This window comes from Diprion similis, chromosome 2, assembly GCF_021155765.1.
Source record: "Diprion similis isolate iyDipSimi1 chromosome 2, iyDipSimi1.1, whole genome shotgun sequence".
In the NCBI taxonomy this organism is placed as follows: domain Eukaryota; kingdom Metazoa; phylum Arthropoda; class Insecta; order Hymenoptera; family Diprionidae; genus Diprion; species Diprion similis.
Window position 1 is genome coordinate 2,008,530 of NC_060106.1, and position 52,398 is coordinate 2,060,927.

General features: G+C 40.3%; 1 protein-coding gene across 1 annotated transcript; it reads right to left on the reverse strand.

Annotated features, from left to right (window-relative positions):
- Positions 1-21,932: 21,932 nt before the first annotated feature.
- On the reverse strand, positions 21,933-48,768 carry LOC124413038 (sodium/hydrogen exchanger 8). Its single transcript, XM_046893354.1, has 4 exons — positions 47,279-48,768; positions 32,575-32,744; positions 28,629-29,003; positions 21,933-22,352 (listed from the first exon to the last, which is right to left on the reverse strand). The coding sequence occupies exons 1-4, from the start codon at positions 48,645-48,647 to the stop codon at positions 21,996-21,998; spliced, it is 2,271 nt and encodes a 756-aa protein (XP_046749310.1). The 5' UTR covers positions 48,648-48,768; the 3' UTR covers positions 21,933-21,995.
- Between the last annotated feature and the right edge of the window lie 3,630 nt (positions 48,769-52,398).

Here is a 52,398-nt window from a genome sequence, read left to right on the forward strand (position 1 = left end):
AGATCATGTTGGACCATTAATTAAGACGACGGCCGGACACAGACACATTTTTGAAATGGTGGACGGATTTACGAAGTTCACAATCTTCCAAGCTGTAAAAACCACTAATACAGCTGAGGCAATCAAGGCACTTAACATTGTTTTTAATATTTTTGGAATACCCAAACGTATCATTTCAGATCGCGGCTCAGCATTCACGAGTCACGAATTTGAGGAGTTTTGCATCGACCGAGGGATTCAGCACGTGAGAATCGCCGTTCAAACACCAAGAGCTAATGGACAAATATAGCGCTATAACCGGACGATTGTTCCAGCAATATGTAAGTTAGCAAAAGCCCCTAATAAATGGCACGAGGTTCTAGGTGCAGTCCAGCTGGCGCTTAATAACTCGGTACAGCGTACTATTCGACGTAGTCCAGCCGAAGTAATGTTCGGGTACAAACTACGCCAGGGGGCCCTCGATATTGTAGCTGACGTTTTAGAGGAGGAGATCGAGTTAGAACGCTTCGACTCTCAACGTAGAGAAGCAAGACAGCAAACAATAGATAACATCGCCATTGGACAAGATCAACAAAAAAAAGAGTATGATCGTAATAGAAAACCATATGTTGGGTTTCGCGAAGGCGATTATGTTATGGTACGCCAACTGAATCCAGTGGAAGAAGGTAGTACAAAGATGGCCCGAAAATATCTTGGACCATATCTAGTGAAACGTAAACTCGATTTAGATCGCTATTTAATAACTGACATTCCAGGTTACCAAATTAAACAAAGACCGTACGAATCAATCCTGCCACCAGAACGACTGAAAAGATGGATTCTTGTCCAGCCTGAGTTACCGGATGACAAATGTGGGGATTCCAGTGAGGAAACCGAGGATGAGGCCGAGGGCGAGACGCCCCCAGAATCAGGAGAGGCCGAACTGTAGACATCTTCCCCCCTCTTTTTCCCCCACATTTAATTACTTAGATATAGGAAGACAGGTACGCCGCCTACCGCGAATAGTAGAGTAGCAAGAGGCAGAAGGCAGTGACAAATTGAGTAAAAAAGATGTGTAAAATCGTGACGAGCCAGAAGGGCAGAACTGTAAATTCCACTAAATAATAAAACTATACAAACAACATTATAAAATAGGACGTGATATCTGAGAGAACCCATTTATTCAACCCCGACCGCCCACCTATAACAGGATTCCTACAGCTCTTACTTTTAATTTAAGTTTGCACAATCCACAGTTGATCATCGAGTACAAATTCCCCCGGCTATCTAATTCGATGTTACAATCGATAGCGCCAAGCTTCGATCGAACAGTTTTCAATCTGTTTTCTTCTAGCAATACGCAGAGTCGTTTATATTTTTTTGTATCAGTTTTATTAAATATTTTCTTTTCTCATTCATATTGCTGATCGCCAACTCAGGGTTTTCACTTGGGTTTTCATCACTAATATTTTCTTGGTTCTGCGATTTTTGAAAAGCTTTGCCCCTTGATTTTGCGCTTGCTGTGTTGATGACTTTAGCTTGAACCTCGGCCTGAACGTTTTGCGATCTTTTATTCACATGCTCTCTAATTGCGAATAAAAGTTTTTTTTCCCCACCAAAAATAAGGAAACCCTTCACATTTTTTGCAAAGATGCCGAAATAATCTGATATTTCTGAATCGTTTATAATCGAACTCAGATCACTTTTCGCAAAACGCTCCATCTCTTTCATACATCACTTTCCGATAAACTTCCGGTAACTTGATCTCTCGATCATGCAATGGCGTATTATTCATGTTTCCATGGAGATTTGAGCTTTTCATTTGTGAGGGAGTGGGCCTCGGGCCTGCCGCTACGGGCCTGAGTCTCCACTCACAGCAGCGTCGCGGGGAGAGGGAGACGAGTAAGGCAGTCGAACCTCGGTGGTCGGGAGAGAAAGACGCGACGCTAACTGAACATGATACTGTTCTGTATTCAATAAATCCGTTTTTTTTGTTAAATTGCTTTGTAACGTGTTCACCGAATTATTCTCCACCCCTGACCAATCAGAATCCTACATCTGGGGGCTCAATCGGGATCGTGGGGTCAAAGTGGAATTTCGGTGAACAAAAGTCGAGAAGTAACGTGGTGATTAGGTCGTGAAATCAGAAGCTAGAAGTTGTCGCATCGTCGAGCCGTTAAGCTCAAAGCTGAAAAGAAGTAAAAAAAAAAAGGAAGAGAAGTTGTGCAAAAGTAGAAAGGTCGTATTACGTTGAATAATTATCGGTCGTTAAACCGCATAATTCCTAGAGTCATACTAGTCGTGAAACAGTGTAGTGACGCCGCAAAGATGGTTTTAGAAAAGTCGCCGACGAAGAAAGGAGATAAGGATGAAGAGGCAAGCCGAGAGAGAGCGAGCGAAGCATCAAAGATGGCTGTTGGCTTGGTTCGAGCAGAGTCCGACTATACCGGTACTTCTGCACTCGAGCTACTGGCAAACGACGCGAGAGGCGTCGTTTCAAAGAAAAGAGCGAGAAGGCTTTCGTGCTCTCTCGCCAGTTCACCTCCAGCTCTGTGAAGGAGCAGTTACACAGCCAAAGCTATTCAAAGTCTAATCTGTTAACTATTTTTTGCAAAGAACATTCTAATAAAGTTTATCATTGTAATTATCATCATAATTCCTGTGAAAGAAATATTATTGAACCCTTTCTACCAATCATCCAATTGTCCCTTCTCTTTGAACTCGTTGAGCTTTTCTTTTCTAATCAAAGAAAGAAATTTCAATAATGGCCGAAGGCGGCACAAAGGAGCAGGCGAGGAAAGACAACGCGCCAGATGAGCGCGGCAAAGATGGCATTAAAACAAAAAGCGGGCCCAACATTGGCGTAGACAAATCGTCCACGGGTGCAATAAAGAAAGTCTACGCTTCCTCGAGGCCGGTAGAGAAGGTAACTGTAGCTCAGCTCAAACGGCAACTACAGGAACTGAACTTACCGACAACCGGTAAGAAGGAAGAACTGGAGCGCAAACTAAGGGAATATCAAGATAGCACAACAGACGAAGAGTTCAGTGAGGATGAATCTGATGAACAGACGGTGGTAAGGAATAGCCGCGAAATAACTGACGCGAGTAGTGAAGACGAAAGTGAGGGTGAACGTGATCGCGATCGCGATGCGGAAATCGATCGAGAGCGTCGAAATGAGCGCGTGGTTGTGCCGCGAAAGAACGAGAGACAAGGGAACGTGCGCGCGGGGGACAGGCCTGTGTACAGTACCGCGAGTCTGATCACGATAAAGGACGTCGAAGGGAGTATCTCACATTTTTCGGGAGATGACAAAATGCAAATTGAAAGATGGGTCGAAGAATTCGAGGACACGAGTGCGTTGCTAGAGTGGAACGACTTACAAAAAATAATCTACGCGAAAAAGCTATTACGCGGTTCAGCGAAACAATACATCGCGTTGCAAAAGGGTATTAAGACGTGGAAAGTGATGAAACGAAAGCTGGTGCGCGAGTTTGAAACGAAACTCAACAGTGCTACCATACACTCATAGCTGGTGGCGCGCAAAAGACTAGCCAATGAGACGCCGCGGCAGTACGTGTACGCCATGAGCACGATAGCCAATCAGGGCTCCGTGGAGGAAGAAGCACTGATCCAATATATAATCGATGGAATAGCAGACGACGAAAACAGTAAGTCTATCCTCTACAGTTCAAGCACGATTCCCGAATTGAGAAAAAATCTAGAACGGTACGATCGTATGAAGGAAAAATCTGACAAAAAGCCACGAAAGGAACAGACGAAAAGCAAGCCAAAAGAAGTAGGGAAAGGCGAGAAGAAGACCAGGCAAAATAACGAAAAGGAGCCACGATGTTTCGGGTGCGGGTCGAACGAACACGTCGCGCGGGACTGCCCTGACAAGGATAAAGGCCCAAAGTGTTTTAAGTGCAATAAGTTTGGACACATCGCCGCGAAGTGCGACGAACCTGACAAGACGACAACAAAGAAGGACAACAAAACAAACACAGTGAATGTGATCGAGCAGTTGGCAACTGATGACGAGGTTATCGTTGAGATAAATAGTGTACCGGTACGATCGATGATAGACACTGGCACGGACCGAACGATGATGAGGCGCAGCGAGTACGAGCGGATAGGCAGTCCGAGGCTGCAATCGACAACAAGTACTGTTGCAATAATGTCATTATTATAATCCTAAGACACAAATAGTAATTCGCTTGACTTCTTTTCTTCTACATCCTGTCGCCATGTTTGAAATAATAAAACCCTCACTTCCGTTTTCTACATAATAAAGATGGACGTGTATTTATTTCGCTCCTGCTCACTACGTTCTTAAACGCGTCAAAACCAACAGGTTATGGGCCCAGTCCACGCAACAAACGCGCCGATTAGATAGTGAGTTAAGTGCATTAAAATCGAAATATAACCCACCTAAAATGTCCGACAACGAAAGTCCAGAAAATGACGCTGCAGTGAGCCACGCGGTCGGCACGATCGGCTCAAACCACACCATAATGATTGGCGCAGGGCCTCAGATCGAAAAACTGCAGGGTGTAGATAATTGGGAGGATTGGAAGATGATCATAGAGATGGTGCTTGGAGAGCTCGACCTCTACGACTGCATTATCCAGGAGTTACCCCCGGACAAAATAGCAAACCCATCGTCCCCGGAGATGAAGCGGGATTTCAGAGCCAAGACAAAAATTTGTCTTGCTCTGGAACGCCCGATGCTTGTTCATGCGCGTGGAGCAAAGACGGCGTACCACGTATGGAAAAACCTCTGCGACGCTTTTGAAGACAAAGGCCCATGGAGAAGACTGGCTCTCATGGAGCAGTTATACAGTGTGAAGCATAAAAACTTCAGTAGTTTATGTGACTATGTGACTAAAATGAAGGAAGTGCTAAATCAAATTGCCGCTACTGGTAAACCGTTAGACTCTGAAAACGCAGCATACCTCATGCTCAGAAACCTACGCCCCGAATATAAATGGCTCAGACAACTGATAGAGAGGACCATCACTTCGAAAAGTGACCTCAATCCAGACAGGGTCGCAGGTGAGCTGATGAGAGAAGGGATGAAAGAACTAAGTGAAGGGTCTGAAACAACAGCGCTGTTCGCCGGCGGTGGCAAAAAGAAGAATCACCATGCGAGCAATAGACAAGGCGGTGATAGTAACTTCCAGCCTACCACCAGGGCGCAGCACCAACCACCAGAAAACAAACAGCAGCAGACATCACAGCCATCGAAAGACAAAAGGATAAGATGTCAGCACTGCAAACGGCATCACAGAGGAAGATGCTGGACTCTTGATGGACATAAGAGTGACGCTCAACAAACGACAGCTTCAACCAACCAAGGACCCGGAGGATGGAGCATGCTATGTGCGAAAAGAGCTTCTCAGGAAGAAACATTGGAAGTCACCATGTTCACAGCCTGCCTCGACTCTGGATCATCCAAGCATGGGACAAGCAAGAGAGAAGTATTGGAAGACTACCGAACAGTGCCAAGTGAAACAATTTATTGTGCTGGAGCAGAAAAATTGACAACCGAGGGAGTAGGTACTCCTAGAATGCATGTGAATGAAAATGAAGGTGTGTATAGGGTAAACCTAAAATTAGATAAGTCTAGAGCCCTATCAGCAACAACGACCGATGACATGAGTGTGTTGTGGCATAAACGACTGGCTCATTTAAGCTGGTCGAACCTACAAATGCTTGCCAATAACTTGGTAAGTGGAATAGACACCAAAGATTTTTTGGACCATGAATGTAAAGTGTGTGTTCTGGCAAAGCAGACCAGGGCATCCTTCCCATCAGGCAAAGCTCACAGGTCTCAGGAAATTTTGGGGCTTATCCACACAGATTTGTGTGGGCCTATTGACTGTCCTAGCCTCGGAGACAACAAATATTTCATCACCTTCACGGACGACATGACCAGGTACACGTTTGTAGGTCTCCTGAAAGGTAAAACCTCAGAAGAAGTGTTAAAAAAATTCAAGTCGTACAAGGTTCTAGTCGAAAATAAAACTGGTATGAAAATAAAAGCTATGTAGGAATAAGCAAATGCGTTCCAGGAAGTACCGATAGTATATATATATGTATTCTCAGAGGTCCCACACTGTTGGTGGGGACGCCTCGAGAGCTCAGTGTTCGACAAGCGGTCGAACGGTGCGCTACGCTGAGAAGGGGGCTGTTTGTGTGACGATCAAAAATAAATAAAATTGTATTACCCAGTTAGCGCGTGCGTATATTACTTTTCAAATCCGGACCTTCAAAATCAGAAGTGGGATTCGGAAGAGACGGTCAGCTGTGTGCTTTCGACGAACTCAAAACATTCGCCGAGCTGTGTGCCGCGAAAAAAAAAAAAGTTGCATGCTGTCGCTCTAGCTGTGTGCTTCGACAAGCTTCAAGAACAATCGTGCTGTCGTTCTAGCTGTGTGCTTCGACGGGCCTCGAGAACATTCGTGTGTGCTGTCGCTCTAGCTGTGTGCTTCGACAAGCCTCGAGAACATTCATTGTGCTGGGTGCCGTGAAAAACAATAAGAATCGTCGTTACGCTGTGTGCTGCGACGTAATTTGTATGCTGTTAAAAACATTCGGGACTGTGCGACGCCGGTGGTTGTAAGCGACAACGAAAAAGTCGCTCGACCGCGTTTTTCTCGTTCGAGACGCCATATTGGTATTCATGCGCGCGGGCCGAACAACGCCACAACGCCGTGCGCTCCGCGGAGTGTAGAGATTGGACAAAGACTGCGTATACAATTTGTGACGGTAAATGAGAGTGCGTGGGTTCGAATCTAAGCAAATAATACGTTATGGATCCAAATAAACTAAAAATTGTACAATTAAAAGAGGTACTTCAAAGGCGACAGTTACCTACGGGAGGACGAAAAGCCGATTTAATATATCGTCTGCGTCAATTAGATCCTACGGACGCGTGGGTCAACGAAGCTCAGCAAGTTATAGACCCGGCAATGCTAGCGAATAACGACGATTCTCGGGCGAACGATCAAATCACCGAGGATTACGAAAACGAGCAAAGCCGTGTCGAGGATAATAATAATGGTTACGGCGGTAGTGTAGTAAACGGTGGCCGAGCCGGGGCGACCTTCGGTGACGACGGTGAGCAATCGCGAGTAAACGAAGTCGATAACACCAGAGACGAAAGTGTCATCAACAACAATAATCGAAGAGAGGTCGTCGCCGATGTTCATCACAGCGCAAATACGTTTGATCAGAGAGAAGCGTATTTTATGCAAAGAGAGAGAGAGCTAATGCAGCGAGAGATAGACGTGCTAAGGCGTGAGAATGCTCTACTAAGAGCCTCCCCCCAACCGAGTACATCGTCGACGGTGACATCTCGCCCGCAAATGAGTATCAAAAATGTAGGTGAGTTGTTGAGTGAGTTTAACGGATCGGGTGCTGATTTCGAACGGTGGAAAACGCAAGCAAGCCTGCTTCGAACAACGTACGAGCTCGAAGATAATTCAGCGAAGATCATGGTGGGTTCCAAGCTTCGCGGAAGGGCTTTCAATTGGTATCACTCGCGAGTAGAGCATTTTACGATGTCGTTCGATGAGTTACTCAAGGAGATGGGAGTTATGTTTGACCAACGGCTCTCGAGACTCGAGCTGAGAAGAAAATTTGAGGCCAGGGAATGGCGCCGTAACGAGATGTTTAGCGATTATTGCCACGACAAGCTCATTCTTGGCAACCAGGTTCCTGTGGCCAGCGAAGAGATGATCGACTACATTGTAGACGGAATTCCGTCGGAACAGCTAAGGGATCAAGCTCGAATGCACTCATTTTCTTCGGTCGATGAGCTATTGAGGGCTTTCCGGAAAATCAAACTGGAGGTTCCAAAGCAGCAAGGTCCAAAGCGCGATTTCTCGACCAACAAAGACTCGAAATACAAACCTCGAAATGAGCAAGATCAAGTGTCTCAAGTAACCACGTCGAGCAAGGAGACAGCTGAAAAAAACAAAGCAACATCGCGCGGTAACGTCAAGTGTTACCGGTGTGACGGAACGGGCCACTATGCAAAGGATTGCAAAAATCCAGCGAGGTCAGACGATCACGGCCAATTCTCCAAAGGAAACTCCGGCAAAACCGACCAACGGCAGATTGGTTGTGTAAGCAACGATTCCGAACGAGAAGACTCATCCGGGGACGAAGACAACCTTGAGGACGAAGAAGCCCGCGGCGACGACGAAATACTATTCGTCGATCTGAACACCAAAGTAAGCGACGATTTCCAGAAGGTTGCCGAGCTCAACATTAGGGACACCGGTAGATTCTCTTCAACGGTCAGGATAGATACAGGGTGTCCAATAAGTTTGATCAAGGAACAGTATGTAAGTAATCAAAGCGTTCAACCTGCGAATTGCGTCTGGCAGCGATATCACGGACTAAACAAATCGAGATTGCTTGTAATCGGGGTTGTTGTTGCTCAAGTTACTTTGGAAGGTGATGCTAGGCAGGTTACTCTTGGGGTCGTGGCGAATGAGACAATGTCTCCTCCGGTTTTACTGGGTAGAGATACGTTGAAGTTGTTCGGGTACGAGCTTACCAAAAGTTTGATGTACGACAAAGCGGTATCGGAAATACTGAATATCGAGATCGGACCAGAATCCGTTACCGATAATCTTCGAGTAAATCCGAGCGTTTCCGAGTCTCATCGCGTTAAATTCAAGAAAATATTCGTCGAGAACTATGAAAAACCGGAAAGACCAAGCACTCCGAAGGTGCAAGCGGAAGCTCATATCGTCTTGAAAAGTGAACAGCTCGTTCAGTTCGGTCCTCGTAGACTCGCGTACGCGGATAAGGCCAAGGTCAACGAAATACTGGATCGATTAATGGAGAGGGGGATAATTCGAAAAAGTACGTCCGAGTATAGCTCTCCGATCGTTTTGACTCGGAAGAAAAATGGTGAGATCAGAATGTGTATCGACTTTCGAGCACTGAATAAGATCATGGCACGAGAGAATTACCCATTGCCCTTAATCGAATACCAGTTGGACGAATTGCGAGGTAAAAAATATTTTAGTGCGCTCGATTTGAAAGACGGGTTTTATCACGTCGCCATGGCTCCTGACTCGGTTCGATATACGTCATTTGTCACTCCGATGGGACAATTCGAGTTCGTACGCATGCCATTCGGCCTTAAAATCGGCCCGCAATGTTTTCAAAGATTTATCAACGAAGTCATGGCTGACCCGATCAAATCCGGTCAGGTTATCGTCTACATGGACGACATATTAATTGCCACCGAAACCCTCGAGCAGCACCTCGAGATTATAAGAGAGGTATTTGTGACGCTGGCCCAGAACAAATTGGAGCTACGGCTCGATAAGTGCGTTTTTCTATGTACCGAGATCGATTACCTGGGGTACAGAGTTGACCAAAAGGGACTAAGTCCAACCCGAGGTGGCATAGAGGCGGTGCAAAACTTTCCTGAGCCCAGATCTATCAAGGAAATTCACAGTTTTGTCGGGCTTGCGTCATATTTCCGTAAGTTTATCGCGGGATTCTCGGTTATCGCAAAACCACTGTACAGTCTACTCAAAAAAGATGCAACGTTTACGTTCGGTGCCGCGGAAAAATTGGCGTTCGAGAGTCTGAAACAAAAACTCACGGAGGCTCCAATATTGGCAATCTATGATCCGCATGCGTCCACCGAGTTACACTGCGACGCGAGCTCACACGGTTTCGGGGCGGTACTATTGCAGCTTCAGCCAAGCCATATTATGCATCCGGTTTTCTATTTTAGCAAGCGTACGACTGAAGTCGAGTCCCGGTATCATAGCTTTGAGCTAGAAACCCTCGCGATTGTTTACGCGTTGCGCCGGTTCCAGATATACCTTCAAGGCATTCAGTTCACCATCGTTTCTGACTGTAGCGCGGTGACACAAACGTTAGAGAAACGCGATATTAATAATCGGATAGCTAGATGGAGCATCGAATTGCAAAGTTACGATTTTAAAATCGTTCATAGACCGGGATCAAGTATGAGACACGTTGATGCTCTGAGTCGGTCATTTGGCATTCTGGTCGTTGACGATAATCCCTTCGAGTGGAACCTCATGGTTTGCCAAAAGAAAGATCCGAAGATTTACGAAATCGCGCAAAAACTCGAGAAAGGTCAGGACCCGCTTTTTGAACTTCGGGACGGTTTAGTATATCGGAAACAAGGAGACGATCTCCTGTTCGTAGTGCCGCAACAGATGGAAATAAACGTGATGATTCATTATCATAAGGAGACAGGCCACGTAGGAGCTGGTAAAATGATAGAATCCATCCGACGTACCTACTGGTTCCCGCGAATACGCGAAAAATGTGAGGAGCATGTTCGGCATTGCCTGAAGTGTATTTCATTCTCTCCGCCCTCGGTAAAGAAAGAAGGCGTTTTACATCCGATTCCAAAAGGCAATATTCCGTGGCATACATTGCACATCGACCATTTCGGGCCGGTGGATCATCGCGTCGCGATCAAGAAATATATTTTATTAGTCGTAGATGGGTTTACGAAGTTTGTTCGCCTCTATCCGACGAAAAGTACTTGCTCAAAAGAGGTCGTCGATAGTCTGCAACAGTATTTCCAAAGTTACAGCCGTCCCCAGGTAATCGTCTCTGATCGTGGGACCGCCTTCACATCGCGTGAGTTTGAAGATTTTGTCACCAAAAATAAAGCACGTTCTGATCGCAACCGGTTCCCCGCAGGCAAATGGACAGGCCGAGCGAGTAAATCGTGTACTTGCGCCGATGCTCGCTAAGTTAACGGACAATTCAAGTCGCAAACAATGGTACAAGATGTTAGTAGACGTTGAATACGCGATCAATAACACTGTAAATAGATCGACCGGGCAAACCCCAAGCCAATTGTTATTTGGAGTCGATCAGCGCGGCCCCAACATTGACGCCGTTAAAGATTTCGTCCGCGACCACGTAGGTACTGAGATTCGCGATCTTGATAATATTCGTTCCGAGGCTGAAAAAAAAACATGTCATGCACAGGCTGATCAAAAAAGGGCATATGATAAGAAACATAAACAACCGCGCGTGTATACAGTCGGTGATTTAATCTCGGTCAAAAACTTCGATAGCACGCCCGGAATTTAAAAAAAAATGATACCGCGTTACAAAGGCCCGTATGAGGTAATCGAAGTCCTTCAAAATGATCGATACAAAGTGGCTGACGTTGACGGGCTCCAAAATACTCAGCGACCATACGAAGGTATATGGGAAGCCGATAACATGCGCCCGTGGTTGTCCAACGACACATCGCGAACCGAGAATAATTGATTCGATAATACCGATCGTACGTACGAGCAACCCAGTATTTTTATGTAAACATTGTAACCATTTAAATGTATAACTAGATGTAAGGTGAAAGTTCTTGTTTTAATGAAAAAAAAAAAAAAAAAAAAAAATACATATATATATATATATATATGTATACACTAGAGGTAAGACAAGATTTCCTGTTATAATGAAAAAAAAAAAATGTGTCCACAAGTTCGAGGACAAACTTGGGTCAGGCCGGCCGAATTGTAGGAATAAGCAAATGCGTTCCAGGAAGTACCGATAGTATATATATATGTATTCTCAGAGGTCCCACACTATTGGTGGGGACGCCTCGAGAGCTCAGTGTTCGACAAGCGGTCGAACGGTGCGCTACGCTGAGAAGGGGGCTGTTTGTGTGACGATCAAAAATAAATAAAATTGTATTACCCAGTTAACGCGTGCGTATATTACTTTTCAAATCCGGACCTTCAGCTATAAGATCTGATAATGGGGGTGAATACTGTTCAGATATTTTTGAGAATTATCTAGAGTCCTGTGGTATTGAACATCAACTAACGGTGCCCCACACTCCAGAACAGAATGGGGTGGCTGAAAGGGTAAACAGGACCCTATTCGAGAAGGTAAGGGCCATGTTGAAAGAGGCAAGTCTACCTGATAACTTCTGGGGCGAGGCACTGCACACGGCCGTTTATCTCAAAAACATCTCTCCAACGACAGCGGTAAAAGGCATGGTTCCATATGAAGCATGGACGGGTAAGAAGCCGGATCTACGCCACCTAAAAATATTTGGTTGTGAAGCCTATGCCTATGTTGACAAAAATATTAGCAAAAAATTGGGCGATAGAGGTAAACCCTACATTTTTGTTGGATACGACGAACAGAGAAAGGGATAAAAACTGGATGACCCTAAGAACCCTAGGAGAACTGTGACAGAAATAAGTGTTGTCTTTAATGAGAAACTATTCCCAGGTTGTGGGAAGAAACAAGCAGGAAGAACCAGTATCATACCTCAACCTACGTCGAAGGTAAATGTCAATTTGGAACAAATTATTGAAGAATCCCAAGTGCCTGATCGAGAGGGTGTGCCTGAGCAACAGCTTGATGTCAGTGATGTAAATTTGTCTCAAAGCGAAGAGGAGCAGGTATCGGAGTCTGAGACATATTCTTCGACTGATGATGAAAGAGTATCGAGAGACGAGACGACAACAGATGAAAATGACGCCTCGACACCAGAAGATAGTGACGCAGATGAAGGGGGTGAAGAGAGAAGGTATCCAAAAAGGGAGAGAAAGCCACGGGCATTCCCAGACTTCTACACCTACAAGGCACAGTGTCAACATCTAGATGATGAACCCCTTACGAGAGCAGACGTCCTGCGCAGGAAGGACAAAACCGAGTGGGAGGCTGCTATGGAATGTGAGCTATTATCACTAAAAGAAAACAATGTGTGGGAGTTAGTAGACAGACCACCTAAAAAAAATGTGGTAAAAAATAAGTGGGTCTACAAGAACAAAATAGGGCCAAATGGTGAAATAGAAAGGCGCAAGGCTCGCCTTGTGGCGAAAGGCTTTTCGCAAAGATATGGACAAGACTATTATGAAACTTTTTCACCAGTTGTTCGCACAGAAAGCCTTAGAGTTTTAATAAGTGTAGCAAATAAGATGGACCTAGATTCTACTCATATCGATATTTGCACTGCATTTCTGAATGGAGATTTAGCTGAGGAAGTGTATATGGAACAGCCAGAGGGCTATGTTGACCCTGAGAATACTAACAAGGTGTGTAAGTTAAATAAGGCAATTTATGGTTTAAAGCAGGCGTCAAGAGCATGGAATAGTAAGCTTCATGATGTCCTATGTGAACTAAATTTTGTAAGATCCAAAAGCGATCCCTGTGTTTATGTTAAACGAAGAGACTCTAAAAATGTAACTTATGTTGCTGTTCATGTTGATGATATTTTTATGTTTTCTAATGATAAGGAATCCAGTGAATATCTGAAATCTAAACTTGGAGAAAAATTTAAGTGCAGAAATTTAGGAGAGCTCAAACATTTCTTAGGAGTGCATATGATTGAAAACAAGGAAACCGGTGAGGTGAAATTAACACAAAGTCAATATTTGCAGAAAGTATTGACAAGATTCGATATAAGTGTAGAGAGTAAAATAAAAACCCCGATTGAAAATGGTCTATACTTAACCAGAAATGAGGGAGAAAAACCAAATGTCCCTTACCAAAACTTGATAGGTTCATTAATGTACTTCAGTATTTGGACCAGGCCTGATATTACACAGGCAGTCAATTATCTGAGTCAGTTCAATAATTGTTTTGGCGAGGAACATTGGTGCAGTGCTGTAAGAATTTTAAAGTATCTGAATGGTTCGAGAAATGTCGGTTTGACTTACAGTAGAAACTCAACAAACAAAATAATTGGTTACTGTGATGCCGACTGGGCAAATGACAAGGTAGATAGAAAATCGTACTCGGGTCATGTGTTTTCATTGTTTGGAGGACCTGTATCTTGGAGAACCAAGAAACAAAATTGTGTAGCTCAGTCAAGCACTGAGGCAGAATATGTACCTCTGAATCTAGCTGCCAATGAGGCGTCATACTTAAGGTGCTTTATGGGAGAGTTATTTGATAAGAAAGAATGTGTGCTAATATACTGTGATAACCAGGGAGCAATATTCTTGAGCAACAACGATGCGTTCCAACAGCGCACCAAGCATATAGATATTGCATACCATCATGTAAGGGACCTAATTAAACATAAGCATATTGAAGTCAAATTTGTAAAGTCAGAGAGTATGTTAGCAGACGTATTCACTAAACCACTGGCGGGACCACGATTTCATGAATTGATGAAAAAACTAAATGTCATGTGATCATAGAATTAAGGGGGTGTGTTGCAATAATGTCATTATTATAATCCTAAGACACAAATAGTAATTCGCTTGACTTCTTTTCTTCTACATCCTGTCGCCATGTTTGAAATAATAAAACCCTCACTTCCGTTTTCTACATAATAAAGATGGACGTGTATTTATTTCGCTCCTGCTCACTACGTTCTTAAACGCGTCAAAACCAACAAGTACGTTTCAGGGTTTCGGGAATGCATTGGTGAAGGCCGACGGGGTCCTTCGGTCAAACATGGTGATCCACGGTGAAACGTACAACGCCGAAGCATACGTAGTACCTGACTCTGCGATGAGTCACGCGATGTTACTTGGCAAAGAGCTGACGAGACAAATGGAAGTAAACATTCGAGGCGGTCGTGTTACGATCAAGAAATTAGCAAAGACGGAGGACGGGAGGGATGGTATCAAGAAAGAAGACGACGAAGAAGGAAGCTGTCATCGCGACCCGTTGTGCGAACTACCATCGCCAGACTGTAGTGAAGTGAACTCAGTAGATGTTGTAAAACGGTACCGCGAAGAAATCGAAAGACTTATTGAAAGCCATGCACTGCGAAAAGAAGTGCAGACTGATGTAGAGACGAAAATAGTGTTGCAAGACGAAGTGCCTATTTGTCTGAGACCGCGACGATTGGCGATTAAAGAAAAATAAATTTTAGGTAAGCAGATCGACGAATGGCTTCGCGAGGGAATTATTCAGCAAAGCAAAAGTAAGTACTCTAGTCCGGTCGTAATTGTACCAAAGAAGAACGGTGAACATCGGGTGTGCATCGACTATAGACAGTTAAACAAAAAGATAATACGGGATCGGTTCCCAATGCCGCTGATTGACGTACCGTATCGACGCGCTTGCGAACGCTCGGGTGTTTTCGGTGTTAGATCTGAAGAACGGGTTCTTCCATGTGCCGGTGTCCGCGGAAAGTCGAAAGTATACATCATTCGTGACGCCAGACGGACAATTCGAGTTTTTGAAAACGCCGTTCGGGTTGTGCAATAGTCCGACATCTTTCCTACGATTTGTCGATGAAGTGTTCCACGATCTCACTCGACGAAATGTTGTGTTCACGTACGTCGACGATTTGATCGTACCCGGTCGCGACGAAGATGAGGCGCTGGCCAACCTTAAAGAGACACTCGTGGTTGCCGCCGATAAGGGGTTAGCGATTAATTGGAAAAAGTGTGTATTTTTGCAAAAGTGCGTTGAATATCTCGGTCACGTGATTGAGAACGGTAATGTTAGCCCTTCTCCGTCAAAAATTAAGGCAGTAAAGGAGTTCCCGCCGCCAAAGTCGAAAAAAGCGTTACAGAGTTTCCTCGGTCTAACGGGGTACTTCCGGAAGTTCATTCGCGATTATGCCAAAATCGCGAGACCGTTATCAGAGATATTGAAAAACAATCAGAGATTCCGTTTCGGTGAAGAAGAAGAACGTTCTTTTGAACAACTGAAACAAATGTTGACGACTGAACCGATATTACGGATATACCGACCAGATGCAATCACGGAATTGCATACGGATGCGAGCAGGGAGGGCTACGGCGCTGCTCTCTTGCAAAAGGACGACAGTGACGATCGCTTCCACGTTGTATATTTTATGAGTCGCAAAACGTCCGACAACGAAAAGAATTTGCACTCATACGAACTTGAGACGCTCGCGGTGGTGCAAGCAGTGAATAAGTTTCGGGTGTACTTGCTCGGTGTGAAATTTAAATTGGTCACTGACTGTTCGGCCTTGCAAAAGACGCTAGGTAAAATAGACATTTCTCCGAAGGTCGCGAGGTGGGCTTTGATGCTCGAAGAGTTCGAGTATGAGGTTGAGCACCGCGCGGGGACTCGCCTCAAACACGTTGACGCGCTCAGTCGGTATCCTGTGATGATGATCGAAGACAAAATCACGCCGATGGTACGGAGGGAACAGAATAACGAGGAGAGGTTGCGCGTGATTAAGAAAGTTCTCGAGACGGAGCCGTACGAAGACTATTCGTGCGAGAAGGGAATCCTGATGAAACGAGTGGGAGACAAAAATGTCGTAGTGCTGCCAGCCACCATGCACCAAGAGGTAATACGGAAGACACACGAGAGCGGGCACTTTGGAGTCAAAAAGATGCTCGAAAGTATCAAATCGGAGTACTACATTCCGAGTCTAAGAGAAAAATTGGAGAAATACGTCAGTTGTTGCGTTCGATGTATACTGGCTGAAGGCAAACGCGGAAAGAAGGAGGGAGAGTTGCAGACGATACCGAAGGGCGACGTTCCGCTCTCGACATATCACATCGACCACCTTGGGCCGATGACAGCAACGTCGAAGATGTACAAATACCTGTTTGTAGTTGTTGATGGGTTCTCCAAGTTCGTTTGGATCTATCCGACGAAGACGACGAAGACAAGCGAGGTTTTAGACCGATTAAAGAGTCAGCAGAAAGTGTTCGGGAACCCCAAACGAATCATAAGCGACCGAGGAGCGGCCTTCACGTCAGCAGAGTTCAGAGAATACTGCATCGAGGAGAATATCAATCACGTGCTCATCACAACAGGCGTCCCAAGGGGGAATGGCCAAGTTGAAAGAATAAATCGAATAATTATTCCGATCTTGACGAAGTTAACATACGAGAATCCAGATCGATGGTATCGATACGTCGACAAAGTCCAGCGTGCCATCAACAGCACGTTTCAGCGAAGTGTGGGTTTGAGCCCATTCGAAGTACTTTTTGGATTGAAGATGAGGCAGAAGGAAGATGTCGAATTACTCGACTTAATCGAGAAGGAGGCGATATTGCAATTCGACGAAGAACGCGAGGCCTTACGAGCACTTGCCAAAGAAAACATTGGCAAAATCCAGAAGGAAAATCGTAAGACACACGATCGAAGCTCTAAACCAGCAACGAAATACCACCAAGGCGATCTGATTGCGATAAAACGAACGCAATTCGGTCCAGGGTCCAAATTGAGAGACAAATATTTGGGGCCGTACCAGGTGACACGAGTCAAGGGACATGATCGGTACGAGATGATTCGGCAGACCGATGGAGAAGGTCCTCGGATCACAACGTCGTCTGCAGACCAAATGAAACCGTACGGGGTTTATTCCCCGGAGACCGGAGAACAGTCAGGAATGGCCGAATGAGGGAGTGGGCCTCGGGCCTGCCGCTACGGGCCTGAGTCTCCACTCACAGCAGCGTCGCGGGGAGAGGGAGACGAGTAAGGCAGTCGAACCTTGGTGGTCGGGAGAGAAAGACGCGACGCTAACTGAACATGATACTGTTCTGTATTCAATAAATCCGTTTTTTTTTTGTTAAATTGCTTTGTAACGTGTTCACCGAATTATTCTCCACCCCTGACCAATCAAAATCCTACATTTGTTTTCCCGGGCCTTGGCTCGGACTGTCGCGAGCACGGAGGGGCGAGCGCAAACAAATGCGGGTGAGATATTGTCGCACTCAACTGTCCCAGCAAAGATCGGAACGAGCATCCAAACAAACTAATTCAGGAATTTCTCTTGAAGTGAGAGTAATTCTGACACTTATCCAGGTTGATTTAGATTAATTTAAATTAATTCTGAATAATTTCCGTCTATTCTGCTTGATTTCAAATAATTTTTCCTAATTCTGCTCAATTCGAATTAATCCTTCTAATGCAATTCAATTCTGTTTAATTTATCAAGTTCATTACAATACATATCAATTTGCATTAATTCACATGACATTGACACGCCATGCACCAGTCCGACAAGTTATTTCCACCTCGAGTAGATGATTGAACAATGTAAGAGTGTACTAGAGATTTTCAACCGCTTTCCAGTTGTTTAATTTGATTTACAGAAGTTGACCATTGATGCGTTATTCACCATATCTCTCAGTAATGGATTAATTATAACTTAGCTCCTCCTTGCACGAAGAACAATGTTTGCAATCGCTTCCAAATCAGTCATCGAACCCGCGCCAAAGCCAATGGCGGCAGTGTTACGTGCCAGCCGGTATCCACGGGGGCACCCTCTCTGTATCCTACATTACCGATGTGCAGTTACCATAGGAGAGCTTTAGGAGCTCTTACCCGTAGTTCTTAAACTAATACCGACATGCACAATTATAATCATAACGTGCAATATTCTTATATCGACAGTTTTCTACGCTATATTAACCGTTATTTCATCAGCTAAACTTATATACATATATGGTACTTATATTTTTCTCACATTTGACCGTTATATTTTTCAACACTAGCTTTTAAATAAATCCCTTAATTTACGATCGCAGCTGCAGTGCTTCAAAGTAATAAACACTTGCAATAATTCAGGGCAATAAACACTTGCAATAACTCAGAGTAATAAACACCTGCGATAATTCAAGTCAATAATCACTTGCAATTATCACTCAATAAAGATAGTCGAGTAGACTAAACAGAGGAAACGTGGGAAGAGAAGTCATGAATAGCTCTCAGATAAAGAAGCCTTATTCTCAGAATTAGGAATAGCGCCCTTATTTAATGATCACGCGGCCAATTAGCGTATCGCCGCTTGCTTTCTAAACCAACCACCTCACGCTAATTCCCCGCCAAGATCCTACGCACTAATCAGAAACCTTACCCCCATACTAATTAATATCCTCATCCAATCATCCTAGACCCGCGAGAAACTGTAACCCTTTCGAACTCCTCCTATTTTTTCCACCTCTTTTCTCAACCTTAATTCAAATCAGAGAGAACAGTTTTAGATATCAGAGAGATCAGAGCAGAATAAATCCAGACATCAGTGAGAACAGTTTTAGATATCAGAGAGATCAGAGCAGAATAAATCCAGACATCAGCGAGAACAGTTTTAGATATCAGAGAGATCAGAGCAGAATAAATCCAGACATCAGAGAGAACAGTTTTAGACGCCATAGAAAACAGAACAACTTTAGAACAGAGTTTAATCCACAAATCATAGAAAAGTTTAGACTCAGTGAATAAAGTCAAACTCAGAACCTCGAAGATTTAATAACAGTGGTGATTGTAATAAGCAAAACAGCAGTTTATAAACCATTGTAAATTCGACAATTGAGAATGTAAAGAACATTGTTGATTATTAATAAATGTTTATTCTAAATTAAAGTGTTGTGTAAAGAGAATTATTTCAATCACGCATAGTGATGGTTGGCACGAGCCTAATTACCTTACAAACTCTCAGAATTAATTGAGCTGAACGAGAAGAGTTGAGGAGCTGATCAGCAGATTTTCGAACATCAACTACGTAAGTCAAGAGTTTAACCAAAATCACGCAGTGAATCATAATCAACTCGTGGCGTTCCTCTCAGAACGTAACAGCAGGACATGTCATATGGGCGTAGACTTATATACTTATGCAATTTAGGGCGGTCCTTAAAAAACTCATTTTTAAATTTCGATCGGCTCACCTCCTAAATTGGCTTTAGACAATCAAACATAATTCCCTAACTTTTTTCCAGATTTCTATTTCAATTCTAACCCGTGCCCCAAAGAGGGTGGATTTCCGCATCGAATCTATTGAACGGATTTAGATGAAATTTAGTATAGGGAGGATTATTGGGTCGCCGATTACGAATCTGGACCAAAATTTGAAAATTCAAAATGGCGGATCCAATATGGTGAATCAAAATCCCAAAAGTCACTTGATATTGCCATATTGGATGCACCATTTAGAATTTAGTAATTTTGAATTCAGATTCGTAAACAATGACCTACGTAACCCCCCAGTGCCAAATTTTATCTAAATCTGTTCGGTAGATTTGATATGCCCTTGAAAGGATTAAATGGAAATCCACCCTCTTTGGGGCACGGGTTAGAGTTGAGATGAAAGTCTGAAAAAGTCAGGGAATTATGAATGAGCTTTTCAAGAACCACTCTATTATGCATATGGGTAAGGTAGAGACTAGAGACGGGTAAGGAAATCTTAGAATACACAGAGTGAAAAGTCGATCAGATCTAGAAAAATTGAACTATTTCCAACGCTTTGCCATTATAGCAACAAAAAATCACCACGTTTTGGTAACTTTTACCACGTCGCCACTAAATCGCACACACGACACAGGCAATAAAATCGCCGCTCCTGGCAACACTGGTTTAACCTGCAAATGCGCGTCGAGCAGCATCTTTCTATGTACATTTACTTCACTCTCGATTCCTTCAAAAACATCCTGATATTGGATTTTCCATTTTTATAGATTTATTAGGTTATCTCCCGCAATATTTTCCAACATTTCCCGATATTTCCTAACATTTCCTGACATTTTCCAACATTTCCTTACATTTCCTGACATTTCCAAACATTTCCCGATATTTCCTTCTCTGTGTACACCAAATTTCTCTTGTGATTCACCCCTCGCGTTTTCCAGACCTCGGATTCCTTTCCCACAAGATCTTATGATCACTTTACACCCTGTACCCTCTCTTTATCACCTTCACCTAGCTGCCCCGATTCCCGCACTGACTCAGCAGGTTTATCTCTAGACTCCAACTAGCGAGTCATCTACATGCTCTGAACTCGTCATTTCCATCCCAGCTTTCGCACGAGTCACTTCTAATTATGTCTCTTCATGACAATCCAAGCCCTGCCCTTCCACCAAGCCGTCTCCCTTACATTGACCACAGTTATGATTCAATTTGTTGATCATTGATAATAAATCAACTCTGCCAATTAAATCGCCTACGTCCCTTAAAACCGATCCCTTCCTTATTTGATCATTTCAACGTGTACAAACCCTAAAAATATCCAATAACACCTTGGCTGGGCGTAAAGTAGGTTCCGGTAGCTGATTATCTAATCAAGGCGCGCACAAGGGATGTTCAAACCGTTCTGCAAGGGGGTTGATACTAATATTTTGTTCCGCCAATAGAAAGGTACACCTTCTGAGGTGGATTCTGACCGGTTCAAGGCCACCGGTGTCACCTGCCACGTAGGTTGAACAGATGGTAGCAGACGACACCGGTGGCCTTGAATCGGTCAGAATCCATCTCGGGAGATGTATGTACATTTGAAACTGTTGCCATGATAACACATCAATAATTGAAGCTTAAATCAGTAACAAAAATTTTATTGTTCGCACGACACGTTTGGGGTAGTCTGCAAGCCTGTTAATACCAGCAACTCGATCCGCAAATTTTATAGCGAGAATTATTAACCACCTGAGAAACAATACAAAAAGGTGCAGCCTTGAACAAATGATAATTGTGTTGAATATTTTTTTTTTTTTTTTGCAAATTGGGGATGATCTGCCTCCCTCCCATACCGCTATCTGGGATAATCCTTATTGATGACACTTACACATATCTCCGTCAACATTCTTACAAACAATAGGCCTTGAGAAAATGATCGCTGAAAAATGTCATCAGCTTCCCTACTAAATGCCTTGTTCTCAGACCCCCGAGAATGTGAAGTTATGGAGAGTCTACTGCATTTGGTACCAATTCATTTTTTATGTCAGCTATGGCTCTTTGAGCACGCGCAGTATACCTCCGTATGTACACATTGTGTAACAAGATTAGCTCATCGGTGATGAAAGCGACTTACACCCTACCCCAAGATAAAATAACAAATTTTCACTCATTTTTGATGAGCTAAACCTAAATTTGTGAACCCAGCACCGCATCCAATCTTAAGTTTATAGCAATAGTACAATATGTGCATATCTTCGCAGATTCGTCGCATTATATTACATATTAAACAAAAACAATTTTTGTCTCACTTCCTTAAGTACACAGCGGTTATCAGTTAATTGCTTTTTTTCAAATAAAAATAAAAGTATACTATTTCAAAGGCAGACGACAAATATATTAGCAGATAATTAAACTCATATACTAAGTATGGAGCTATGTCTCGGGCGACCAGTTTTCTTTGGCTTGTTGTTACTCGTACGTTGACTATCATCACCAGTGTTGAGATTAAGTTGTGCCGTTGAAGCTGTCGTTGACATTTCGTCTTCCGAATCTATAGGGCTGATTCTGATTGCCTGATACCATTGGTTAGTAAGATCTGTCATCTGGGATTTACAATCCTTCAATTCCTGCTGTGTGAATCGCCGAGTGAAGAATGGAATAAAAAATTTCAAGTCCCACCGTGCAAAGCCACGGATTCGAGATTGCAGAAATGAAACCTCCATTTCTTCCTCTGTAAGCTCTGACAAATGTTCTGAATCGATTGTTTGACCCTGGAAAATACAAATGAATATTTTATTTCAAGTTGGTCTGATACAATTTGAACTATGGAAATTGAATCCGGCCTACTATTAATAGGCAAATTACATAATATTAAAACATTAATTAACTCATCATGTTCTAAGTATGAACTGGGAGAGGAAGGTTTGAGTTCAACTGATGATCCTGGGACAGTTACGGATTTTCGTGTGGATGAAAAAAGTGGATCTTATAGTTAGACCGCCACCATTTTGGGCCGAAGCTGATGTATCACGTGGATATAATCAGTTTTGGCTAAATTAATGACAGAGGCATGCCTGATGTGGTACTCGTCAAATTCGGACCACGCATGTACAAGCCTGTTCATACGAGATGTTTCACGTAAATGGTAACACTTTTTTAAATTCGAATTGAAACTTTGCATACATGTTCCCTATAATATACAGGGGTGGAGGGGGGTGGCAATACAAGTCATCACATTCAACCAACAATGTTGATAAATGGTAAATGAATTCAACAAAAAAAGAATGAAGCTTGATTATAACGAACTCATTCATTAAAAATACGGGTATCAATGTCAATTCAAATCGATTATTCGCCCGTACTTTGATGCGTTTCATTTTGAACCTTGCACCTGCCGTCATAAAACAATGAGTTTATGTATTTCATTCATTTTAAGTAGAATAAGACGAATAGGTAAGAGGTAGCCCATCGAGTCAGGAGCTAATTAAATGCCGTGCCGCCGATATTAGAGTTACACCTCTTATTATCAAAACGGATGTCAATACCACGGTGAGACTGGGCTAAGATCGCCACAAACATCAATAAATTTAAAAAATTGAAAGTTAAAAATTAAGAGGTAATTAGGTGTTTGTTATCTGTTGTAACCCCGATTTTACAGCCTTATTATCTCAAAACTTGATAACAAATTCAGATGAAAATTTCACAAATCCATAAATGCTCTGTCTGACCCGAAACAATAAGGTTTTCAAAAAAAAGAAGGAAATCAAATATTGCAACTTGAAATCTTATCCAGTTTGAGAAACAATGCCCAAGTATCTTAAAATTTTTGCTGTATATCAAATTAAAATTCATGTTTTTGTAAATTTGATTTACCTGCTGCTCTTATATCTTACTTTTTATGGTAAACGTCGAGTTGAGGGTCTCATATGTTTCAAATTACCACGGTTTCCGCCGAATGTTCAGATATGAGAGCAGCAGGCAAGTCAAATCTTTTACGCCGAATCGCTGGATAAGAATTGAAGAAATAGCTGAAGTACTATTTTATATTATACTCTATTCACTGAGAGAATGACATGGTGACGAAGCCAAACATGTCAAATTCGGTCAGATCAAGCCCAATGCGCCGCCCACTTTACCCACTACAGGTAACCGAACGGGTCTCGCAGCTGGCTAGACCCGGCTGTAGTCAACAAGGGTACCCATGCAGGTATTCAAATCTAATGGGTAATTTCATGGACCTAGGAATCGTAAAGACGGTGGACAATTTACCTGTGGCAAAAGATGCATTGTCGTTCCTCGTTAATTGTATTAATAGTAATTGGAAAATACCGATGGCCTATTTCCTGGTTAATGTCATGAAAAGTGAGCAAAAATGCAACCTGATGAATCAGTATTTTTTTGTTTTGCGTGAAGTACGCATGAGAGTTATCAGTTTAACATTCGACAGCGCCCCAGTAAATATGCTGCAGCTGCAAAACTGCTCGGTTGTTCATTAACCCTTAGAGGACCGGGATCTGAGGAATCTCGAACAATCTTTTTTTTTACAGAAAAGTGATCAAAAATCCAGAACATTGGACCAACTTAAATTCAAATGTTGGTAGGTCAATGGCCTTACGCCAAATAGCGTATGCCGGTCCTCTAAGGGTTAAAGAATAAAACTCTATTGCAGACTTGGTTCCCTCGTCGTGTGACGGAAGGGAAAATTTACACATTTTTTAATCCTTGTCACATGTTACAAAATCGATTGTCAATGACAATGACGAATTCATATTATGATAATATTTCAAGAAGTTGCAAAAATTACAAGAACAGGAGGGCTTGCTCCATGGCAATGAATTGTGGGCATTGCATATTTAATTCGAACAACAAAAAGTGAAAGTTCGATTGGCAACACAAACGTTGAGTAAGTCTGTAGTAAACTTTTCACAAATCTGTAAAGATGACCTAAAGTTGACTGATTTTGAAAATTGTTCAGCCACTTTTGAATTCATAGAAATTTTCAATTATGTATTTGACATACTTAACTCTGAAAATTCGAGGGGATTTGCTTGTCAGAGACTACTAAACAAGTTCAATAAAGAAGAAATATTTATAAAATTAGACGAAATCGAAACTTACATTCTAGGTTTGAAAACTGCCAAAGATGGTATACCTGCTGTTGACAGCAGAAGAAATACTGATTTTCTTTGAGTAATTATCTGCATACGACGATTAAAGATGATTTATACAAATATTTGTCAAACTTCAAGATTACTCCGTTACATCCCTTGTTACAAACTGAGTCAAGATGATATCGAATTATTTTTTACCTGTATACGTTCTTGCGAAGGTCATAATAATAATTCAAGTGCTAGGCAGTCTCGCACAGTAATGAAAAAGATGTTGGTCCACACTGAACTTACAGCTGTTACCGGCAATTATGTTCCTTTAGAGGATGTCTCTATACTGCATTTTACAGCAAATAATAATTCATCGTCAGTAACTTCAATCAACGCTTCGAAGCCTACCGCTAGGTTATGTGGTTCTAATTCTTAGACGCTGACAGATATTGATATCCATTCGTACTGTCCAGAATTAAGAAGCATTTCGGAATTCTCGAAAAAAATAATCATTTGTATCTCTGGTTTTGTTGTAAAGTCTTTACTGAAAAACCTGTGTGGCGAAAGGTGTATAAATGCTTTGGCGATTGATAAAAATGACTGGTTGAAAGAACATTCGCTAATATTTCAGAAAAGTTTAGGATACCTTATATATCCTTTCTCTGACGTAATCTACGTGTGCAAAATAAGCGAACAGAAAATCTCTGGTTTTGTTGTAAAGTCTTTACTGAAAAACCTGTGTGGCGAAAGGTGTATAAATGCTTTTGCGATTGATAAAAATGACTGCTTGAAAGAACATTCGCTAATATTTCAGAAAATTTTAGGATACCTTATATATCCTTCCTCTGACGTAATCTACGCGTGCAAAATAAGCGAACAGAAAATCATATTCGCATTGCATGAGCCTCAAGGTAGTGTATCATTGAGTGTATCGTCGAAACAATTTCGCAGAAATAGTTTGGGCAATTCGATTTTGAAAGAACTCATTGGCAAGGACGGTATATTTTCTGATTTAGAAAACCATACAATTGAACAGACAGCTCTAGATAATCACCGGGCCCATCTAATTACGGCGGTTGTACAAAAATATGTAAGTATTTGATTATACTATGTATATTGGCAAAAATTTGCAAAATAATAAAAATTTAATAAATAGGCTCTTTAGAGGCCTGTAACATAATTCATTATCAATATCAAACTAATAACTAATATTCGGAATATGATATAAGAATATTTTCTGGTATTATTCAACGTATTATTAAGAAATACTGATATATTTTAATAAAATACTTTCTTCTTCAATTGCCTTTACCTAAATACCCTCTATTCCCATAAATGAACATCGCATTTAATCAATAAAATCCTGAATAAGATTGACGATTTTCATATTTGTGCTATATAGCACCAGTTTTCGTATATTACTAGGTAGCACCATGAGTGGGGGTTTCCAACATGGCGCCAAATGAAACCTCCTTTACGTCGAACGCCAGGTAGCCCAGTTGGTACGTCGAAAAAAACGGGTTAGAAATGCTACTGAACCGAGAAAGCTGATTTTCGGATATTGCGCGGGGGGGGGGGCGAGGGGGGGGGGGGGGGGGCTTGGAAAAGGTTAACTTCAAATTATGGACCAAGATTTCCTTCGAAATCTTTTTCCTATCGAAAAGGAAAAAATTCTGGTAGTGAAACTTGTTTTTTGCTGTTTTCTTCTTTGTTGTGATAGATATCAAAAAAATGCCAATTATCAAACTCGTAGAGCATGTTAATATCTGCAATATCATTTTTTTTTTTTTTAGACAAAAATTACGACTTTTAGCGCGCCGTAAAGTCGATAAGTCCGTGCACAGTTTCGATTTCGTAGCTCGGACGCGGGTTGCATTCATATCTCATAACGGATTCGCAGTTGTTGAGAGAATTATTGAGGTAGGTACAATATGAATAAATAATCCAGAAAAATTATGAATCACGTACATGAAATTTATGATGCAAATGCTTTTTTTTGTGTTGTGAAAAATAACATTTCCTTCACATTTCCCTTTGCATTTGCACGATATAAACTTTAAAAGTTCAGGTGGAGCGGGTTCGGCTATGTTGATAATTGGTTCAAGCCCATGATTTGTTCGTCGCCAACCCCATTCTCGAGGATCGTTGTAAAACCCAAGCCACGTTTGCTCCTGCAGATACGTACGGAATATATGCTGGCGGACCGCGCTTTTCGTTCATGGGAGTAGTGAGAGGTGGTTCAATTTATTTTTCGTCGTTTACTTGGCGAAGCGGTGGAATTGCAAAACATTAATGAGTATTCCGAGGAACACTTTAACCAGGACCATCGGAACGAAGAGAAATATAAATGTAAAGAACGGATCTCCTTGAATAGTTATCTTTTACAACATAAAAATGTATTTGCATAATAAATTTCATGTGTGAGGATTATAATTTTGCTGCCTCATTTATTTATATTGTACCTCAATAATCCCCTCAACAACCGTTACTCCGTTATGGCATATGAATACAAGCGCGCGAGCTACGAAATCGAAACTGCGCACGGACTTACCGACTTTACGGTACGCTAAGAGTCGTAATTTTTGTCTGAAAAAAATGACATTGCAGGTATTAACATGCTCTACAAGTTCAATATTAGATATTTTCCGATATCTATCACGAGAAAGAAGAAAACAGCACACACAAGTTTCACTACCTGAATTTTTCACTTTCTCGTCCGATATCTAAACAACGATAAACGGAAGGTGAAAAATGTATATGACCTAAATTGTAGAACGTAAAAAAAGCAACAAAAACATTAGGGTGGGCCAAAAAAAACTTTTAATTATTTTTTCTTTAGTTACCATGAAAATATCGTCCAAGATGACGAAAAAAAAATTCTGAAAAAGTTTGAGCTCTTAATATTAATATTAAGGGGTGGTGCATCGCGCTTTTCGATTTTCCGTAAGAATAACATGGCAAAAATGGTTCTTGCTCATTGGAGTTTTTGAAGTTTTTTTTGGCCCACCCTAAAAAACATATCCTATCGCAATTTTCGTATCTCTACGGAGCGTTTTCAGTTTTTTCGGTTCACTTGCATTTCCAAATGTATACATATAATGACTGGACTAAGGGGACCCCGCGCCCATACTCTCAGCTTATCTTCCGTCCTTACTATTCCTAGGTCCATGGTTAATTTCAAACCTAACGGCTGATTTCAAACCTAACAGTTCATTTCAAACCTAATGGTTGATTTCAAACCGTCGAGCGTCAGTCGTTACAAACTTGCGAGTGAGTTCAGACTTGTGTAATTCCAATTGTGGTTTTGACATTGAGGTTTATTAATACATTCGATGGCAAAAATTATGGACAAGAAAGTAGTATAAATTTATTCAAGATGTAATATGACCACGATGTTCATATTATTTCGAGTGATTTGGAAATCTGATGACAGTACACGAGAAGGTTAGTGTATACACTCGTTTAAATAAAACGTAATTGAGGAGAACTAATGTGTAAGTTTGTACAGTGTATAATTAGGTTTTATTTCCGTCAGGAAACATATCGAAGAAACTAAATTCTATGAGTTTTTATCCGGATTTTTTAAGGATTTTTCACCAATTTTTTATGGCAAAAAACCCAGTGGACTAGATCAGATAGGGGGGATTCTGTCCACCTTGGAAGAAGAAAATCTAAAATCGGTGTTGCAGCACTTTAATCATCTAATCCTTTAAACACCCAATCAGCTTTTGATTTTGAGGTATTTCACGCTTTGATTCTTTATTGTGACAATGCTGGCTTGAGAGGCGTTATGAAACGAAATTCTGATTTTTACCAGACTGCCAAGACGTCAAGGGCACTCAACCTTTTCAAAGAATTTTTATGTCCCGCTTGAAACTTCTTGAATAGTTTATGTTAATCAATTGTACCATTAATGTTATAATCGAAAATATCAGTAAGACGTCTTACCCATTCCCTAGTTTTACTGAGTGAAATGTCTTTATCTCTTCTCTTTCTTCTGCTACTGTTAATCCGCGTTTTCTTCTCTGCTCTGAGGAATTTTAGTAGAGGCATTGTCGATCCACCAAATATCAAGGTGGTGAACAAGACTATGATCAGTGTCGTTGTTATGATTACGTGACGAGTTTCATCACTGAAATCTAAATGAAGGGACAAAGCATACGAAATTGCCCCTCGCAGACCGCTGAACCACATTATGAACATCATTTTCTTCGTTATTTGATGTTCTCTAAAGCGGTTGACCAGAAGTGCAAGTGGGAAGATATTCGCAGCTCTCCCAATCAGACACAGAATTACAGACCAGACGACTAATGCTGGTTCTACCTGTAAAAAACAGTGAATAGTTTTTTAACACACAAAATAGGATTTCAGACGCCAGGAATTTGAAAATTGCTGCGCCGTTTTTTTACATTGTTGAAAAAACGAGATCAAATTTAGTAATTTTGTCGTAACAAAACATTCGGGACGAATCACTATTTCATATTTTCACAAGACTTTACAGAAACGAATATTCCAAAATATGAGTATGTTTTGTTTTATTACGGTTTACTGAATTTTAAGCAATTCCAAAATCACGAAGTAATGCACCCAGAATGAATCGTTATGATAACGTGACTAACTTCAACATGGTAAAAAAAAAAGGAAACGCAGCATAATAAACGTCGTCATTTTTGTACATCGTTTAAATAAAGAAATCTCAGCAAAATAAGCTCGTAATATATGATATATCTATTTTGAAACAGATTATTGAGGTCACAGATCTTTTCAAAACTTTGCACGGGAGTGGTCCCCAACGGCAGACTAAATTTTTAACTTGAGGAATTTTTACTATAAAGTTGAAGTTCACAGGGTTAGTGTAACTATGCATTTTTAGAAAAGAACGTTATTTCACAACTTTGCATCGTCTCAAGATCTGTGCACTGTACTAAATTAAAACATAGTCATATTTTGCAATCTCCGTCATGTTGAAGTCACACTCTATTTACAAAATACTAATTGTGTCAATATTCCATAACGCTGCAGTTAATAGTTTCAATTGTAGAGAGGTAAATTCAGACATTTCGGTGAACTTGAAAAATTAACGGTGACGCCGGGAATCCATCTCGGTATCCGAGAATGCTTTGACGTGTGTGAATCTAGCATATTATGTGCTAGCATTTCATAAAAAAATGGTTGTCCCTATAGTATTCTCAAAAGTTCTATAGTTCCTAATAGTTTTTATTAATAGTTCTGGTGAATTGATACAACAAAACTTATTTCAAAAACATGTAATGCTAGTGGCCGGAAGCTAGCATTTTATTAGTGCAAATGACGATTTCTATACACCACAAACGAAATGAAACAAATTTTACGAGAGTTCTTGATAGTTTTCAAGCAATTGGTATATGCGACTTACATTTTCCATTGTTTTTAGTCATGTTTTATAACATATGAACCGAACAACACCCAAAAATGTGAAATTCTGACTCATATTCCAACCCACGAGTTAAGTACGGAAGATATGACGATAGCACTTGCTCTTTCCAACTACGAGGAGTGGAGCTCCGGCCTCCCAAATTATTAACGTCAATTGTTTACAACAACTAACTCGAACGAGACCCAAAAAGGTGAAATGCTGGCTAATATTCCAACCCAGGAGGTAAGTGCAGACGATACTATGACAGCACTTGCTTTTTCCAACAACGAGACGTGAAGTTCCGGCCTCCCAAATTATTTACGTCAATTGTTTGCAACAGATGAATCGAACCGGACCCGAACAGGTGAAATGCTAGCTCATATTCCAACCCAGGAGTTAAGTACGGAAGATATGACGATAGCATTTGCTCTTTCCAACAACGAGGAGTGGAGTTCCGGCCAAAATAAATCGAACGAGACCCAAAAAAGTGAAATGCCAGCTCGATTCATTTGTTGTAAACAATTGACGTAAATAATTTGGGAGGTCGGCACCCCACGCCTCGTTGTTGGAAAGAGCAAGTGCTGTCATATTATCTTCCGTAATTACCTCTTGGATTGGAATATGAGCCAGCATTTCACCTTTTAGGGTCCGGTTAGATTCATTTGTTGTAAACAATTAACGTAAGTAATTTGGGAGGCCGGAACTCCAAGCCTCGTAGTTGGAAAGAGCAAGTGCAGTCATATTATCTTCCGTACTTACCTCTTGGGATCGAAAATGAGCCAGCATTTCACCTTCTTGGGTCTCGTTCGAGTTAGTTGTTGTAAACAATTGACGTAAATAATTTGGGAGGCCGGAACTCCACGCCTCGTAGTTTGGAAAGAGCAAGTGCTATCGTCATATCTTCCGTACTTACCTCTTGGGTTGGAATATGAACCAGCATTTCACTTTTTTGGGTGTTGTTCGGCTCATACGTTATAAAACATGACTCAAAACAATGGAAAATGTAAGACGCATACACCAATTGCTCGAAAACTAACAAGAACTCTCGTAAAATTTGTTTCATTTCGTTTGTGGTATATAGAAATCGTAATTCGCACTAATGAAATGCTATTTTCTGGCCGCTAGCATTACATTTTTTTTTAATCAGTTTTGGTGTATCAATTCACCAGAACTATTGATAAAAACTATTAGGAACTATAGAACTTTTGAGAATGCTATAGGAACACCCATTTTTTTAATAAATGCTAGCACATAATATGCTAAGTTCACACACGTAATGCTTCGCTGGAGACTTGCTCCACTAAACCACCTAGCCGCTCTGAGTACATTGTCGTTAACTTCTTTCATCACCCGGTATTCGAAATTTTTGTTATGTGTGCTTTGATAGTTATTTTATTGTCGATTTCGCCGCTTATAGTATGTACATTAAAGACCATACTATTTGTAGACAAATGAAGTACAGCTATATCACATAGAGGCATTATATTTCTAGAGAGAATGTGGTTACAGTATAGTACTTATTATACAGTATATACAGTATATATATACAGTAAAATATACATATACAATATAGAAAAATGTATTTCGAATATTTTTTTGGTTGACTTGAAAAATTAACGACGGAGCCAGGAATCGAACCTGGTATCCAGAGATGCTTTACCGAAGACTTACTCCACTAGACCACCTAGCCGCCCTGACCCCAGTGTCATTAATTTCTCTCATCAACCTGTGTATTCGAAATATTTGTTTTCGCGTGCCGTATTATATATATATATATATATATATACCGACGATATATTAAGTATTCGCGAGAGTTTATTTGTTAAATTCGAACATGTTGTTGACTTGAAAAATAAACGACTGAGTTGAGAATCGAAAAATGTCTCTATGTAATATAGCTGTACTCCATCTGCCTACAAACATCATGGCCTTCAATGTGCTATAAGCGACAAAAATGACATTAAAAAAAAGTTACAAGCTTCGACATCGTTGTTTCTGGATATGAAAGTTCACACAGTGATTGCCGGAGATTGCAGTCAAGTAAACTGTTTGTTCGCACTGTAAACAAATCATTTTCTATTTTGACTAGGTAGTACTTTTGCGGTATCGTGAATATTTCACTTATTACTAGTTGTGTAGGACAAATTGTGTCAGTAACTTGTCATTACAGATCCGAAACGATGTGTAATAGCATTGAGAAGACAGAGGGTAAGGTGCCAAACAATCAAAATGATCTCCTTCACTGACGGAAGGATGCTAATCCTGGCTGGCAGTTCAGATAGAGGAGGAAAGAAACTTGCGTTTAATTCTTATTGCGAATACTTTCAAAAAATGAAACGCTCACATAATAATTTCAAAAATTAACTTGACTCTCTGACCACGTAGTATATAATAAAAATATTAACAAATTCTTGAACTAGCTGATTCATTTGGCATGATATAAACCAATATTTTATTTCTTGTTAACCAAGTTCTGATCAAATTTGAGCTTGTACGTACCCGATGTCTAAAGCTGAACAACGCCAAGCCTAAGTAAGCAAAGACACAGGTCTCAGCAATGAAGGCCAGTGTTCGCATCGTTTGTTGCATCGTTATCTGCGTTACAGTTGACAAATTAAAGTGAGTGTAGTGCGACATCACGATTCCATTGAATAAGATGGCCATGATTCCTGCAATGCAATATATTCATATGTTCGTTGAACTTTGGACAATGTAATGGCTGATAAATTATTTGAAGTTTTCATTAATGAAGCTTAATCGGAAACTACTAATAGTCATTAGTCATTGCTAATATTGAGCTGTGATAATTATTCAACAAATGATGCAGTACCTCAGTATAACTATTTCCTGTATTTCAAAATGCCACCAAAAAGACGCCATTCCAAATGACAACCAAGAAATGCGCTAGCTCGCAAACAAGGGCGTAAAAAAACGTTATCTCAAGTTGTAGGAGAAAAAAGCGCTACCTCAAGATATACACTTATTTTCTTCGAAACTAGGTTTGCAGCACAGTGGCGCAAGATGTTAATTAAAAAACTTGCATAATATCCAATAAAACTTTGAAAAGATTGTAACGGTTAGCTGAATACACGAGCTACCCTCATACCTAGCGGTCAGATGCATCGATGATCACGAAGGCTTCCGAAACGTTCCGCAGGTGCCTAAGCGACGAGAGACAGAGACGACTGGATAACGGATATATACAGTGGGGAGTTCGTAATGTACATGACGTAAAGCAATTCACAGACGGACGCGCGAGCAGCGAGAGCAGCGGCGCGGTACCGTGGCTTTTAGTATAAATAGGAGTGTATCAGAGACACTTTAGCAGAATGGTAGCAAAGCGCTTCACCGTCTCACCTTATTGTCGAAATTCTCGGTGCCTGGCCTACGCGGCAGGTAGTTATTCAAATCACTGAGTTAGAGTCATTATCGGGACTCGGAAAATTTTAAGTATTTTACTTTTCGACAAAACTTCGAGTCAAAAAGATGTAGAATCTTCGAACTCTCTCTATTCTCTTTCTATTTTGTAGACATCGAATTGTATAGTTTATAAAATTTCTTCCTCACTTTCCCACATGACGACTAGGCGTTCATTTTTACTCGGATGCTTCCACATGTAACTGTGATCGCCACCCAATAATAACGTATATTTGAATGTGAGTTTATTTATTTTCCTTTTGTTCTCAGTTCTTTACCTTTACTTGATTATACTTGACTATTTTATTGACTTACAGATGCTATGACCTCTATCACTTTGTATAAAGATTATTTTTTTTTCTCAATATAATTTAACGACCCCCCCCCCCCCCCCCCCCCCCCCCCCCGCAAGGGCAGAAACCTTCTATGCATTTCATTATTTGATAACCGAAGACTCCGAGACACCCAACGTACATTCTAGTATAGCTCAGAATAGTTCAATCATCGAAATATAAGTTACAAGGAAAGGTCCCGAGGTGTCCTCTCCTGATTTCGTTCATTTTAGGGTACGATATTCGTCATCATAATCTAAGCGACACGTGTTTTTTCTTTTTTGGGCGTATAAATGGTTTAAATGGGTGAAATTAATCTCCAAATTTGGGCATCACCAGTAGCAGTTTCGCAATTTCGCATGCTTCCAGTTGAGATATTTGAATGAAACTGATTGGAGGATAATTCTCGTGGCGAATAATCAAAAATGCATTATGTCCGATTTGAATGCAAATAATTGTATTTGAAAGAGCAGAAAAAGTAGGGGGTAAGTACCACAGGGTATTATTACGCCCCGACGTATCGCCTCGGCGAACTTTTTTCAAATTCTTCTTTTAAAATTAAATTGTAACCAAATGGTATACCTTTGGTCCACTTAACAGTGCTTGGGAATTCTTTCAATGTTAGACAGCGTGATAAATTGCGCTGAATCTCATATTCGTGTGGCAAATATTTCCACCCCTCCTAGAACAAGTCACGTACTGTCCCCAGTATTAGGGTTAACTTTGTATCAGATTAACTGGTACCAAGAACTGAGCGATGGAACGTTGAGTCAAGACATCAAGGAGCTCAACTTAGAAATCTCTCTCTTTTTAAATTATACCTGTTCATCAATAATTAGGCTATACCACTTACTTTAGAAGGCCCAAATTAGAATGGAGTAATTGATATACAGTATGAATAACTGTGTGGGAAATCAAATTAAGATATCTTTTGTTAATATTTTAACGATTTAAATGACGAGTCCGAGAATCGTCGGAACACCGTCGAAGCAGTCGGAGTAATGCTGACCGTGTAAATTTGGGCACCAGGGGGTCGCCTTTGCACCTCATTGGCTAATTACAGTTGTAACTTGTTGCAACTGAAGGCTCTTAAGTCATATCTCTCGTCTGTTAAGTCGCGAAGTGCATGGACGTCAACCCGTATTAGTCCATAGAAGCAAGAGTAGTGATCGGAAAATCTTAATTGTGACTAGCCTAAAGTCTTCAGCTAATTCGTCAACTTACAAGCTTTCAATTAATATTGTGAATCGTGAGGACTTACCATCTCCTAATTTCCATTCTTTTCTGTACTTTGCTCATTCTCATTATTTCGCGAATAGACATTTTTATGGTAATCCATTTCCTTAAAAACTAATCAAGTTCGGCCCTGATTCGCAAGAATCAGATAGTATTAAGTAACCGTAGTAATAATTAACTTCATTATAAATTCTAATTAATAACCAAGTTCAATCAAATAATAATTCAAGCAACTTATACCAACCATTTTCTTATAATCAATCACAAGTGAAATATCGAACATTCAGGACAATAACTTTCGGCGTAACGTCATAAATTCAAAATTCATAAAGACAAAGTGGCTGAACAATATCATCGTCACTACTACTTGTTCGAATCCGAGGTGTGGCTCTACTCCAGATTACAACTGACCCAGACCAACTCTATCCGACGGTGCTCAGTCTCGCCGAACGACAACTCAATAGATAAGTCAATTCGAGCAGTTTATTCTCTAACATCTTTCAAGCTATTAATTTTACCAAATTGTCTGAATATATAATATTAATAGACAGTATATAATTGTTTTCTGAGATTTTAATATAGACAACTCATTAGTATTGGGATTTAGCTGGGAGTCTAATTGTAAGTGTTCCTGCACTCAATGAGAGTGATTATGTAGACTGTAGCTCCATCCAGTGCATTAATTTCCAAATTACAGTTTAATATAGATTGTCTTGCGAAAATTACAGAAATACGTTCATTTCTCTATACATCTGTATCGACTGATCGTGGAGGCACACCCGCGAGTATATCGGTGATCGAGGTAGGAGTCTATGTGTCCTGCACATAATAAGAGAGATTCTTCCAACTTAACCTCGATAAAATACGCCAATTATAGTAACATAGACAGCGCGTCCCTCCACAGACTGGTTAGTATAGTTGTATTGAATGTCAACATTCATTTTACATTAATCTAAAAAGAGAGATACAAATACAAATTATAACGACCATCTAGATATAATAATCGTTCAGGATAGATGTTCTTGATACCAGTTAATTATATCATTTAATATTAATAAACATAACATTTGCTGAACAACGTAAACCATTAAATTTTACTAGTTCTGCAGTTTCTCTGTATTTGAAACCAAATTCTCTCGTCAACGTTAACTTTATATAAATTCGAACACATTGTAAATTTCATTGTTCGTTTTTGGGTTTTTACACATCATTCATTTGTTAACATTTATTTTCCATAACCAAATTATATGAAGAATATACTTGATCTTTTACCAGTTAAATCATTCATACAATCATTTATTTTGAACGACGATCCTTCCCATTTTCATTTTTAGTATAAATTGGCCTCAAGTATTTAAACAACTCTCACGAGGGCCTGTATAGAACTAAGCAGCAACGTACCCACATATTACCGGCTTATCGCAAGGTAGATCGTTTCTTAGTTTTAATTTTTATTTGAATATAGTGTAAGATTTTTATTTTCTTTAAACGAATGATATTCACTACGGATCTTATCTGAGCATTGAACAGAAATAACAAAAGAAGGGGTGACCGAAGTGTCAGAAATTATCGAGGACAGAAATGTAATTCGTTACCTTTATATAACACATGCATCGGCAGAAGCGCGACCTGTCGAACTAGTAACCTAAAGTTAACATAAATTTACAGAGACGATATAGATATAAATATGCGAAGAATTGTTCGTTGAACCAAAGAGAAGGGAGAGGTACACTGTTCTATTATCACCACTTCTACCGGTGACGCTTGTTGTGCCGCTGATGGGCTCCTCCGCCAGTCGATTCAGGGGAAAGCACCCACTCGCCACACTCTCTAGATCTTTGCAGCACGGAGGGGAATGCAAGACTGCACAGCTGGTTGGCAAATCCACCAGGATCTTCGATGACAGCAAGATTACGGGCCAACGTCGTTGCAACTTCGTGGATCAAAATCGTGGATAGTCGGAATAAGCTTCGATCCCCGTGGCTCGGAGGATCGAGATCGACTGACTGGAATATTCTGCGTCCGAATTCTTCCTTCTCTCCCTCCTCTCTTTCCTCTCTCTCCTCTCTTTCTCTTTCCGTCTTCTCTCTTCTCTCTTGCTCTTTCTCCTCCTTTTCTCTTTATGCCTAATATTCACACAATAGTTACGTGGGAGCAAACATTGATTATTTCAAATCATCATTTGTAACCGCTCTTTCACGCCTCAACACCACGTAACAGTATCGTTTCTGCAAGTTTGGTTCTACAAGTGACAATCCAACAAGTTCATTTCTCCCGATTCGTTCCAAAAGGCTCGTTTCTACAAGTTGCGATTGTACAAGTTCGTTTCTACAAGTGGCGTCCCTACAAGGTCATTTCTGATACATTTATCTGTCAATTTCGTACACTTTGATTTTATTTTATTTAATCGAATTTATTTTAATTCAAATTATTTGACCGCCACTTGTAGAAATGAACGTTTCGAAACGAATCGGGAGAAACGAACTTGTAGGCATCAGCACTTGCAGAAACGAGGATCGCAACTTGTAGAAACAAGTTTGTAGGATCGGAACTTGCAGAAACACATCTTTCAGTTGTAGGATCGCCACTTGTAGAAACGAACTTGTAGAAACGGTCCTCTCCCATAAATACTGGTCTGCGTAAGATTTCGCGATCGTGAAATCAACTCTGCAAGAAAGCGGTCAGAAATTTGGGAAGGTGGTTTTTGTCATTACCGCAACCAGGTGTTATCTAAACGAATAAGCTCCTCAATGTTGCTTAAAAAGAGTAATATTACATAAGACGAACTGAAGCAAAATAGTACTAATTTAATGGAAACTTGGTTGCACATAATGCACATATATGTATAAGAGTAGTTCACCCCCTATGTGATATTACTTCGAAAATCGCAGAAGCACGTATCCCCTACTTTTTTCTACAACTCACAGATTCTTGAAATTTTGAAAATTTAAAAAATTTGAGTGTTAGCTAAGAGGAGAATCATTGCCACGAGTGCAAGGGCGAGTCGGAGCTAAGTTTGTCACAGGAAAAAGTAGAGGAAAAAATTTGAATAGGTAGGGCTCTAATTGGCACAAACTTAACACAACGTAGCACAATTTTCAAAATGTTGATATCTCAAAAGTTCTGGGCTGGTTGAAATTTAGTTTTTTTTTTTAATTTCTCTGAAACCTGTTTAAAAAGGCGGCGCAAAAAAACCGACTATTTTTTTTTTTTTTTTTTTTGAGTCTGGTCTGACAAAATGTTAGTTTTTGATGTTTTAAGAGCCCACTTCAAAGGACAGCGCAAAAAAAAAATTTTAAGAGGTCGCTTCAAATTTTTAAAAATGTCAAAAATCGTCAAAAAATTAAATTAAAAAAATTGTATTTTCAGTATTTTGTTTTATTTTTAATTCATGTTGTGGTGTATTTTTGTCGACTTTTTTTTTTACTATATAAAAGAAAAAAAAATTTATAAAATTTTAATACAAATATTAAAAGGTTATGTTTTCCTAGGCGTATTGCAATGGGAGTAGGTCTACTATACGAAACTTAAAAAATTAAATTAAAAAAAATTGCGTCTTTGCGGCGGTATGGCGGCTACTTGGAACCATCGGAACGGTATGGCATGGTGATTTCCGTGAATGGCTTTTCAAAGATGACCAGTTAAAAAAAAAATTAGCCTGTAACAAGTCTTGCAAAAAAAAAATTAAAAATCAACGCGTTCTAATTGGTATGGCGGGGTATAAGCACCACCGGAAAAGTCTGGCATTACGTTTCCGCCTACTTTTCTTTTTATAAACTACCGGAAAATATAAGAATTATCGTGTAACAAAGCGTTTGAAAATCCAAATTTATCCTACACGTTCGGTAGATCGCCACGCGATTACGCCCCGACGGCCAGTGAGTTAGCATCTATTTCGTCTTGTTCATTATACAATTAGACCCGTAGGGGGTCGCCATACCTGTAACAAATGACTAACTTTTTTGTGTTACCATCTCCCGGTCTACGACGTTGAACGTGCGATTTAGATACGTATTCGAGCAAATCATGTGAAATTATTTGTATTTATTACAATTAGGTAGATGTTCGTAATGGCCATATGAAAGGCATATCAGTTTTGAGTGTGAGGATAACGATGTTACCTCCCGGCCGATAACTACGGCGGTGCCCTCTTTGCGCCCTACCTTTACCAACGTACAGTTTCCATAGTGCCTTACGCGCACTTACCATAGTTCTTAGACCAGTACGGACATACATAGTTACCATATTAACGTGCAATTCTCTTATATCGATAGTTCTAATACGCCATATTACCCGTTATTTCATCATCCACGCTAATATTTACAAAGCACTAAGCAGCGTATACATATTGTTCCGCATTTGACCATTATACCTTCCAACATTAACCTTCAAATAAAACCCTTAATTTATGATCTCAGCTGCAAGGACTTAAAGTAATAAACACTTGCAATAGATTTCAAACTCAACACTTAATAAAGATAACTTTTTACACTAAACATAGGAAGTGTGGGAAGAGAAACCATGCATAGCTCTCAGACAGATAAGCCCTTATTCATAGAACTAAGGGTAGCGCCTTTGTTTTAACGACAATGCGACCAATTAGCGCTTCACCACTTTCCTCCCTGAAACCAGTCATCTCACGCTAACCTCCCGCCAAGATATTACTCACTAATTAGAATCAAACGCTTCCTACTTTCCCATCTTTCAACCCCGATTTAGAGCAGAACACAGAAGAGATATCACATAGAGAATATTTAAACGTTGAACAGAACAGTCAGAGAATCGAATCATAGAATAATTAAACTCAGAGCCTCCTAGACTTAGCAACAGTTTGTGGCCGTAATAAGTGATAATCATCAGTTTATATTGTTTACATTTTATGCATACAACAATTGTAAAACTTAATATTAAGAACTTGAAGGTGATTATGTAAATAAACGTGTATTAAACCCGAGTGTTGTCTTCAATGATTATTTCAATCACGCGTAGTGATGGTTGGCTGGACGCGCATTGAAAAAACTCTTAGGATTTGGGTGAGCTGAACGAGAAGACCTGAGGAGCAGATCAGTAGATTTCTGAGACTCGTGTACATCGAACTACGTAAGTCAAGAGTATAACTTGTAACGTGGCATTTTGGATACCCGTTCCAAATAGCTCCCTGAACTCTGGACGGGACCCAAGATAAAGTCTTTGTCGTATCGAGTATCAAGGGATAGCAAAAAGAGCGGCAGAACTGGAGTCCCGCATCTGAGATTCCGAGAGGGCACACTGTAGCGAATAGCGAACAAGGTATCACACACTTTTTGATTCTTTTGTTTTTCGAGTTTCAACGGCATCAAGCAGGAAGTCGGTGACTATTCCGAGGCAATTGAGAACTAGCGGAACAGCAACGATTTCGAAGGAAGGATGTCGAGGCTGCGGAGGGGAAACCATCATACAACTACGCAGAGGACAAAATTGCGATCTAGCGTTAAGTTCTGCGTCGCGATGCTCCCCCAGGTACTCGATGATGGATCAATTGTTACGTATTCTTGCGCGTATGACGTCATATAGCGCGTAGCGTAGCGAAACCGCTGTTGCGGCATGTCATTCGATTTTGAACTGACTTTAGTTCTAGCAGTTAATTGCTACAGTAGCGGAATAACGGCTTGCCGAATAACGGATAGCCACTTTTCATTTGCAGTATCGACACGTGCTCGAAATTCGTTTGCCGATTCTTTTGCTTGGTAAGCCTGAGTTTCGTGTTATAAAGTTGATTCAAATTTGAGTTTCTTCAGAATGTTGAGTAGAGACACGGTTTCGGATCGCGCCTGATCCACTCGTAATTTGCGTACAGCCTAATTCGCTCGCCTCTGAGATTGAGGGTTCGAATTAGCGAACGGATTATTGTCAAATTTTGAACCTGGGTGTGTTGCAGTTACGTTGAGTTGAGCTTGCGTTTGTAAATTTCGATTTAGTTTACGATTAAGGCCCAAAATTCGGTTGCATTTGAGTCATGCAACGGTTGAGTCGCCGTTGCGGTTGAGTCCCCGTCGCGGTTGAGTCCCCGTCATTTTTAATCTGCGAGTACGTTTGATGTATGATAAAGTAAGAGATATGTCAAATCATACGGAGTAACTTTCGCTTCAGTAAACTTGAGTTGAGAATGTTAGATTTAAGGCCCCGCTGACCTGGCATGTCATATATATATTTCGTGACGTCAGAAGCGGGGAAATTGGGTGAAAACGCCTATACGAATCCTGCGATAACGAGAGTATGAATCTTACTCGGAAATATTTTAAATCGTAGCTTGAATAATAGTGTACGTGTGAATCTCAGTCACTGCTCAGGCAAATCGCTGATAATGTTTATAATAAAGAATGATGAAGTGAATAAAATCACGCGACAACAAACATGACCGGTCGGAGCTACCGCATGTTGAATATTCACTAATTGCACTGTTCCACAATTTCTTTCACCCTCGCCAGGGAGATTCACACGTACAAAAGCACACACGTTATCCGGGAAAACTTGTACTATCAGTTATTTTTTTGTAAACATGGCTCGATTCGTATAGGCGTTTTTCATGTGACAGCAGCCCGTTTATGGTCCACAAGAAGTATGTTCCGATCTGTAACTGACATCATTGGTTGGATCTAACAGAACAAGCCAATGAAATCAACGGCCTTAGTTCACCGTTCAACGTTCAGAGGCGCTGCACGTATTTATGACGTCACGATTTGATATTTTCAAGTCACTTCAGCGGCACCTTAAGTTATTCTAGTGGTTTCGTTTAGTCATTCATTTCCAGGTAACCTCGCGGTCACACCGAAGCTCCGAGTCGGGTATTAGTGAAAATACCGTCCGTTCGGGAGGCGGATCGGCACGCCGCCGAAAGATGAGTCGTAGTTTCGGTTCGTAATTCGTTCGAAAAGTCATTCACTTTTCGTAAATGATCTCCCTCAGTGCCTCTCGCGATGTCGATATTTGCTTTATGCAGATGACCTTGTGATCTATCTCAGTTGTTTGCCGTCCGATATGTATGAAGCGTTAGCCGCGGTCAATGCTGACATCGAGAGCGTCTGGTCGTGGAGTGCGAGGAACCGACTTAGCCTGAATGTTGATAAAACTAAAGCTATGGTCATTGGTAGCTCTGAATATATAAACGCGATATCTGCAATGCAGCTTCCTTCTCTTTGTCTAGGGGGTCATCCAATTGACTTTGTAACCAGTTTTAGGTATCTTGGCGTTATAATAGATCGGACACTGTCATGGACCGAACACATTGCTGAAGTGTGCAAGCGTAGCGCGTCTACTCTATATCGACTGAGGATGACAACCTATGATGTGGATGTAGTGCTTAAGAAGCGTCTGGTTGCATCCCTTGTTTTTCCAATAACTGACTATTGTGCAGGAGTGTTTACTAACCTTTCTGAGGGCCATGATCGTAAAACTTCTATGGCACTTAATAATTGCATGCGCTATGTATTCCGTCAAACGCAGTTTGTGCACATCTCTGAATTTCGACGAAGACTCGGGTGGCTCACCATACACAATCGCCGATTATACATTCTTGGACGTATTTTTTATAAGGCCATACACAAAGGGCTTCCTGGCCTTTTTGACTACTACCAGCAAAGCCAACATGCTTCACGCCGCCGTGACCCATCGCGAACTGACACCCTCGTTCTACCCGCAGCACGTACGGTTACGTATTAAAAGTCTTTCGCGTATGTTGGTGTTACATTTTGGAACTCATTACCTCCGGGAATCACCTCAGCGTCCACCCTGCCTGTTTTTCGAGCTAGACTACTCGAACACCTGCGTGTGAAAGAGGCTGAATGTCTGTGACACATGTGATATGTGTGTAACACGAATGAAACCGACTAATGTTCTGTATGGTGTAAAATGTATGACGAACGGTGTGTACGGTATGTGGCTCCCCCTTGTGGGTGTATGTATGCTTTTTGACGTATGCTGTAATTGTATTTGTGCGAGCTTTCGCAGGCATGATTATTTTGATCATTTTATTTTATTTTATTTCATATAATCATGCGTATTGTTTACTGTTCACCGACCACCTTTGATTGCATAATATTTTTATATGATTTTTTTTTGTTGTATATATATATCTATGGTTGCTAGGGGGCATTGCTCCGCAATCAAATAAATACGCATCTCCCTCTCCCGCTCCCTCTCTCCAAAAATTATCCCTCCCTCTCCGCGGTGCTAAGCTGCTGAGTGTATTAGCCGAGGTCTAGCGAAGATAAAGATTTCGAGGCGTGTCAACCACGCCAGGCGCCCAACAAAATTTTACGACGTTTTTCGCAAGGTTACTTTTTTTCAGAGATCATCGCGGGTGCCAGTTTCATTGTGAACATGGTAAGTTTTCGGTCACGTCTCCGGGTGGCCGAGAGCAATAAAAATATGCGTCGCAAACTAAATCATGAAACGAATCAGAGTCAACTCGCAACGTTCCCCTCAAAACGGAACGACGATACGAAATTTGCGTGTATAACATAAAATTTATCATTGTCTACCTCTGACGAAATGTCCCTACCGAAGCATAATTAGAAAGCGATAGTGAGTTCCCTTGACAAATTACTTTGAAGTACATTGTTCTGCTTTCGACTTAAGAATGTTATTGTCAGACTTTCCGTCAAATGTTGGGAATACTTATTTAAGCAATGTTCATTGATTTCTCCAACTTATCTTGAAATTATGTGTATACTTTCTCGGTGTCGAAGGTTAATAAAGTAAATAATATTGGGCCTGAGGGGGGACTCTCTTCAAAAAACTAAAATATGTTAATTGAATACGGTAACATAGAAGACATGACTAAAATTTCTTCCACAAAAAAAATAAATTTATTAAAGAAGACTCAAGTTTAATTACTTTATGAACTTCATAATGAGATGAAACTTTCTCAACAAAAGGTAAAAACTGAACCGCAACAATGGTAGAATTGAAATTAGGTTTCCATAACTAAGGTATTATCCATTAACAACAATCAGAATCCAAAGTGGCTGCCTGGTCATTGTGTAAATAATGACAAGGTCTTATTAACTTTCACATCATAATCCAACGTAATCAATCATTAGTTCAATTTTAAATGCTTTTACCACCCTTCAAAAAATTTCTTTCGATGCTTAAACTCCTAAAGGAGTTCCTTCAATGGTGGTAAACATTTCAAATTTAACTAATTATTGATTACGTTGGATTATGATGTGAAGGTTAACAATACCATATCATTATCTACATGATGACTGGGCAGCCACTTTGGATTTTGATTATTTTTAATATATAATACCTCGGTTATGGAAACCTCATTTGAATTTCACCATTGCATGCTGCAGTTCAGTTTTTATCATCTTGAAGTTAGTAACGTTAGCGTAACTATTCATGCTAAACAAAAACCGTTATTTCGCGATTTTGGAACTGCTTGAAGTTCAGTAAATAATAATAAAACCAAATATGTTAATATTTTTCAATTTTCGTTCCGTCAAAATTATTGTGTAAATAAGAAAATAGTGATTTTACCTCTGATATTCCTCCAATGTTTCGTTACAATAACGTATCACGAAGGTGATACTCTGCATGTATGGAAATGGGACGAAGATGATAAAGAGTGAGTGTACAGATCTTCGTGACCATTCTGGATGATAGGTAGACATAGCTCAACATACCACATAAGTTGCAGACGATTTTTTGAATCTCATTTTCTCAAATTACAACCTTACGAGATAATGGAAAGCAATTTTCGAAATAATCGTTTTTTATTTTACAGGACCTCTGACGTTAAAGGTCGATTGAAGTGCTGGGTACACGCTTGATTTTGAGGAGGCCATCAGTTTCACAGTAAAAGATGCAAAGCACGTAGAATTGTTCAGTATAATTATTGAGTAGTCCTTAAAAAGGTGATTTTGAATCTGAACCGGCTCTGCACTCCAACCGGCTCTCGGTTCCAAAAAGGTGAAGAAATAATTATTAAAAAGTTTCAGTGTTCTAGTTCAACTAAAAAGAGCGCCTGTGAGCATAAATTCATTTTGAGATTCGAATTTGGACAGAAACAGCTAGTAATCACTAACAATGATAAATCGCTATGAAAAATAAAATGTTACATCAGGTATTTGACTAGTATTTCCATTGTAGCGAGGAAATAAAACAAATCATAGCATTGTACGTTGACACTCCCGAAACCATTCAAACCTTGGCAGAAAAATTCTTTGACTATTGTAGATAAAATAAAAGACCAATCATTTGTAACTTAATTACAAATTAGTCAGTCATTATTCCCGATTCGCACCCATTATTCATTACTTGAAGTTGGTGATCGATTATCATCGGCGAGTGTTTTTGTTACTCTCCAATATTCGAAGACGTTTTCTAAGTTTTGTTGCAACCCAACTGGAGAGAGATCTTTTTAAGATCAGCTTTTTGAGGACCACCCGAATGATATGTGATATTTTGTTAAACTATTTTTGAAAACATTTTTGCAAATTTTTATAACTATGATATGGCAACGATCGTAAGATTTATTTATAATCATAAGTTACGAAAAAGACTGTGATCTCTGCAAGGAATGTAGTGGCATAAAAAAATTGACAAGTAATTATCGTGTATACTTTGATACAAACATAAATGCGTAGTTCTGTGTTATTTCAAAATAATGGATCTATTAGCTAATGCTAATTTTTTACAGGCTATCGTACGGCTATAGTATTATGTCAAATAATAAAAAATCCCGGTGTCAGCAAATATTACTTATATGAATGATCAACAAGTTTGTTATTGACTTATATTTTTGTATTAATCGTAGTGTTAGATGTGAAGTAGTTTTCTGTTCTGGAAAAGAACACAGTAATATAATTAAAAAAATATACTTTATTACGACTGAATCGGTCTTTGCTACCAAAGGAATGGTGTTCTGCACATGTTCTCGTTAAAAAAAAAATTTCAGAAAAATGGGACCCCATAGGCATCATGAATAATTTAGCACATATGTACGCTCATGATCAATGAAGTTCCTACATTGATCACTAGTTAACTCTACCATCGACTAACAAATATGGCAGCCACTATTCAACTATATGCTCTAAAGTCTTGGCTCATACTGTGTTTACATTAATGCTCGTGCGATTGCAGCTCTCGTATTTGGATAAACGGAGCACTCGCTTTTTGCCGCTCACGCTACAAACTTCACACTCTCCAGAAATCATCCACTTTTCGCACTAGTAATACAATATACTATTCCACTTACACATGGATATTATTAATATTTTCAATAATTGTGCACCTATAAATTACCTTCCGCATACTCTGCAATGAAGAAGCTGTCAAAATTCGTGTCAATTTTCCTCAGTTGTTGGTGGAATGAACGATAACAATAGAGTGACTAATTCAGTAAGTATATACAACTGCTACATGGTCTTGAATTGATTTAAGGATTCCAGATATTGTAGTTTTGTGTGCTCGATTTTTTAATTTCCTTTCTAATTTTTAGATATAGGCAATAAAAATATTATCAAAATACGAAATCAAGAATAACTTTCACGATAATGTTTAATTACGTGCATTAAGCTTCGAACAATAACTGCGATTGCGTGCTTGTCTTGCTTGCAATAAAACCTTCTTTTGAATTAGCCGCTATTTTCTCGGTGGTGAAAGCATTTTTACGGATAGCTGAAATGGTTTTACATGGTGAAACAGGTCATTTTTCTTTTGGAAATTTTATTTCATGAGATTCATCGATCTGTGATGCTCTTATCAGATTTTTCTTTCTTAAGAGGATCGGTTCAGCAATAAATTATATAAAAATTTCTTTTCCATGATTCCCCTTGTAAATAGCATTTGATTTCGTAGATTTTTCTTTTGAGGGCTTTTACTTCACATAAGTCGTAATATATTCCACACACAATAATGAAATGCAGAGAGGGAAGCGGAGGCACATCGATTCCGATCCAGCTACAACCCTTTGATGAAAACTCACAACTTAGCTACAACCTTTTTCAAAGCTCTACCATGTTTAACATTGGGACGACACATACCTAAATCTCGACAAATTTTCAGTTCAAATAACTATCGGCGACATTTATATAAATCTTAGGCTGTGTCTTCTACTTTGATATTCTTAAATCACCAGAATTGATGTAAAGTAGTTGGAACCAATTTTTACAATGACTTTCATTAATGACAGTAGTTTCCAAAGATTGAAGATATATTTTTCGTTTTAATCTTACCTGATAAATGTATTCCTTCTGCAAGTACATATGGTGCATAGGTGAAGACAAGCATTATCCCAAATTCAAGGGATGGATTTCTTCTCAAATCAACATGCTTCAGGAGGAGGGCGCTAATGAGGGCAAACACAACGCCAATTCCAGCGGAGGCAAAGAACATCAAACAGAACCTGTTTATTCCCAATATAATTGCTTCGCTAGTGGTAGCTGCGTTGTTTGACTCAAGTACAGAAGTTGTTAAAACAATTGAAATAGCGTCATTGAGAATGGACTCTCCAAAAACCAACATGTTCAGGACTGGATCCACATCAAGGGCATGAAAAATAGCAACTGTCGCAACTGGGTCAACAGCAGATATCAGAGAACCAAATGCAAAGCTTTCAACAAAGCTCAGCTTGTAAGCAACTTCAGCAAGGCCGAGGAGATAAATACCGGCACCAATAACGAATGCCGATATTGCAGTACCAACAATGGCAAATACCAAAATGCTACCAATATTTTGGAAGAAGTTTCCTTTGTGCAAATTGTAACCAGACTCAAATATGATGGGAGGTAAAAGCACAAGAAAAAATGCAGTAGGAGAGAACGCTTCCTCTTTGTGCCAATTAGCTATATTTTGATTTGACATCAGATTGATTATCATTCCAATTGCACCACCGAGAAACACTATAACCACAGATTCTGGTAAGTACCGGAAGTTAGTCTGAAGCATTAAATGGATGAGTAAGATTCCAAGCGCTAAGACGCAGAGTACAAAAAATATGGACATCGAACTATTGTGTTCCTCTTCTGCAGAGCCTCTATCTGGCAAAACTGGTTCAACTGATGCGACAGTTGTTGTACTAGTATTAGTCATATTTGCTGTTTCTGAACTTTGAGCAATTGTCGTGAGGTCCAAAGTCATGTTTGCTGAATTTTTATCATGTAGCACAGTCGATATAATTGAATTATCTGTGGTGAGAATTCCTGAACGATTTTCTAAGGTTTTAGCGGTTTCAGAGGCAGTGTTTATCCGTACTGGCTTTGTACCAGTTATTGGCAGCTCCGTTGCTGCGCTGGCATGATTGCTGGCTAAACCAAGTTCGATATCCTGATTATGCGAATTGTCTGTCTGATTGATTGAAGCATGAAATTTGGGAACCTTTAGATTTGGCAGAATACTGTCATCTTCGGGCTTGAGAATGACTGAAGAAGAGAATATATCATCAGTAGTATTCAGCGCATTTACATCTTTGAGGTTAGGGTTGTCATCTTCAGGTGACACAAAATGTAACTTGTGAAATAACAGTAATATTATGAACACAATATAGCCCATCCAGGGAATCCTAATAAATCTAGGATTCGTGTACATTATTTTCTCGTTACACATCACACAAGACCGTAGAAAGTAAAGATTTCCTCAAATAAACTTGGATTTGACATATGCACGGCCACCGATTATATAATATCGTTTCTCACTGGTTGCACTACAGTACTCTAGATACGCTGTGACGACGTATGGACAACCTCAGATAGATCCAAAAGTGGGACATCAAATTTTATTACGCAGGATGCTCCGAAATCAACTGCCGGTGTTATAAGCAAACTCCTTATCTCTTTTGCGCTACGGAGTTTGTGCCTAGCTTTGTCTCTGTCCTAGGGAGTTTTCAGTGCTGCCAGCTAGTTTCGGAATGCACCCGAATGTGACGCTGCTGTAACATCCGACCGGAACGTCCGTATGTTTTATTGTTTATGATTATTCCCTAACATTAGTTACCAACTAACCAAAACTCTAAATGTGAGAACTCTGTAAGAAAGTCATTCAAGGAAACTGCTTAACCATCTGAAAGCCCCTAGATGAGGCATAACAACCATTATCATTAATCAAGAGTCCAGAAACCATATTACAAGATCCTCACATTACAGGAGACTATGATATTATCATTTTATTATCACAATTTACTAACACCATTATATCGAAATATTATACAATACCTAGTTGCAAACACGGAGTTTAGAGCCACATTATAGGCAACCTACGCTACAGCCTACAGCCCACGAGATAGATAAGACTATAACATGAAGATATATAATCAATATAATGTAAAATTAATAACATTAGAGAAATAACCTGTAAAGGCCAGGGACTGCGATACCTCCAAACACGTAAATACAAATTATTCAACATTCCCTTCCAAAACGCCGTATTGTAGGCAACGCGCCCAAACTTTGGAGGTAACGTAGACCTCTATTGCAGAACCGTACAGAACGCCACCTGGAGAGTGTATCAGTAACATAATAACAAAATCACCGAAGGTAAACTAACTCACGGGATGATTCTGTAGGGCGAGGCAATCAAAAGGTAACTCAGGAAAATAATAATGAATAGACTATTATTAAATCATCAAAATCAAAACATCCACATTATTTTTGGAGACGAAGTATAATATTGTTCCAGGATTAATTATCTTCTATAAAATATATCAAATATTATATTAGAGAACGCTCTTGTATCGCAGCTAAACATTAAGCAAGCAAATTAATCAATTATCTTCTATATAACCCTTCATTATATTCCCTAGCATACTAGAACATTCTAGAAATAAAAGTACGCTTGTAATATAACGCCCCGTACGCTCGAGAACGCCGACATTGTATAAAATCAAAACCAATATAATGATGTAGGTAAAGCTCACACGGATTCAACCCTAGGAAGCGGCGATCTCGAGCATACGCGCGTTACGCGCCCGAAGGCCACCTCATAAAGTTGTGTTAGACCCCCTACTCCTTCAGTACAACTACCAAGGGACCGCGCGCCTATCGACGAATACACTAGCGCGTTGCACCAACACACATATACATGAAACTCATACCCATAACATACACTAATTCAAATACTAAAAAAACGAATACCACTCTAGTTCTCAATCTTAGAGAGGGGGTTTGGAGCAAAGAGTTGGGGGCACAGTCCAAAGTCCAACTTTGCACCCAACACCAATAAATCCCATAGCATAGCATATCAGCCTAGTTTTAATTCTTAGAATAAGGGGAAGAAATGCGTTGTGTGGGGCAATGCTCGAGGAGAGGATTTCACACCCCTATCGTTACCGCTCTGAATAAATACGAGCACCCAGCGATCATTCGCTCTCTTGGTTTTTATCTCCAGTAGCTACAATTACTCAGTAGATCCTCGCGGTAAAATCCTCTAGCATTTGCATTTCGACAACGAATCTCTGCCCGATTCATTATCCAATTTTATATTATTAAAATTTGTCCATTCTTATTCTGTGTGTCTAATCAAAATATATTCTATTTTAAACCAATTCCAAATCTAAATTCTGTGCTCATTTAAAACAAGTTCCTTCATCACACCTATTCAACAGTTCCGGAAGAAGCCGTCTCATAAAAGGTAAGGTAAATGTTATTCTAATAATTTATAACAATTTCCAACTCTCCGTTAATATCCAATTACGCGAATTCGATCAAGTTGTCCATTTCACTTCAGTGATTAATCGATATTGGCGACCCACAACTACTGATGTGAAGTCTAGCTAAACATCCGCGAGAATCTCTAGTGGCAGTTTTGGGGAATTTTCGTGGAGTGCCGCTCCGACGTCACAGCAGTGTGACAGCAGTGTGACGTCGGAGCGGCACTCCACGAAAATTCCCCAAAACTGCCACTAGAGATTCTCGCGGATGTTTAGCTAGACTTCACATCAGTAGTTGTGGGTCGCCAATATCGATTAATCACTGAAGTGAAATGGACAACTTGATCGAATTCGCGTGATTGGATATTAACGGAGAGTTGGAAATTGTTATAAATTATTAGAATAAAATTTACCTTACCTTTTATGAGATGGCTTCTTCCGGAACTGTTGAATAGGTGTGATGAAGGAACTTGTTTTAAATGAACACAGAATTTAGATTTGGAATTGGTTTAAAGTAGAATACATTTTGATTGAACACACAGAATAAGAATGAACAAATTTTAATAATATAAAATTGGATAATGAATCGGGCAGAGATTCGTCGTTGGAATGCAAATGCTAGAGGATTTTACCGCGAGGATCTACTGAGTAATTGTAGCTACTGGAGATAAAAACCAAGAGAGCGAATGAACGCTGGGTACTCGTATTTATTCAGATCGATAGCCATAGGGATGTGAATCCTTCTCCTCAAGCATTGTCCCACACAACGTATTTCTTCCCCTTATTCTAAGTATTATAACTAGGTCGGCATGTTATGCTATAGGACTTATTGGCGCCGGGTGCAAAGTTGGACTTCGGACTGTTCCCCCAACTCTTACCCCCATACCACATTCTCTTCTCCTTATTCTAAAACTTAAAACTAGGGTGGTATTCATCTTTTAGGATTTGAATTAGTGTATGTATGGGTATGAGCTTCATGTATATGTGTGTCGGTGCAACATACTGGCGTAGGTGCCTATGATGCTTTTACGCGCGCGCACGGACTTACCGTGAGAGTGACTACGTATGAGCCGATCTATCTCGACTATAAAATACTACCACAAAAGGAAACTACCCGAAACATGTATGCAACCATATCCTGAAAATTATGACTACCTAAGATCTAAATATCATCTGACAAGCCTAATCCCGTTGAGAACGTGCAACTCACCGCAGCAACGCGACCTTGGTATTTGGAGTTCGATATTAAGGTGCATATAAAGACCCATTGTACACCTCGAAAACGTGGGGATGCAAAACTCCTATACCGCTCAAGCGATCAGAGTGAAACTTAGGCAGTTAATGCCTTATTTTGGCAAAAAGTGGAGCGTCTTTTTACTTTTTTAAAATTTGGACAAAAATTTACAGATTAGTTACCACCCACAGAAATTGGCCAAATTTTCACAGTTACACTGAATTGATCGAACTATCCGGTATGATGCCACTCGGCGGTGATGAAACACACATTTTGAGCCCAGTCCCATGAGATTTGATGGTGAATTGACGAAATGGCAGCTAATCTGGTTTTCGATTACGAAGAACACCGAAATCTCATTTTGGCGACATTTGTTACCGATATTACGCGCATGCCGGTAATGTATAGAGCGCCGCGCGAGGCTGCCGTTGACCGTGTTGTCGGTGACAAGAATACGCTGCACCGGGAAATAGAGCATA

Excerpts from the sequence above, each read along its gene's own strand:
- LOC124413038 (XM_046893354.1), bottom strand. The coding sequence starts at position 48,647 with ATGTGTAACGAGAAAATAATGTACACGAATCCTAGATTTATTAGGATT. Across the intron at positions 32,745-47,278 it reads AGAAGGAATACATTTATCAG|GAATCATGGCCATCTTATTC; the intron begins GTAAGATTAAAA and ends ATTGCATTGCAG. Across the intron at positions 22,353-28,628 it reads TCAGTAAAACTAGGGAATGG|GGTCAAACAATCGATTCAGA; the intron begins GTAAGACGTCTT and ends TGTATTTTCCAG.